At 41.3% G+C, this 72,089-nt stretch overlaps 1 protein-coding gene across 3 annotated transcripts; it reads left to right on the forward strand.

Annotated features, from left to right (window-relative positions):
• The first annotated feature begins 362 nt into the window (after positions 1–362).
• On the forward strand, positions 363–48,606 carry shq1 (SHQ1, H/ACA ribonucleoprotein assembly factor). 3 transcript variants are annotated; one of them, XM_061785120.1, is made up of 12 exons: positions 363–418; positions 1,143–1,211; positions 1,369–1,433; positions 10,915–11,043; positions 11,143–11,303; positions 11,420–11,532; positions 11,630–11,727; positions 17,727–17,884; positions 19,592–19,645; positions 21,133–21,256; positions 30,880–31,000; positions 47,730–48,606. In XM_061785120.1, exons 4-12 carry the CDS (start codon positions 10,974–10,976, stop codon positions 48,310–48,312), a joined length of 1,482 nt encoding a protein of 493 aa, XP_061641104.1. In that variant the 5' UTR covers positions 363–418; positions 1,143–1,211; positions 1,369–1,433; positions 10,915–10,973; the 3' UTR covers positions 48,313–48,606. The 3 variants fall into 3 exon arrangements, with proteins under 3 accessions (XP_061641104.1, XP_061641103.1, XP_061641105.1); XM_061785119.1 differs by having other exon boundaries at positions 365–418; positions 1,045–1,211; XM_061785121.1 differs by lacking the exons at positions 17,727–17,884; positions 21,133–21,256 and having other exon boundaries at positions 365–418; positions 1,045–1,211.
• Positions 48,607–72,089: the final 23,483 nt, after the last annotated feature.

The raw sequence follows: 72,089 nt of genomic DNA on the forward strand, positions 1-72,089 counted from the left end.
AGCCAAATGTTAATTTTCCCTCATTTATGAAATTTCACCATTAATAACTTTCTCAGTTTTCAACCGATCAAACTGATCTCGGTTTCATGCTTTTTCAGTTTAGCATGTAACCATTTTGAAAATATTTGTAATATATCTACTTTTAAGTGATGAAAAAGCAAGATTGCATGGAGGAGTGAAAAATAAAGCTCAATAAAAAATAGAAAGGTGGCGAGCTAAACGGTAAAACGCGAGTCGTCAAATAAAAGGATGTCAAAAATGAAAAATACAGCGCGACCCTAGTGAGGATAGGCGGTAAAAAAAAATGGATGGATGGATAAAAGAAAACCGACACATAACTATATTTTACTGACCGTGTTTACGGTGCATTACGGTAAAACATGGCTGCTTCATCGAACGTCTCTGTGTGAGGTTTCTGGTAAGAGCAGCGTCACGTTTTCAGTGTTGAACTGTATTGTATGTTCATGGCAGTCCAATGAGTTCGTTAAACTTGGTCACTGCTACTGCATGGAATGAAACTAGAGCAATGTTTGTAATTTGTGGAGCAATTCGGTTGTGTTCGGCAAGATTTCCTCGCACTCGCGTCAACGTGGTCAGAGTAAACAAAACTCCCATTGAAAAATTGTCAAGTGTAGTTTGCCAAGGAGATGAATAGCAAAGGATTTCACTTAACGACACAGCGCTATAGTCGCATTAATTTTAAGGATATTTTGTTGAATTCGGTGTGCATGTATACCTGTAAATCGATGATATCTGCTCAATATTCAATATTGTATCTGTGTTATGGGTGTAACGTGCTCAACTTGTAGTTCATGTAGTAGCGTGTCAAAGTCTTAAATATCAATGAATACATAATTGATTTCTATAGTAAATACAGCCATACAACCAAATATAACGACAATTATTAGGGTATTTGTTGTCGATAGTTTCACAAGACATTGAACAGACCATGAGATTAAATGAGTCAACCACACAGGGGCGCACTATAGTCAGCAGGTCTCAAGCCTGTGTTGAAAGCATTCTTCCTGTCCCTTGCTCCTGCAGTTCCTCGTCACAAAAATATTCACAATGATAACGCCTGCATTTGACTTGAGTCAGAATCCTGAGTACCTGATCCTCTCGGTCCGTGTTCCCTACACCAGAACGTCAGAGTTTGACCTCTATATCGATGGAACAGATGTCAAATTCTATGCCAAACCATACTTTCTTAGGTGAGTTGATCAGCATTCTTGAATGTATATGAAGAAATCTGTTTTGGATTATCGGGGTGTAATCGCATTTTATTGATCGTAAAATGTCTCATTTCTCTATAAATTTAGTAGCATAAGAAGAATTACATGATAACCATCAGTGTCATTTTAACTCTAGGTTAACCCTGCCAGGTAGGGTAGTGGAAGATGGAAGAGAAAAGGCCTCATTCGACATTGATAAAGGTATTTAATAACACAAATCCCTGAAAAGCTTCAGTTTAAGTGAATAGTAATAGCATGTTTTACTGGAGTATTTACACAACCAAGGTTTTGCTGACTTTTTTCCCACTCGTTGACACCCTGTGAAATATATACATACACACACATATATATATATATATATATATATATATATACACACACACACAGTGGGTAGGGAAAGTATTCAGACCCCGTTAAAATTTTCACTCTTTGTTATATTGCATCCATTTGCTAAAATCATTTCAGTTCATTTTTGACAGAAAAAAACGGAATTGTTGAAATTTTTGCACATTTATTAAAAAATAAAAACTGAAAAATCACACAGCCATAAGAATTCAGACCCTTTGCTGAGTATTTAGGAGAAGCACCATTTTGAGCATGAACAGCCATGTTGGAGCATAATTGTAAAACTCACTAAAAATATTATTTTCATTTCTGTAACATAAAATAGTCATACAATAATTACTGTGTAAACGAAAACACCAATTAAAATGGCCGTAAATGAGTAACATTCACCTCTCCCAGCAGCGATGTGGGTGGTCACGTGGTCACGACCCAGGACTCCTCTTGTTCTCACTGATATGTTTTTATTGCATTTGTTGATCCCAATCTCATTTCTTTTAACGTGTGTGTGTGTGTGTGTGTAAGTTAACTTGCTAGTCACCCAGCGATGTGGTTTCCAACTTTTATCCACTATAACTTTGAGTGTTGTAACTAGACTTTACACCGATTTTATCGCGCTGATCGGTATCGGCCGATATTTAGCATTTTATGCTGATTGGCTTTAATGTCATAATTCGCCGATCCGATCAATGACGTCATTGATCGGCTCCGCAAAAGACATTAACTCCACGTCGCACAGTATATTTGAATCCAAAAGCTAGTTTATTTTTAGCCTTGTCGCGTGTCTTTTGACATAGTACTGTAAATATCTGACGGCCAATGAAGTTATTTCAAAAAAATAAAAAAACAAAAACGTCGGCGGTGTGGGACAGACAACACGTCGGAGAAAGGCAACACGTAATGTCAGACGACAAATTTGCTCTGTCACAATTGCACTGTTAGACAACAAGACAAATTTGCTCTGTCACGATTGCACTGTCAGACTACTGCAATAAAATCTTGTATTCCGATACCACCGCATCCCATTTTTTACGATCATTGGGCTCTATCTTGTCAACTCAAATGCGACCGGATACACTCGTTACCGTGGCGACGACAACAAGAGTGGATTGCAGCGACTGTATTATAAGGACAAAATGGGGAAAAACGTGTTGGTGGTCACCGGTGCTCAGGACGGGAGAGGATGTTCGTTTAAGGGTTGCTTGAGGTATGTTCCCGTACTTTTAATTCAATACGGCTCGCAAGCAGGCAATAAAATGTTATGTAGCCTAGCAAGCTAGTGATATCACGAATGGTTGGATGTAAACATCCTGCCGTTCTGTCGAATCATGCTCTAACGTTTCGGTGTGGGTGAAGTAATTTAATTATAAATAAAGTAATTTAATTATAGTAAGTTAGCTCCCATTATTTCTGTCATGCTATGTTGGTTTGACCTGACTGATTAGAATACACGATCTGACTAGAGCAGTGATTTCCAGCATCTATGGAGCCAAGGAACATATTTTACAATCGAAAAATCTCACGGCACACCAACAAACAAAAATGTCACAAAAAGTGGATACATTAATTACTGTATTTACTTCCTGCCATCTAATAGAAGACCATTCATTTGTTCTGTCTGTCACTATGCCTCACTGGCATAAATAGAGGAACAAAGATACATTATTTATTGTAAATATCATTTTTGGAGCAATTAAGTACAAAAGTATATACAGTAAATGAACAGGTTATTTAAATAGACACATTCCTCCATCTTGTCATCGGTTATCCATCCATCCATCTATCCATTTTTCTACCGCCTATCCGAGGTCGGGTCGCGGGGGCAGTAGCTTTAGCAGGGACGCCCAGACTTCCCTCTCCCCAGCCACTTCATCCAGCTCTTCCGGAGGGATCCCGAGACGTTCCCAGGCCAACCGAAAGACATAGTCTCTCCAGCGTGTCCTGGCTCGTCCCCGGGGTCTCCTCCTGGTGGGACATGCCCGGAACACCTCACCAGGGAGGCGTCCGGGAGGCATCCTAATCAGATGCCCCAGCCACCTCATCTGGCTCCTGTGATCGGTTATAATTTTTTTAAATTTGCTAATCGCTGATCGGCCCCAAAAATCCTGATCGTGTAAAGGCTAATTATTTCTGTCATGTTGTAATGTTGGTTTGACCTGAGTGATTAGAATACATGACCTGACTAGACTCTAAAGAATACTTTTGAAGATACTCAGTATACAGTACTCAAGTATATACAGGAAATGAACAAGTCATTTAAATAGACACATTGCTCCATCTTGTTATCGGATCGGTGATCGGTTATCGTTTTTTTTAACTCTGTGATCGGCCCCAAAAATCCTGATCGTGTAAAGGCTAGTTGTAAGGTTGTTGCCGCTTCACCGCCTGTCATGACGTGGAGAGGTTCTCCCAGCCACCTGCTGCAATTGCCTGAATCTGCCTAGTAGGGACATCGATCGGCGCTGACATACAGCTGAGGTCCGGAGACGTGACACGAAAAGCATGATCGAGATGGAAAAATAGGAATAAGAGCACAACAGGCGAAAAACGTCCGTTAAACCACAAAAAGATACAGTGGGTACCGAAAGTATTCAGACCCCCTTAAATTTTTCACTCTTTGTTATATTGGAGCCATTTGCTAAAATCATTTTAAGTTATTTTTTTTCCTCATTAATGTACACGCAGCACGCTTTGCTCAGTATTTAGTAGAAGCACCCTTTTGAGCTAATACAGCCATGAGTCTTTTTGGGAATGAGGCAACAAGATTTTTTACACCTGGATTTGGGGATCGTGTGCCATTCCTCCTTGCAGAACCTCTCCAGTTCTGTCAGGTTGGATGGTGAACGTTGGTGGACAGCCATTCACAACCAGGTCTCTCCAGAGATGCTCAATTGGGTTTAAGTCAGGGCTCTGGCTGGGCCATTCAAGAACAGTCACAGAGTTGTTCTGAAGCCACTCCTTCGTTATTTTAGCTGTGTGCTTCGGGTCATTGTCTTGTTGGAAGATGAACCTTCGGCCCATTCTGAGGTCCTGAGCACTCTGGAGAAGGTTTTCGTCCAGGATATCCCTGTACTTAGCCGGATTCATCTTTCCTTCGATTGCAACCAGTCGACCTGTCCCTGAAGCTGACAAACACCCCCACAGCATGATGCTGGCACCACAATGCTGTTGGGACTGTATTGGACTGGTGATGAGCAGTGTCTGGTTTTCTCCACACAAACCACACAGAATTAAGGCCAAAAAGTTCTATCTTGGTCTGATCAGACCAGAGAATCTTATTTCTCACCATCTTGGAGTTCTTCAGGTGTTTTTTTTTTTTTTAGCAAACTCCATGCGGGCTTTCATCTGTCTTGCACTGCGGAGAGGCTTCCGTCGGGCCACTCTGCCATTAAGCCCCGACTGGTGGAGGGCTGCAGTGATGGTTGCCTTTCTAGAACTTTCTCCCATCTCCCGACTGCTTCTCTGGAGCTCAGCCACAGTGATCGTTTGGTTCTTCTTTACCTCTCTCACCAAGGCTCTTCTCCCCCGATTGCTCACTTTGGCCGGACGGCCAGCTCTAGGAAAGGTTCTGGTCGTTACAAACTTTCTCCATTTAAGGATTATGGAGGCCACTGTGCTCTGAGGAACCTTAAGTGCAGCAGAGATTTTTTTTGTAACCTTGACCAGATCTGTGCCTTGCCACAATTCTATCTCTGAGCTCTCCAGGCAGTTCCTTTGACCTCATGATTCTCATTTGCTCTGATATGCACTGTGAGCTGTAAGGTCTTATATGGACAGGTGTGTGGCTTTCCTATTTAAGTCCAATCAGTATAATCAAACACAGCTGGACTCCCAATGAAGGTGTAGAACCATCTCAAGGATGATCAGTACAAAATGGACAGCACCCGAGTTAAATATATGAGTGTCACAGCAAACGGTCTGAATACTTATGGCTATGTGATATTTCAGTTTTTCTTTTTTAATAAATCTGCAAAAATTTCAACAGTTCCATTTTTTTTTTCTGTCAATATGGGGTGCTGTGTGTACCTTTTTAATGAGGGGAAAAATGAACTTGAATGATTTTAGCAAATGGCTGCAATATAACAGAATGAACATTTTAAGGGGGTCTGAATACTTTCTGTACCCACTGTATGTCTCCACATTGACGGGTACTGTAACACAGCAGTAGTTAGAGAACATATTTGTACGCTGAATATTGAACTATTGACAGTTTCTCTCAGCCGTTTTATTTACCTCGTGGGTTTCAACAGCTCTATTATACACTACGTTTGTGTATATTCACCCGCAATGGGGTGGGAGAGGGGGAGACAGGGACAGTTGGACTCGGCACAGCCTCGGTCATATCGAAACGACGGACCGCTTTGTTTTAATGTTGAATTCCAGCTGTAGGGTGCGCCAAACATCTCAGATTATAGCTTTAAGGGAGTATTAATTATTTTTTTACATTTAATTTTAACTTATTAAACTTAAACTTCAGCTCCAAGATGGCGCCTACCCGTGTGAACGCCGCGGTTACGTGCTCTCTTGTACTGTCTATGTTTTTGTGTTTTTCGTTTGTCTTTGGAGACATTACGCGACTCACTTACACAAGGGAAGACTTGCTACACATCTGGGAGCCTACCCCGTATTTTCTTACACCAACTTTCGCAAATCCGCTCATTTTTTTCCCGAGTTACTGACCGGGGGCGTTTGCGGTCTATGGAGCATGGAGACGGAGGCGACATACGGGGAAGCGCGCCGGCATCCAAGTGAAGCTCCTCAAGAGAGGATACAGATTGGCGTTCCCGTCAATCCACCTTGAGAATCTACGCTCTCTACCCAACAAAATGGACGAGCTTCATCTTCTGACAAAGACCAGTAAAGACTTCGGACGTTTCGCCGCCCTGTGCTTTACGGCGACTTCGCTTTGTGAGGCTGTCCCCGATGGCACCGTAATGCTTCCAGGCTTCCTTTTTCACCAGGCAGACCGCATCAGGGAGTTATCGGGGGAAAACAAAAGGCGGCGGGATTTGCTTCTATAACAACGAAAAATGGTGCACGGATGTCACTGAGCTCAGCACACACTGCAGCCTGCATTCAGAGTCGCTGTTTTTCATCACACCTCTGACTTCTGCGTTGACCATCCACGAAGAGGATGTGAGATGCATCTTCACACAACAAAAGATTAACAAAGTGGCAGGCCCAGACCTTGTGTCCCCATCCTGCCTCAAAGTCTGCGTGGGCCAGGTCGTGCCAATCTTCAGACAGATATTCAATAGATCTCTGGAACTGTGCGAAGTACCATCCTGTTTCAAACACTCCACCATCATCCCAGTCCCCAAGAAACCTGCAATCTCGGGTTTGAATGACTACAGGCCTGTCGCCTTGACATCTGTGGTCATGAAGTCCTTTGACGCCTCGTGCTGGACCACCTCAAGAGTGTCGCAGGTCCCCTGATGGACCCCCTGCAGTTTGCCTACCGAGCAAACCGGTCTGCAGATGATGCAGTCAACATGGAACTGCACTTTTTCCAAGAACACTTCAACGGTGTGGGATCCTGTTCGTGGACTTTAGCTCTGTGTTCAACACCATCTTCCCCAAACTCCTCTCCTCCAAGCTTCTCCAGCTCAGCGTCTCGCCTGCCATCTGCCAGTGGATTTACAGCTTCCTGACAGGCAGGACACAGCAGGTGAGACTCGGGGAGGCCACCTCATCTACACGCACCGGGGCGCTGCAAGGTTGTGTCCTCTCTCCGCTGCTCTTCTCTCTCTACACAAACGACTGCACCTCAACACTCCCGTCTGTCAAATTCCTGAAGTTTGCAGATGACACCACAGTTATCGGCCTCATCAAAGCCAGTGATGAGTCTGCGTATCGACACGAAGTGGAGCGTCTGGAGCTGTGGTGCGGCCGATACAACCTGGAGCTGAACACGCTCAAGACTGTAGAGATGATCGTGGACTTCAGGAGGCATCCTTTGCCAGCTGCCCCTCACGCTGTCCAACTACCCTGTGTCAACTGTCAATACCTTCAGGTTCCTGAGAATTACAGTCTCTCAGGACCTGAAGTGGGAGATCAACATCAACTCCATCCTCAAAAAGGTGGATGTACTTCCTGCGGCTTCTGAGGAAGTACTGCCTGCCACAGGAGCTGTGGAGGCAGTTCTACACAGCAGTCATCGAATCAGTCCTGTGTTCTTCCATTACACTCTGGTTTGGTGTTTCTACAAAAAAGGACAAACCCCGACTGCAACGGACAATCAATCAAAACTGCTGAAAAGATTGTCGGTACCCCCCTACCCACCCTTGAGGACTTGCACGCTGCCAGAACTAAGACCAGAGCATGCAAAATCCTCTTGGACCCTCCACATCCTGGTCACCACCTCTTCCAGCTCCTTCCCTCAGGTAGGTGCTACCGAAGAATCCAAACTAAAACAATCAGACATTCAAAAACCTTCGTCCCTCTTGCCATTAACTTCTTAAACAGTTAACTTACAATTGTTGTCACATTTCTGTCGGGCCTATTAACATTACCCGTGCACTCACTGTAGTAGTTTCCCCACGCTGTACTATTTGCATATCTGTTGTTGACCAATACTGGCCACTCATGTGCCTGAGTAGCATCTGCAACATTTGCACAATCGACATTGTCCCAGATTATCGCACTTCTAGTCACTTTAAACTGCATACATTTCTTGAAGTCTCGGCACACAATGCACAATGTTCATTGCACCGGACTATTGTTCTATTAGTCATTTCAAACTGTTCTAATTGCTAGAGGACAATTCTCATGAAAAAATAGATAAATGAATAAATAAATTGTACCGGCATAACCAGATTACTAGCCACCTTTTATTGCTCAGTGACTGTTTTTTTCAATGTCTTTATGTCTCAAAGGTATTCTCTGTCAATTGACCGTCTGCTGTCGTACTACAGCGGCTCCAACTACCGGATGCAAATTCCTTGGCTGTTTTTGACATACTTGGCAAATAAAGATGATTCTGATCCTGATTTTGATTAAACAGACAATGTTTCCAGGGTTTGTTTTGGTGAGGTGTCAGTGCATTTCTAAAGCAAACCAGTTTGTTTCCTGAGAAGAGAAAAACTTTACAAAATGTGATCATAGCTCCATTACCAAATTGGAGAACAACAAAAACCTGGAATTGGAATACAAGAAGCTTATGAATTATAGCAGTAACATATTTCACGACATACAGGTATATATGTGATATCTTATTTGCCGAAATCTACTCAGAGTGTTGCCATACATGGGATTGCTTTTTTTTCTATTTTTTTAGCAGACTCCATGATTAAATAATTGTTTTTGTCACAGGAAGTTGGCCATGCTCCAACTGGACAGCTAACATGCAGAATTTCCAAGGATCCATTATACTTTTTTCTTTTCTGTTCATGAATCGCATCAACATGTACCACTTCTGAAAACAACGAGGCTTCATACGTCATCATTGAAGTCATTTGCCTATATAACTAATCATGCTTTGATACGCACTTTATCAATGACTTCCTAGATTTCTCGAGACACGCTTCAAAGCTTCGGCGCAATTTGTCTCAGCACTACAGTGAGCCTCTCCTCAGAGAAGATAAAATGGCTGCGACATGGCCTGACAGACCTACTAAAATAATCAAATTTTAATAGCCATTTTTTTCAATGCCAGCACACTCACTTTTTTTTAGAGATTAGCCTCAACAAGTAGCTACCCCACAAGCACTGCTTCTAGTTGTAACGACAGCTTTGGTCCCCCAAGGGGTGTGTGTGTGTGAGTGTGCCTTATTTTCATGAGACTACACCACTTCCTCAAAACAGCCTAATTTCATTGAGGCTCGAAACAGGATATGTGAATGGGACACTTAAGGGGGGTTTACATTCCTACTATACTTTTATTCCTACTATAATAGGTTTAAAACTGAATGAAAATGGTCTCTTAAACACCTCAATTGGAATAAACAGGCCAAGTCTTAGGCCAAGTAAATGCACGGTGACATCATCTTTTATGCACGTAAATATGGCGGCTTCCAACCAGAGCTCCTATGCTACGGATATGTTGTTTTTTATTACCTGTAACTTGTTTTTATCAAGTGGTTTTAATAAAAGTGTAAAAACAATTCCAACTACTGGGCAACTATACCTCCATCTCAATAAATGACGTGACCTTTACGACGATATGTGCTTGTCACATGGCTTTTGCGATTAAATGTAGTGCACATGTATACACTCAATTGGAATATATCATGCCACATGTAAACAGTTGACCAGAGATCTTCAGTTGGAATTATTTCAATCGGAATGACAAAAAGTCTCCATGTGAACCCAGCTTAAGTGTATTATTGACTGCACACTAAACGTTCAATAGTGTAAATTGATTTTCCCATTGAGAGATTATGAGTACAAATGAAATAAACTTCTTGGCTAATGCTAATTTGTGCTAACACTGCAGCGCCTCATACAGTGTAGATTTGACATTACAGTGGATCATCGGCCAGCTTCGCTGCCAATTCATCTATTGGCTGGGAAACTAAGTGCAGGGGTGTTTGCCATGTTAATTAGCCACACTGTTTACTAACAGTGAGTCAGAAATTCAGAGCGGCTTATCCACAGGCATATTTTCATAAATTGGAAGATATAGATTTACCTGGTTGTTTAATTTAACAATTGACGGGTGGGCAGACCCAACTAAAAATTTCTCCATTTATCCTCTTTAAATCATATGACACGTTTGTCATCATTGAAGACACTAAATGTCTCTATACTGTGTTGTGTTCATGCCTACCATAGGGAATTTAATGGGTAATTTAGATAGACATTTTCGCTACTGTACTGTGCACTGTAATTGCTATAATTGGTGATAGAGAAGTTGATTTTTTTTTTTTAGCAACTTTTTGCTAAATTGTCAAAACCAAAGAAGGCCTCTTGACTTTTGAAGTCATGATATTACAAAAAAATGTTACAAATAATATGTTTTCTATGTCTATCTCTATGCAGTACTGTCTAGCACTTTGATCTGCCATTGACTTTCATATAATCAGTTGTAATGAAGTCTTTATGGAGACATTTGCCTCATTGACGCTGACACCACATTGGGCGTCTGTCAGCATGGCCCTAGTTGACATGCTGTGTCTAAATACATCTGCTCATAAATATCCTTTAATGAGTGTCCTTGTGTGGACTTAGAACGAGCAGCTATTTATTTTTATTTGGGACATTAAGTCATACACATTCATTTTATACAGTAGAATGTTTTACTGTTTACAATTCAGAAAATATGCACACTATATGCACAAAGATATATTCAGGACTGTGTTCGTAGCACTAATAAACAGCTGTATGTCCTGTCCAACTGCAGGTCTCTTCACTGTGCAGATCCCCAAAGAAATCGCTGGAGAGCACTTTGAAGGCCTCCAGATGCTGACAAGTCTCCTTGCTCCCAGAGGGTCCCGCTCAGCAAAGCCTCTGCTACAGGACATCAACCCAGGTAATTCCAATACATCATCAGCAGTCTGTGCTCATTTACTTGCAATGATGATTAAAGATAGAGAGCTATTACCCATGAATTAGTTTGTTTTTTAAAAAGATTGCAGTGAAAGTGTGGACAATGAAGAAGCACAGGATGAGGAGGATTTTGACTGGCAAGTTGAGCAGGAGGTTTACGTCGAGAGGTCTGAAGAGGGGCTAAGTGACCTGCAGAAATACGGCTTTGGCAATCAGAGATATGGAGTGTTTGCCAGATTACAGGTAAAACGAATGATTAACAACCTTTACGTCCTTGCACAGATCATTCAAAGCTGATTACAGCTATTTATCTTAAATTAGTAATGCCACAGTTTTTTGTCCCCACTATGTTCTCACAGGAAGAACTCAGTGATGTGATAGATGTCAAAAACCCAGACAGAACAACAATAGCTGAAAGGAGGCAAGCGCGGATGCATGCGGAGGCTTCGGCCTTCTCCCCTGATCATTACCTGTGAGTTTAGCAAAGACAAAGATCCAAACTTTTTTTTTTTTCTTTTTTTTTTCTTTTTTTCTCTTGGCTACTGGTGAAGTATTTCTTATCGTTGCAGAGCTGATTTGTTTGAAGACGCTGAGATAAAGAGACTACTGAAATTCAGATCTTGGTGGACAAAGCTTTGTCATTCACCAGAGCAGGAAGAAGAGCCTGGTATGTTTGTCATAATTTATGCCGGTATAGATATAATTGATAAAAATGTGATTCAAACATTCCATTTTATATAAATTATGTTGCAAGTAAGTCATCCGTTAGGTGTGCTATTCGCAATTAGGTCAGCATAAACTTTGAGGTTAGTTGTGTGGTATGTGAGAAGCCTCTAGTATAGCCTCTTGTTTAATACTGTTGAACTACACTTGAGAAAGTACTGATTGCCTCTATAACTGTGTCAGTCATGATCCATTTTGAGTATCATGAGGGACCTGGGCTATCATGAGGGACCTGGGCGCCACGGTGGGCAACTGGTTAGCATATCTGCCTCACAGTTCTGACGACTGTGTGGAGTTTGGATGTTCTCCCCGTGCCTGTGTGGGTTTTCTCCGGGTACTCCGGTTTCCTCCCACATCCCAAAAACATGCATGGTAGGTTATAATCCTACAAACATGCGCGCTAGGTTGATTGAAGATTCTAAATTGCCCGTAGGTGTGAATGTGAGTGCGAATGGTTGTTTGTTTCCATGTGCCCTGCGATTGGCTGGCGACCAGTTCAGGGTGTACCCCGCCTCCCGCCCGAAGATAGCTGGGATAGGCTCCAGCAGCCTAGTGAGGATAAGCAGTAAAGAAAATGGATGGATGGATATTTATACATTTAATTCATATATATGTATTATATACTGCATTTATGTATTTAATATATTTTACAATCCATATTTATTTATGAATTTTTTGTTTATAAACAAGTGCAATGAACTTTCAAAAGAAAACTAAGGGGGTGATCAAAATGTTTGCACCTTCAAAGCCAATCGTCGGGGGGGTTTATTGCCCCTTCAAAACCGATCGATAGTACGTTTTCAGTTATTCTATGAAAATGCTATGCTATGACTTATTTTTTCTCACTTTATTTCTGAAGTGATATTAAACAGACCCTTCACAAATAAGAATTTGCATTCAGTAGTGCTGCAGTTAGTTATCAAATATGATACTGACAATTCTATCGTAATAATCAGGTACAAGAATAAAATATAGTTTTGCTTCGCTAAAGAGCAATTATGAATAGACGAGAAAATGAGACATTTCAATTACTAATGAAACACCAATTGGTTTGCTCTTTTAGATAATCAGCAGTATTTTTCTTAAAATTCACATTGTGCATATCGCAGGAAACTGCATTTTCTTGTCTACAAACATTTCAAAAACATAAGGCAGTTAAAAAAAGAGAACACAAGTTTGCAATCTTGTTATAAACTAACAATTTTATCCAACTGTGGTATCTCTGTTCCAACACGAGGGGCCACTATGTAAAAATACGTCAGAAAGAGGTGAAGAAGAATCAAGAATGTAGTTTCATGCCGAATAGATGCAAGCTGTGTGCTTTTCGATTGGTAAATAAAGTGAATCGAAAAAGAAAAACAAGACTGATTCTTGAGAACACTACACTGACTAAACCAGACTGTAATGAACAGGAAGCCCAGACAGCGCACGGCTGGCCGCCGTGTAAGTATTTACGTGATTGCTCACAAAGCTAGCTGCTAATGCTAACAAAAACAAGCAGACGTGACGTCGAGCTATGGCTGATATATGTCACCTGACAGATGGATGTGGACACAAGTGCTAATGAAGTAGAAAGTGGGCTCTTTGTGCTCTCCAGTGTCAGGGCCATCACACTGACAGGCCCCAGCTGTCCACTGGAGGTCTGTATTCATTCGCCACTTGCTGCAAACTAAATGGATCTGACAACTCGGACTCTCACTACCTACTGAAGCTTGTTATGGCTAGATTGAGATGCCAATTGGAAAACTGACCTTTGACCACATTTAGGGCGACCACTGCGCAACCTAATTTTAAGATTAAAAGTACATAGTTGTAGACTCAAAATTACCACAGTGTTTGCATTTACATTAGCCATATTTGGCCTTCCAAGGTCATATTTTGAACCTCATTTATTAAATCAGAGGATTGTTTTGGATCCCTCAGCAGTATTTTTGACGAAGCATATTTAGCAGATGCTATTAGGCCATCTGGACCTGTGGTGAGCGCTGAGGAGACAGACTGCCTCTCAAACTGAAGGAATTAGTTGGAAAATTAATTTCCCGTCAGCTGAAGACCTTATATGCTGTGAGTTAATGCCCATTTGAATTAATGCGTTCCATATTGGAGACAAATAACCGTGCATGATGGTGATTAAGAGAGTAAATCTATCCGGATGTTTAAAACTTAAAAAAAGAATGAATTTACCTTTTTATTCCCAAATATGAAGTGACTCACTGGGCTTTTCTGAGAAGTCATTTTTGTTCTGTTCAGGAATGCAAGTACTCAGTAATCAGTACATAATAATGATTTTTCAATTATTTTTAATTGGAAAAATATTCTTGGATTCTTCGTTCTTAGATGAACAAAATAATTATTTTAGCTTTAAATATATTTTAGTGTTTCTACATTTATGTGTACATATGTACAGTGCCACTGGAAAGTATTCCACATTTTGCTACTACAGACTTACTCTAAAGCTGATTTGACTATAGTTTTCTTTTTAAAAATCTTCATAAAATATCCCCTAATGCCAAAGTAAAAACATATTTTCAGACAGTTGTGCAAATTTAAATGTATGTAAACATTTAAACATAATAGGTACATAAGTATTCACATCCTTGTATGTATGTATTCAATTATATGTATATATATGTATGTATATATATGTATATATGTATATATATAACCTAGGGTTATGAACTTAATTGGTTCCGAAACCTTGTTTGTAACCTGAAACATTCTTAAACCGAGGTACTTTTTCCCATTGAAATTAATGGAAATGCAATTACTCCATTCCAGCCCCAAAATTAAATTTACTTTGTTTAATCAGTGTGTGGTTAAAAAAAATAGTCCAATATAGAAATAAGTGAAAACACACTTATAAAGAAATAAAACACTAAATCAATATCATATTTTATTTCTCATTAACTTTAACTAAGGAGGGGAAAGAGAGAGAGGATTATAGCTTCTCATTGAAGAAGAGTCTTCCACAATAACGGGGAAATTCTGATTAAGTTTGTTTTTTTGTTTTGTCTATTTCATTGGTTGATTGTGGCACAACAAATCGATCCAGGGAAACTTTTCTGTTCAGAAAAAAAATCTGAAAGTGGGACGTCACATTGTCATTTTAAAGATTAATTACTCTGTTGGCCAATATGCTTTACATTTCTTGTGATATTTTTTTTTATTGCCTATAGCACCACTGAGCGCTTTCACATTTTTTTTCAGTCTGATAAAGAGCAAAAAAAACAAAGATGCAGTGCCTACCTAAGTTAAATTGTGTGACGCACAGTCAATGACAGTTGCACAACGCGCAGATCTTTCTGCTCATCTACAGTGCTGTAAAAAAGTATTGGCCCCCTTCTCAAATTCTTAGAATTTTGTATACTTTCCCCACATCCATCGATCCATTTTCTGTACTGCTTATCCTCACTCGGGTCACGGGCTTGCTAGCGCCTATCACAGCTGACTCTGGGCGAGAGGCGGGGTACGCCCTAAAATGCTTGCCGGCCAATCGCAGGGCACATATAAACAAACACCCATTCGCACTCACATTCACACCTACAGTCAATTTAGAGTCGCCAATTATAACCTACCATGCATGTTTTTGGGATGTGGGAGGAAACCGGAGTACCTGGAGAAAACCCACGCAGGCATGGGGAGAACATGTAAACTCCACACAGGTGTGGCCAGATTTGAACCCAGGTCCTCAGAACTGTGAGGCAGATGTGCAAACCAGTCGTTTACCGTGCAACCATGTTTAAGACTGTAATACAAATGTCAATATCAGACGAATACAACCCAAGTGAACTTAAAATGCTGTTTTTAAATGGTGATTTCCATCCATCCATCCATTTTCTGAGCCGCTTCTCCTCACTAGGGTCGCAGGCGTGCTGGAGCCTATCCCAGCTATCATCGGGCAGGAGGGGGGGTACACCCTGAACTGGTTGCCAGCCAATCGCAGGGCACATACAAACAAACCACCATTCACACTCACATTCCCACCTACGGGCAATTTAGAGTTCCCAATTCATGTATGTTTTTGGGATGTGGGAGGAAACCGGAATGCCCGGAGAAAACCCACGCAGGCACGGGGAGAATATGAAGACTCCACACAGGCGGGGCCGGGGATTGAACCCCGGTCCTCAGAACTGTGAGGCTGACGCTCTCACCAGTCGTCCACCGTGCCGCAATGGTGATTTCATTTAAGGGGGGGAAAAAAAAAACTATTCAACATGAATAAAGGAGATCAGTTTTCCAAAAGGTTTAGAAGGAGGGCATTTAGTTTATGTGAGTAGCTCTGTAACAAAATTGGTCATGTATAAACAGACTTGATTCATGAAACTTCTACTGACGTCAACGTGTTCACAGCCAAGCTTTTGGCAGAATTTTTAATCAGACAGATGTCAGGACTCTGAGATAGTCAAATAAACAGTATTTCAACCCGCCCTATTACCTAACAATCAACAGTATGTGCTTGAAGATACTGTCATAGTTAAAACATTCAGCTTTGTTTCAACCATCAAATTTAAGGTTGTGCTGCACCTCCGTCCACTTTGTCTCAATCGAGTGTAAACATCATGGCACTGAATTTCCAGCAACTTCTAGTTGGTGGTAAGCATGTGATATGGTGTTCCTTGCATACCTTGTGATAATCTGAATACATTTCCAGGGTGATTGTTTGGAACCTCTTCCAACCATTGGCAAAATGGAAATTAATCTTTATTCATAGATCACAAGCTCAGTGAGCATGTTGGACTTGAAAAAATGAACTTAAATGATTTTAGCAAATGGCTGCAATATAACAAAGAGTGAAAAATGTAAGGGGGGTCTTGAATGCTTTCCGTACCCACTGTATATCTTGTGCTTTTCTTCATTTTCTCATAAAATATTCTCTAGTTGGATTCCATTATTTATTTTACACTACATTTATCAATTACTTTGCTATAAATAAATCAGAGATTAGAACAGAGATGCTTGTCTACTTTTGTTTTTTATTTTTGGTTAAAGTGTGGTTCCTTTGCTTGCAAATGTTTGCCAAACAATGAAATAATCAGTCATCGAAGCATGGGTTAATCACAGAAGACAATAACTCCAGAGGCAATTGTGCCTTGACACAAATAACATTTTCTGTTTGGCAAACTCAAAAAGCATTCATGGATGTATTCTGTAGTGAAATGCTTACGCAGATCTAATGTAATTAATCCAGGTTGTAAGTAATCCACTTTAGTCCGCCCATGCTTTAAAAAAACCCACAACTTTAATTACTAACACAAAATATAAACAGACAATAAGACTCTTAAGAGAACCATCTGTCTCAACAGTTCTACACTCAAAATGAGCCTCCCCCCCCCCCCCCACAGTAACCAAAATGAGATGTGCCCCGCTGGGCATACTTTGCAATTCCAGTACATTCTGTAATATGTGACAATTCAGTTCAACATAGTGAAAGAAAAGCATAGCAATTGCAGTATCACAATTTTTACGGCAAAAGACACATACCCCATAAACAGAGTAAAACAATAGCATACTTGTTAGCCTACACATACAGTAATCCCCAATGTGGTTTTGAATTACACCGGTTTTGAATTAGACCTCAATTTAAAATGCCCTTTTCCTTCTTCTTAAGACTTCTTCATAAGTAGATAAATTCCTTTCTTTGTATGTTTACAAACATTTTGATTTCGGTTTTACGTGCAAATATTTGTAGGTTTTACATGCATTTGTTGGAAAACTGGCAATATTTGGCAAATAATGGTTTTCAAATGAAAAAGTACTTCCAAGCAACTGCTTCTTTAGAAAGCCCTACGGACACCACGACAGTATCTACAGTATTTCGAAATAATTTTACTTTTTTAAATTGCTTATTGTTGACGATTTCCTAAGTCAGGTGTTTGTCGCCATGCTGTCCATATTGTATTTGATTAACTATTTTAATGCCAGATCTGTGATGTTCTCATGCAGTTATATTGTTCAGCAACGAGGAGAAAGAGCAGCTGAGAAAATTCACCAACCAATCATACCTGCTCGATAAGACTTCACGTTACCAAGTGTGGCTCAGCCTGGTGGACATTATACTGGCTTACTCTTATGAAGTGCGCTCTACAGAGGGAGAGCACAATGTAAGTGACTGTGTTTGTGTGAAGAGCCAACTCCTCCTGAGAAGCACTTATCCTTGGTTGACAAAGTGTTCTTTCCTCAAATCCTGAAGACCCCTCTTCCATTTCATTCATGGCCTTAAGAGATTACCAGTGCATCTGGGAGCTCAGTCAAGGCCTATTTTTGTCACTCCTTTATGGTGAGTGCACACAAGCAAAGTGAAAAAGATGTTTGCCTTTGCAGAAAACAATTGGCAGGGTATAGCATTAAACCCCCAAAATATAGTCATACAAAACTTTGAACCCAAATTCTTTCCAAATCGAACAATTATTATAGTGTGGTTCTTTATTTTTATATGGTGTGAATTCCAGCGAACTTGAGATATTGTATTTTGTAAAATGTATTATTAAATAAGTAGAATAGACTATCAGGAATCTCATTTTATGTGTGTCCCGCATCTGAGACACACAAAATTTAGCAGGGACACATAAAGTACGATCAATCTGTGTCTTAGGACACAAAGCTATGGCTTAAAGTACGCCGGCATTGTGCTGGAAATCCGGCGTATGAATTCTTTTTTGATGAGTCAGGGCTCTAGAGTGCGACCAATTGCGTCACATATGCACCCAAATTTCTGAATGGTGCGGCAACAAAAAAACAAGAGTGTGCAAGTGCACTCCCCCCCAGCCATTTGAGGAAGAAAAAAAAATTCAGCTTTTTGAAAGCAGACACATGAAACCCATCATGGTTTCTAAACCAATAAGAGATAGTGAAGGGCGGGGATTGGCCGTGTTTGTGGCTGTGTGTGTACGCGCACGTGCGTGCTTTTGAAATGCGGGCGCTAGCTTACACAAAGCTAAGTTTTCTAACGGCGAGCCGGTAGCTGCACAGTTACAGAAAGTTGAGCAGCATAAATGATATTAGTTCTAAAGCCTAACGCCACCACGACGATGTGAGAACATTTAGCCAGAATAACGCAGCCATCCTGCTAACCCCATCGAGCTGGTATGTCGAATTTCTATAAAGTCGAAACACTGACAACACAATTTCAAACCTCAAAGTGACAAAATCTATCTGAAATATACATTACGTCTATTGCCTGTTAAGGCATTGTCTGTTTGCACCTCTGTGCTAAATGTTTAATATTTGTTTGAGTGCAATTATTGTGAGCAAGAGCCCGAGTCGGTTTTATATATTTGTTTTATCTAAGATATTTTATTGATTGGTCTATATTACAGTGTCATTGTCCAATATTCTTAGAAATAGAATTAAAAGTGATTTTTTTTCTTAAAAAGGATGTACTTAAATTATTATAGTCTGATATCATTAAATCAGTGGCATAAAAAAACATCGATACTATCGTTTGTTATGATGTCGTCCTAAAAAATTAGCTTTTCAGGACAGGCCTAAACATATATTGAGAGAGAGCAAGAGCAGTAGATAACACAACGATATTGTACATTTATTCATTAATTTTCCGCATCGCTATGATAAAAACCTGCAAAATAGCGGGACTGTGAAGCAAGAACCGTGATATAGTGGAGGATTACTGTATCTGTATTCCGTGATGATAAATTGCAGGGGCTCATTGTTGCCGGGGAGGGACTCATTGTTTCCATGACATATGCATCCCCGCACACACGTAGTCTCAAGTGTAAAATGATTGATGGACTATGCTGGATATTTTATTTTATTTCCTGTACTATTATTGGTGTCTGTCATTTATGCAGGTGGAGTCACCGTGGACAATCAGAAAACTCAGTGGGACGCTTTGTTGGTTGGAGGTACGTTTTGCCCAAAAATAACAATGAATGAAATTGCTGTGTTTTTTTGTATGATTGCTGAGACATTCACAGCATTCTCATTCTTCAACAAAAAAAAAATATTTCTTTACAATTTCTCAATGGATTAGAACTCTTTACTTTTTTAAACATTCTTTTGTATATATAGTATTATTTAGTTGTAATGCTAATCAACTTAAGTCTGGCTCGAATCAAGTCACGTGACTCGAGTCCCCCACCTCTGATTAGTACAATGCATTTGATGATTGTATATATGAAAAATCCTTTCCTGATTGATTGTTTGATTGATTGAACTTTTGATTTTAAACATGCTGTACCAAAAACAAGAATTGAAGAAATACCATTGTCCTTTTGAAGAAATACCATTGCCCTTTTAAAAAAAAAACTAATTAGTCCTTGATCTTGTGCCTATTAATGGTTCTTCAATCAAATACAACATGAAGCGGGTAGCTGCCATCAAAGATTAAATACATTTTGCCTCAATTTCTTAACTAATGCCCTTCAAACATTTGGTTGTTGTTTTTTTTTTTATTTCCATGGAGGCAAAAAGCCTCGTTTTTTTACATTAAAAAATAAATAAATAAATAATATTTTTTTTTAATTCACTTACCACAGAGAAGGGCAGTAGCTCTACCTTTGTGGTGACACTAGAGTGAGTAAACAACAGCCTCCAACTGGCTGCTCATCAGTCTTTGCCAGGCCCCACTTCCTCACCCCATTCTCCTTCTGTGCTGTTTATATGCACTTGTATTCCTTCCTCCTTTACACCAGGCCATGTTCTTCTTTTCCTTTCTTTCTTTCTTTCTTTCTTTCTTTCTTTCTTTCTTTCTTTCTTTCTTTCTTTCTTTCTTTCTTTCTTTCTTTCTTTCTTTCTTTCTTTCTTTTTCTTTTTCCTTCCTTCCTTCCTTCATTCATGCATTCAGGATCATTAAATGATTATCTTTACCCTTATCTCGCAGTGCTCCCACCCACAGTGTCCCCTCCCTTTTGCTCCTTGGTACTTGTCCTCAGTAGACTGCTGGTGTGACTGAGTTCCTTGCCTGCAGCAGCAGACCTTATTTATACTCCTGCTAAACAAGCCAGAGGGGGAGAATGATCTCTGATGACACTCATGTCCAAGCTCACAGGGCACGCTTAATAGGCCTCAATGAAAGAGAATAATACAAGAGATATAATCTCCTGGTGCTGCTACATTTACTGGAGCAATCTGAGTGTGGATGCAGTGTTTAAAGACAAGCAGCAATTAAGAGGCCAGTGTAGCAGCAGTTGGGAATTTGAAGCACCTATTTTGTCAACTCAATAAATGGAGGGGGATTGTTAAGAGTAATTAGCACACCACTGACTGTGATGAAAGTAAGAAAAGCCCTACAGCCAAAATGTCTGGCTGAAACAGTATTTATTCCCATTCGCATCTTGATGTGATTTAGTGCTGGATATCTTTTGTGAGTGTCATGTCCTCTGTCTCTCAGACATACAGCTCTTTACAGGAGGTCCTGGTGTCATTTGGGCGAAGGGTTTTATGCTATCCACTCTACCGACACTTTGAAATGGTGTCTGCTGCTATTTCTGACACAGTTGCAGTGTTACGGTCAGGTGAGTCTTTCTTACAAACACGTCAGGTTTTCACACGCATGTGTAGGTTTGTTTCACATTGCTATAATGTAAATTTCCCTAACTGGTGTTAATTAATTGGTTATTTTTTGTGAAATGAAGGAAAATATTTAAGAAGTGTAAAAAGGAGTGGTTTGAAAAGTGAACCAATGCTTCCATCGATCATTAATAAGGTATTTATTTATCCATCCATTTTCTGTACCGCTTTATCCTCACAAGGGTCGCCGGCGTGCTGGAGCCTATCCCAGCTATCTTCGGGCGAGAGGCGGGGTACAGCCTGAACTGGTCGCCAGCCAATCAAAGGGAACATATAAACAAACAACCAGTCGCGCACACATTCACACCTAAGGGCAATTCATTCAGAGTCTTCAATCAACCTACCAGGCATATTTTTGGGATGTGGGAGGAAACCGGAGTGCCCGGAGAAAACCCACGCAGGCATGGGGAGAACATGCAAACTCCACACAGGCAGGGCCGGGATTTGAACCCCGGTCCTCATAACTGCGTGCCGCCCCTGTATTTATTTATTTATATTTAAGATATGTATTGTCATATTGTCCTTGCTCCAGCAGCAGAGCAAATTTTAAATATATATATATATATATATATATATATATTTTTAATATATATAAAATGATAGAACAGACTAACAGGGCGGGAATCGTCCAATATAGCCGATTGTGTGTTACATTGAAGCACTTTTTTTATTACTGTAAAGTACAAAATTATTGTTTTGTAGGTTTTATTTCTTTATATATTTTATTCCCCACTCCCCCCCCGCCTGGAAGCCGTTATCATGGTGGAGGGGTTTGTGTGTCCCAATGATCCTAGGGGCTAAGTTGTCTGGGGCTTTATGCCCCTGGCAGGGTCACCCATGACAAACAGGTCCGAGGTGAGGGACCAGACAAAGCACGGCTCAAAGACCCCCTATGATGACGACAAACTATGGACTCAGGCTCGGCGCCTGTACATTAGGGTTTACCCCGGTGGGCGAGAGGGTAGCCTCCCTCCGCCTTCGGGTGGGGGGACGGGTCCTGACTGTTGTTTGTGGCTATGCACCAAACAGCAGTTCAGAGTACCCACCCTTTTTGGAGTCCTTGGAGGGCGTGCTGGGGACTCCATCGTTCTGCTGGGGGACTTCAATGCTCACGTAGGCAATGACAGTGAGACCTGGAAGGGCGTGACTGGGATGAACGGCCCCCCTGATCAAAAACCCGAGCGGTGTTCTGTTATTGGACTTCTTTGCTCATCACGGATTATCCATAACGAACACCATGTTCAAGCATAAGGGTGTCCACACGTGCACTTGGCACCAGGACACCCTAGATCGCAGTTCGATGATCGACTTTGTGGTTGTGTCATCGGACTTGCGGCCGCATGTCTTGGACACTCTGGTGAAGAGAGGGCGGAGCTGTCAACTGATCACCACCTGGTGGTGAGTTGGTTCCGATGGTGGGGGAAGATGCCGGTACGACGTGGCAGGCCCAAACGTATCGTGAGGATCTGCTGGGAACGTCTGGCAGAATCCCCTGTCAGAAGGAGTTTCAACTCCCACCTCCGACAGAACTTTGCTCATGTTCCGGGGGAGGCGGGGACATAGAGTCCGAGTGGACCATGTTCCACGCCTCCATTTCTGAGGCGGCCAACCGGAACTGTGGCAAGTGTCTGTCGTGGCGGCAATCTCCGAACCCGTTGGTGGACGCCAACGGTGAGAGATGCCGTCAAGCTGAAGGAGGAGTCCTATTGGGCCGTTTTTGCCTGTGGGACTCCTGAGGCAGCTGATGGGTACCGGCTGGCTAAGCGGAATGCAGCTTTGGTGGTCGCTGAAGCAAAAACTCGGGTATGGGAGGAGTTCGGTGAGGCCATGGAGAAAGACTTCCTGACGGCTTTGAGGAAATGCTGGTCCACCATCCTGCGTCTCAGGGGGGGAAGCAATGCACAATCAACACTGTGTATAGTGGGGATGGGGCGCTGCTGACCTCAACTCGAGACATTGTGAGAAGGTAGAGCGAATACTACGAAGACCTCCTCAATTCCACCAACACGCCTTCCACTGAGGAAGCAGAGTCTGGGTTCTCTGAGGCGGGCTCTCCTATCTCTGGGGTTGAGGTCACCGAGGTGGTTCAAAAGCTCCTCGGTGGCAAGGCCCCGGGGGTGGATGAGATTTGCCCGGAGTTTCTAAAGGCTCTGGATGTTTTGGGGCTGTCCTGGTTGACACTCTTCTGCAACATCACATGGACATCGGGCACAGTGCCTCTGGATTGGCAGATTGGGGTGGTGGTCCCCTTTTCTTTTTTGGACCCGACCTCGGATAAGCGGTAGAAAATGAATGGATGGATTATTATTTTTTTCGTGGCCTAAAACAACTCGTACAGTACAAAGTTATTGTAAATAAATATAAAAAACGCTTGAAAATGTTTGAAAGTCTCATATTGTTTTCAAATTTACCACACCAGTGTGGTTGGTCTCAGAAATTAAGTTGTGTGTAAAAATGTGTAATGACACAGGGAAAAAGTACTGAAAACATTAAGAAGGGGATGTGCAAAAAGGCATGGAAAGCCAAGACAACACCTAAAATCTATCAATAATCAAACAGCCATCCAGCCGCATGTCAGTGCAAATGAATATCAGCTGGTTCAGTCCTAATTGATGGCCTACAAAAAGGTCTCATTGCCAAGTTGTGAGTCAAGACACATCTTATGATGGGTAAGCGCAGATAGCTGTCTCAAGACCATTGCAAAGTAATTGTTGTAAAATATCACCATGGCATTGGTTACAGACGCATATCTAAGCTTCTGAACGTTACAGTGAGCATGGTTGGGGCCATAATACGTAAGTGGAAAGCCAATCATACCACCATAAATCTACCTCGCTCAGGTTTTCCTCATAAGATTTGTGACAGAGGAGTGCAAAGAATAATCAGAAGAGTTGTCCAAGAGCCAATGACCACCTGTGGAGAGCTTCAAAAAGACCTGGAATTAGCAGGTACTGTTGTCACAAGGAAAACGGTGAGTAATGCAGTCCGCCGCCATGGCCTGAATGCACGCTCACCATGCAAGACCCCACTGCTGAAAAAGAAGCATGTCAAAGCTCGTTTTAAGTTTGCTGAACAACATTTGGACAAGCCAGTTAAATACTGGGAGAATATAGTCTGGTCGGATGAGAGCAAAATTGAACTGTTTGGATGCCGTAATGCACACCATTAGGATAAATGGTTTGGAGGTGGGAGCATGATGGTGTGGGGCTGTTTTTACCAAATGGTACTGGTAAACTTCACATTACTGAAGGAAGGATGAATGGGCAAATGTACCAATACATTATTGACAAAAATCTGCTGCCATCTCCGAGAATGATGAAAATGAAATGGGGGTGGACCTTTCAGCAGGATAATGATCCAAAACATACTGCCAAGGACACTCAATTGGTTTCAAAGAAACAAAATAAAGCCCAGCCAATCACCTGACTTGAATGCAATAGAAAATCTCTGGAAAGAACTGAAACTCAAGGTCCATTAAAAAAAAAAAAAGCCTACGGAACCTTCAAGGTTTGAAAACTGCTTGTGTGGAGGAATGGGCCAAAATCACACCATAGCAATGCATGAGACCAGTTTCTCCACACAGGAGGCGTCTTCACGTGTTCAATACTTTTTCCCTGTGTCATTTCATATTATTACACACATCTTAATCTCTGATCTTATTTGTTCTACTTTATTTCTATGTATGGTTTACTTGGGTTGTTCCAAACATCTGGTAAACATTTCATGTCAATAGCACCTTTGGAAATATATTTACTGAGAAAAATGGTGACGTGTTAAATACTTATTTCAACTGTTGTGTATTCCAAGATGTCAATTCATATTTTAGTATTCCAAGATGTCAATTCATATTTTAGTCAGCTGCACTTCAATCCTTGGTGCAAATCAAGCTTTGAAGGATGGCTTAAAAGGCCCTTGTACGTCCTTGGAGGAACGGAGTTCTAAAAATGTGGATTAGTCAATGACTGCTTGTTGATTTTACGATATCAAAGCTCATCTTAATCTTTAAGCCCCCACAGTCAGATGAGACATGAGTGTAAACATATACTGGCTAAGATTATCTGGTCTGTGATGATTTTAAAGCTCGTAAATGACAGCAAATTGAAGGCCTTTTAAACCCCAGATTAACATTTCTGCGCTTCATTAGGTTGGATAGGAAGTTGATCAGCAGAGCCACAGAAACAGTAGCTGGTCTCACTTTTCCCCTCACCTTTTCTTGTTAGCACCCTCACTGTATGTTCATACTCAATCTGGAAATTGTAGTACTGTCTGAAACCTCTGCCACATACTGTACTGAATTTAGCCTATATATTGTCATTAGTAAATGCATGAATAATAAATATATTAGGGGCATGAGTGCCAATCTATCTATTTTGCTATTATATGGATAAGGTCTCTTGATGACTGCACTAATATACTGTCATCTATGTGGGTGATGCTAACCCCAGCCTAACCCCACTGACTTAGGGCAAGAGGCGGGGTTGACCATGGACTGGTTGCCAGCCAATCACTAAATAAATCTAAATTACTTACTAATATGCACATTCATTTGCCTCATGGAAATAATTTTGTCATCACTTTGTCACTTTTTGTTTGCTGTGCATTTACATATATATGTGAATTGAAGACTCTAGCTGTGAATGTGAGTGCAAATGGTTGTTTGTCGATATGTGCCCTGCGATTGGCTGGCGACCATTTCAGGGTGTACCCCGCCTCTTGCCCAGAGTCAGCTGGGATTGGCTCCAGCACGCCCGCAACCCTAGTGAGGATGAGCGGCTCGGAAAGTGCGAATGTCATTACAGTCATTAAGACATAAATTGTGTCAGAATAAAAAATACTACTGTGTGCATAATAAGATTGAAGTAGAATTTTTAAAATACACATTAAAAATGGTGTTGCACTGTGATAGTAGCTAGGTCCTTCAGGACTTGACTTTGGGACCAGTGGGTCTCCGTTTCAATCCCACTGTAGAGGAAAAACGGAGAAATTGCAACCAGGGGAAAGCAAGGATGATGGACCGGCACCATGACCACCCCAGACTTGTCTCAGAGTCTGTGCCATCACGCCCATGTTTGCATGTATTTGGTCTTATTCTTTATGTGGTGTTATGCATTCAATAAAGTTAGTTTAATAATTTTAAGAAATGCTGCTTTCACTAAATTTAGTGGGTTTCATAAGATGAGATTTAAGATGATAACACGGAAGTTAACAAGATACACTTGGAAAATTATATATATATATATATTTATATATATATATATATATATCCACCGACACCTGATGCCTGCTTCAAGCTATGCCACATAAATAGCATCCTCCTCTTTAAACACGCTCATTCTGGAAAACAATAAAATCATTGTCTGTTTCACTTAATTTTTCACGATTACCAACTTCATAGGCTAATCCCAAATGCATCCTCCAGGAAAATATTAAGTGCCATATTTTTCTGTTTTTATTGGCCATTTCTGAATTTGAAGTTAATTCATTCTGTGTTGTAACATAATCCCGAACATTCCTCTGTCGTTTAATAAATTTAACATTAACATCCGTCAACTAATTAGCGAATTGTAGGCACGTTTCCTAATTAATACAAGATGTACTAGCGGATCAACTCTTGTCGCCAAAGTTAACGTGTGCTTTGTGGTTCCACTGGAACTGCAACCGGGGCCACGACCCCAGCACCTCAACGTGAAAATACAAAAGACCAGGGGCCTCATGTACAAAAGGTGCGTACGCACAAAAACGTGGCGTCCGTTCTTTTTCACCGTAAAGTTCAGATCTATCAAGAGTGACGTGGAAATGTGCGGTCCCTCACGGCAACTGCATGGCTGGCGTACGCACGGGTCTGCAGCTTTTGATGCTTTGTCGACATTTAGAGGTGATGCTGGGAAACTGTTCTCATAAATCTGCACACCAGAGACACATGAATAATTAGCACTGATGAACAATTCATGCCCGACAACATTTGATTGCAACAATGTAAAAGAAGAAAGGACTCGGAATTCACTTGTTAACCAGTGTATTTATTAAATGAGTCACTGATATTTGTGAGGACACCTATTAATTGATCGAGGCGATCATTTATGCCGCCTATTGCCCTCACAATCGCTTCGTGACTCCAGCACATGCACTGAGAAAAAAGAGTCCTTTGAATTTACTTCATTTGAACATGTACATCGGTTGCACATGATTAAAATGTGTTTAAATTGACATCATTTACCCCTCTTCTCCTAAAAATAAAACAGGATTTTTTTTTTGCGTGTTCTCTCCTGTGTATTAAAATAATAAATTCATTAATCAAAAAGGTATATCCACTTTGATATTTTGATGTGCTTCTATTTGAATTCAAAATATTTATTACAAATACCACACATACATTTACGCATGAACCTTTATCTCACAGGGCTGAGCGTAGGTTACTGTATGAACACATTTGTTATGAGTTCTAAACAATACATGCTGTTAACCTTGTGGGGTGATCATAGTCAGCCACGTCCTCCCATCACCCCTGAGAGAGCAGCGTCACCCATGATCGCAGCGATTCTCTCCTCGAACGGGGTGAGGCCCTCGGCGTCGGTTCTTCCGCCTTTTTTTGGCCACACTTTGGCGGTGGGCAGCTGTCCTCCGCTTCACATCCACCTTAATGTCTGACCACTTTCTTTTTAGTTCAAAGTGTGCGCGCTATTCTGTCTCCACAGCGTTGACGGCCGCACACGCGCTGTCCCATTCGCGCCTCTTTTGCGTGTTGTTAACGCCATAGGACAGCGTGCCAAAGAGGATTTACTTGTGCGCCGCCACTTCATTGAGGAACTTCACAGTCAGAAAAAATATTTTTCTTCATTACCTTGCTCATTTTCCTTTTTTTCTGATCATGCAGAGATCGGCACCTCAGGTGCAGGGTTCATTTAAATGTGATTTGCATGTTAAAATATGGGTGTGGACAGGGAGGAGTCGGCTACTCCAACATGTGCGCTCATTTCCACGTTGATTGGAATGTACGAAGGATATGCGCTTGGATTCATGAGTATGCAGAGTTTCATACATCTGAATAGTTTTGTGCGTACGACGTTTTCTGGATTTGAGCGTACACCATGTTTTAGGAGGAAATCCACGCAAGTCTTTGTATATGAGGTCCCAGTGCAATAAATACGACACTGGCTGATCTGATGAGCAAAAATGTTGCTGAAACGTAAGAGTAGCAATAGAGGATGTCTGCTCCAGAGGTGGAAGAGTCGCCAAACATTGTACTCAAGTAAGAGTACTGTTACTTGACATTAATGTGACTCAAGCAAAAGTAAAAAGTAGTCCTCCAAAAATACTTAAGAGTAAAAAGTACACAGTGCAATAATTACTCAAGTACTGAGTAAAAAATAACACAAACATTTGCAATTTACTGCATGGTGTTTTCCCAAGTTATAAGTGAGCTGAAACCCATCTAACCCTAACACAAAGTCGATCATCAAAGTGCAGCCTTGGGTGTCCTGGTGCCAAGTGCACGTGTGGACACCCTTATGCCTGAACATTGTGTTCATTATGGACAGTTCGTGATGAGCACATCAATAAGTCCAATAACAGACCACCACTCGGGTTCTGATCAGGGGCGCCGTCTCTCCCAATCACGTCCTTCCAGGTCTCACTGTCATTGCCCACGTGAACATTGAAGTCCCGCAGCAGAACGATGGAGTCCCCAGTGGGAGCGCTCTCCAGCACCCCCTCCAAGGACTGCTGTTTGGTACATAGGCACAAACAACCGTCCCCCCACCCAAAGGCAGAGGGAGACTACTCTCTTGTCCACCGGGGTGAACCCCAATGTACAGGTGCCGAGCCGGGGGGCAACAAGTGTACCCACACTTGCTCGGCGCCTCTCACTGTGGGCAACTCCATAGTGGAAGAGAGTCCAACCCCTCTCAAGAGGACTGGTACCAGAGCCCAAGCTGTGTGTGGCGGTGAGCCCGACTACATCTAGTTGGAACTTCTCGACCTCGCACACCAGCTCAGACTCCTTCCCTGCCAGAAAAGTTACGTTGCACGTCCCTAGAGCCAGCTTCTGTAGCCGGGGATCGGATCGCCAAGGTCCCTTCTTTCGGTCGTCCCCCCGCTCTCTCTCTCTCTCTCTCTCTCTCTCTCTCTCTCTCTCTCTCTCTCTCTCTATCGATTATAGATATATAGATATAGATATATCTATAGATATAGATATATAGATATATATAGATATCTATATATATATATATATATATATATGATGATATACGATATATATATAGATATATATCTATATAGATAGATATATATAGATATAGATATATAGATATATATATCTATATATCTATATATCTATTGCCATCCAATCGCAGTGTACATATAAAGAAACAACCATCGCACTCACATACACACCTACGGGCAATTGAGAGTCTTCAATCAACCTACCACGCATGTTTTTGGGATGTGGGAGGAAACCGCAGTGCCCGGAGAAAACCCACGCAAGCACGGGAGAACATGCAAACTGTGTGTCATTAACCTGCTGCTTGGAGCAACCACTCCTCTAAATGTCAGTAAACAACTTTCCCTTTGAACAAGAAAATTGTGTATTTTTGCTTCACACGATCCAAGTCCTGACATTGAGGGCAGAGTTCCCTGCATATGATCCCATGCTTAAATGAGAACCAAATGTTTGTTTAAGGTTTTCCTCACTGTGAGTGTACTCTTTATTGTGATTGGCTTAGAATGTCTTGGACAATGCCGCCTAGCTTTGCAGAGCTGGAGAATGGCATTTTTTATTTCCCTCAGCAGATTGTTGGCTGTATCAAGAGGCTATTTATGATGATTGAAGGGAAAAGTGCTCTTGCAGTTTGACTTATGAATTGAAGCAAATAATCTGTTAGAATCATACATAGGAGCCTGAGTATCCCTGCATATGTGACATTTTAGGAAGGACGGGGGTGAGAATGCAAACTATTTGTGTTGTTTTGAAGGCAAATCAAGTGAAGACATTAGTCCTGAACTAAAGCTTTGTCATGAAAAAAAATGAAGAAAATAAGCATGCATGTTTCTTCTAATTTCTTATTGTTTCTTCTACTGTACTTCTGGGAAAACATTTGCAATACTAGATGTAAATGTTAATTACCAGTAATAATTTTTTTTGACAAATGACACATTTGCAAAATGTAATTCAAAGGCTATTGCTTTATAATATATGCATTGACAGACTTCTTCAGACATTTGGTTCTATTTTTATTTGAAATCAAACACTTTTTTGACAGAAATTCTGATGCCAGTGCAATTAAACTGACAGATTGAATGACAAAAATAGAACAATCATCCTTTTTTTTTTTTCTTTTTTCCCAATGTCCCCCCCATATAATCAAATTCTTGACCAAAAACTCTTTTCAAACTGTCTGGGTTAAATTACGCACTTGTCTTAATGGGATTTTGCTCTGGAGTTCTCCACTCGTCTTTGATGTATATAACAGGCTACAAGCTTAGAGATGTGTCTTGTTTGTCAGCAGCTGAAGTGTGTTGTAACGAATAAGTGTTTTCATTTGCATGCTGTTATGTTCCTGTGTGTGTCTAGGGAGAGCCTGCATCCTCAAATGCCTACTTGATATTCACAAAGTCTTCAGACAGAATGACCCAGCCTACATACTCAATGATCTGTACATTACAGACTACTGTATCTGGATCCAGAGGCTCAAGTAAGTTCACAGATACACAGTCGTATAATGTACTGTACACATGCACAGACACACACCTTTGAGATCTTCCTCTTACAATAATTACCTTCATAGCCAGGGGAAGTGCTACTCGGTCCATGTGAAGCATTAACACTCTCGAGAAAAGGATTAGATGAGTCATTTGTCAGTGCTGTGCCAACTGAATTACCAAGTGAGCCAGACTTGGTTATCTCGTGTCAAAAGTACCATCAGTGAGTCCGGTCCAATCATTTTTCGACCGCATCACGCAGTGTGCGGCAGGTCTAAGCATCTCATTGTCGGTGTCATGTAGCCACACTCTGTGATGTGCTCCTGGTCCTGACGGCTCCTTGAGATTGTGTTTCCTCACCTGAATCCTCTGGACCCTGCCATACAGTATGTCAGAGGTCATTGTCAATATTTTTAACCTGTGCATGTGTGGGTTCGTGTCTGTCTGTCTGTGTGGACGAGTGGCGGAAATGGGGTTGATTTTAACCATGTAAAGCACTTTGTGACCATTTTATCTATGAAAAGCTTTTACAAATATAGTTTGAGTGATTATGTACTGTATATAGTGTATTGGTATGGCTTGCCAATGGAGGCAGTCAGCTGAATCTTGCTTTAACCCAGAAACACAATTTGGATTGTCCGTTACATTTGTGATGTTGTGACGCCGTTCACCGGTGAATAAAATTTTTAATCACAGCAAAACTAATGGCCCATTGTCAACCACTCATGAAAACTAGTCGCTGAACCCTGCACACTGCGTGACAGTTCGATCGCTTTCGTTCGGGTTTGTTGGTGTGCGGCGGGCGTGAAAGTACAACATTGCAATTTCACTTTGTTCAATACTTTGGAGTGAGTCTGTGTCTGCTGAAGTGTCTCATATCCTCCTGTGCTGGAACTAACTGGCAAAAATGCTAATTTGACACTTTCTTCCTAAATGATACAGATGTCATACCTCTCTCTGCTGCCTGATGTACATTTCAAAATTGTATACACATTTCATACCGTATATGAAGCTGTGAGCGCATTACTCTGTAATGAGCTCAGTTTTACTTTTGGCCCGGGTTCAGCAAAGCGGTGTGCTTTTCTGGAAAAGGTCCAGTGGAAAAATGTGCGCCTGACCAGATGCAGACACTATAAAAGGTCTGTAGGGATTCTGTGCTTCCCTACAATTACTTGCATTTTCTTTTTACATTTTTCTAAGATAAATGTGGAATTTTACTGTTAAACAGCTGAGCATGTGTGTTTAGATAGATTGGAGAAACCTCAGTTCATCGGTGGTGGTACATCTTTCTTTCCAAGATGGAAGAACAAAGAAAAGATATAGCCAAACTTTTTTCTTACTTTGGGAGCTCACTGAAAAAGTGATATCTCTGAGCTTGGTGGTACCAGAGAAACATTTCACCTTCCTACTTCTCTTTTTTGCTTGTTTATATAAAAACTGAATGTCAGTTTGACCTTACAATGTTGAGTCTTTCTACAGCCAGCATCAAATCAAATCAAATAGATAGGCACATTTTATGGACGTGGCTGAATTTTGTTCTTTTTGTTATATAATAAGTGTACCATTTCTTGACACAGTGTCGAACTCTGCAAGAAGATCTTTCTGTATACAGGGGTTGGGTAGTAGAAGGCAAATGAGGCAATGCTCCACGGTGTGGTCTTTCTTCTCCACCTTGACAGATGGTTGGTCAAGTCTTGTAGCCCCATTTATTCAGAGCAACCCTGGATCGTCTTGTTCTCGTTCATAGGCGGTTCAACTGAATTGATAACATTTGCATTTTCATGTTCTGTGCAGGTTGGTATGCTATGCATTTAGTATGGGCAAAATAACCAATAACTCGATTATAATTGATTGTTCAGAATTCTGTCGATTGTGTACAATTTATTGTTGATGAAAAGTATAGTCTTTAAACAATTGATGCAAAATGGAGTGCACTACTTGGCGAGAAATGACAGGCGTTCTTGATTTTCTCAACTACTGTAGTTTGTTGTCTAAAGAACAACAACATACACTATATTGCCAAAAGTATTCACACGCCTGCCTTGACTCACAAATGATTTTAAGTCATATCCCATTCTAAATCCATATGGTTTAATATGGAATTGGTCTTTCCTTGTTATTTTCCACTTCTGGTAAGTTGAGAGGTTTGCAACAGTTACAGGCACTTCAGCACAGCCTTCGTTATAATATGCGCTTTGTTGCTGCAGGCCTTTCGTGTAACTTGACAGATTTGATGACATATTGCACAAGCATTGTTTTGTTCTCTGCGAGATATTCTCCCGTGCAAGATTTGTCATGTCTGTACTAAATAAGTCATCTTTGGGAGCCGAGCGGAAAGATGAGATGTAATCTTATACCCCAGGTGCCATCCCCTGTATCAGACCTCTCAGATGAGGCAAGACACGATCAGTCTCAAATGATGGGATACAGCAATTAATGTTTGTTTGTAGGCCTAGGGGGCTTGATTTATTTAATCTCCTTGTCGTCCCACATGCATTTCTTCTCATAAAGTCCCCGACTGCAGAGGCATCAGGCTCAGATTTACAACCTCGTAAAGACTTCACTGTGATTTAAGCCAAAGGGCAGGCCCTCCTTTTTACTCTCACACACTCGCATGCACACAGTCAAAACAACGAGTCAACCCTGTGCATCGAATTAAGAGTGCTGACCTAAACAAATTACTGCTCATATTATCTAAACCTGCGGCACGGTGGACGACTGGTTCGAGCGTCAGCCTCACAGTTCTGAGGACCCGGGTTCAATCCCCGGTCCCGCCTGTGTGGAGTTTGCATGTTCTCCCCGTGCCTGCATGGGTTTTCTCCAGGCACTGCGGTTTCCTCCCACATCCCAAAAACATGCATTAATTGGAGACTCTAAATTGCCCGTAGGTGTGAATGTGAGTGCGAAAGGTTGTTTGTTTCTATGTGCCCTGCGATTGGCTGGCAACCAGTTCAGGGTGTACCGTGCCTCCTGCCCGATGACAGCTGGGATAGGCTCCAGCACGCCTGCGACCCTAGTGAGGAGAAGCGGCTCAGAAAATGGATGGATGGATGGATTATCTAAACCTTGTGAAACTCCTGAACTTCCTGAATGTAATACAAATCTTTCAACAAAGCTTTGAATGCAGCGGGCTGCAGCGCTGCTCAACTGCACACAAGTTGTCTCACTTTGCTCTTTGCCTTCCCTCTTTTTTCCCCCAATAATGGTTCCCCACTGTCGTATTTATTGGGCCAATTCCATTATTGCAGACTAAAAAGACAGAACACGGTCAGTTTATTAGTGAGATAAGGGTTATGGGTTCAAATGAATGCTTACTAATGGTGTCTTTTGAGGAATGCTAAAATGTTCTGTTTTTCTTTCCCCTTTGTTTTTTTGATGGTAGATGTGTAAACAGTACACTTATGCACTGTTCCACGGACTGGAAAATTATCAGGAAATGGCTGAATACATTTTCACACCATAACAGCAGAATATACAGATCCAAAGCGTGAAGTGAGCACTCTGCAAACGCCACAAAACTAAATCTATGTCCAGATTTATATATGGAAACAATAAAGAAACTTTTAGAGACCTGCCTTTGTATTTTAGAAGTATGGAGAAGTATGGCTCTTGTTTCGTCCTCCTCTACTTCCTCTGGCTTATTTATACAGAGTCATACAGAATTCCTAAAACTGGGCAAATCTTTGAAGTCAAGCATAGGGGTCAGTGTCTGCTTAATACATTGGCAATGTACCACAAAGACATTTTATGTTGTTCTGTTTATTATAGATGGATCCACAGGGGATGAGATGAGTTGTAGGAGCGACCAGAGGGCTTTTGTCAACACTATAAATGAATAACGCAGCTTCTCTAGCTCATGTTTGCGTCAGCACTGGAGGAGATCTGAGATGCCCAGTGGGTTAAAACAAAGACATGGGATCTCCGAGCTTACACAGACAAGTAACACAGATTTCTTCCCTGCTGGTGCCACTCCAACTTTTTGTCTTGAGCAGACCATCTGTAGACAAACTTCAGTGCTGCCAAATGTTATGGAATGTCCGTATTTTGTTACGGAAATCACTGAACGTTGACTAGTTATGGTCGTAACACTGATTGTAGGAAAAACAATCTAATAAAATCCAGCATCCACATTGAACAGTTCCTTGGTGGACGCTATTTTATTATGACCCCTGGCTGCCAAGCCACAAGGCGAAAGTTCTCTTTGTGTCCGGTGTCAACACATTGTAAGTCACTGATCATCACCTCCATGTCACGAAGCGTGGACGAGGAGTGGATAGGCGAAGACGATGTCAAAGCCTTGCTAATTAGTAAGCTAGTTTTACAAGCATTCGCAAAACATCAAAATGAGTGATTTGGTGAAACAATATATTTTAGGTCTGGCGGGAACTGCGTTTTCGGGGAGAGAAACCAACTTTGAGCAAAAAAAATAACAGGCCAATTAATTCGCGTTTAGAGATATAAATATAAAATAATACACGCCCACACAGGACCCCGGGTCTGAACCGGAAATTAATTAGTACGTCACTGCAGACGTCACTTCATAATGTGGTCAGGCTAAAAGTATACAGAAGACGTACAAGTACATTGCACCACATAGAAACCAAAACTCTTTTCAAAATAGAGTTATATAGTTTATAACGGAGTTCATTTTGACGTTTGAGATCTGATTAATATGATTTAATAGATTTAAGACATTAATTGACAGAATTGTCAAAGGCGAATTAATCCACCGTCTATAGACATATTTTTGTTGATGGCACATCTAAATCTCATATACTAGTACTTTGATTCAGGGTGCAACTGCGTCCAACATTACAAAGTTCATGTGATTAAAATATTCAAATATTGAAGACATAATTTATTAACAATTATGATTATGACTGTCCCATGGTAACGTTCTTGACAAAATTTTGAAAATTGGAAATCCAGACAAATTGTTCTGGAAGTGAATTTTTACAGGTTGGCAGCTCTGAGACTTACACATTAATAAAATTACACACATTACACAAAATAATTACCCACTCCAATTCCACTTTAAATCCAAATTACAGTAGTTGTTTGTTGTTTCTCAAATGCCCTTCTTACAAGCTTCCAAATTTTATACCAGAGAAAAATTCTCATCAAACATTCAAAATATCCAAGTAGTAAGAAATTATTACTTGGCTGTTCAAATGCCTTGTAATGCATTGTGTCATTTGTTATTTCATCAAGTGTCTTCAGGAACAAGGAAATGCATCATTTTATTCAACTGGTGTTCCTATGAAGTGATCAGAATATTTATAATCTGCCCATAATCCACGTGCCCCCCACATTGTTAGGTGGGCTGTTAGGTTTCTTGTCAGTTCACAACCAATCTTTGAATGAGCTTGGTTTGCAGCACACATATCCATCCATTTTCTGAGCCGCTTCTCCTCACAAGGGTCGTGGGAGTGCTAGAGCCTATCCCAGCTATCATCGGGCAAGAGGCGGGGTACACCCTGAACTGGTTGCCAGCCAATCGCAGGGCACATACAAACAAACAACCATTCGCACTCACATTCACACCTACAGGCAATTTAGAGTTGTCAATTAACCTACCATGGATGTTTTTGGGATGTGGGAGGAAACCGGAGTGCCCGGCGAAAACTCACGCAGGCACGGGGAGAACATGCAAACTCCACACAGGCGGGGCCGGGGATTGAACCCCGGTCGTCAGAACTGTGAGGCAGACGCTCTAACCGGTCGGTCACCGTGCCGCCTGCAGCACAGATAATCAAAGTGATCAACATTGGCAGCTATTCTTCTAACGCGTATACTGTATTTACATGAATACTAGAAGTGTCTCAGTTAATCACCGGGTGCATCATCCTCTTGAAATAAATAAGCACATCGCCCAAATAGATGCATCTTTTTGTCCTCAGAAAAAAAAAACAGGTGGCAACTCTATAATCACCTCAATCAAGAGTTAACTGCTGAGCCAATTCGAACCATGTTGCTAACAAAAACAGCAGCACTTATAAAGGCATATTAACCATCTCTCAGATGGGCCCAATTCTGGAGTCCTGCTGGCAGTCACTCATATATTGTAAATGAGTTTCCTGCACAGTATATAAAATCTGATCTTGCGTTATGTGGCAAAAGCATCCTTTCCGGTGATTAGTTTTCCAGTCACCTTTGTTCTCACCTGAGAGTTTGCATTTTTATGTTCCTGTAGTGTTTTCTCGATAATAATGCTTGTAATATGTACTATTTTAATAATTTGTGGACAATATAATTATTATTATGAAAGTACATTAGAACAAATAAACAGATTTCCCTTAAAAGGCAACTGGTTCTCTCTGCAGTTCAGTAGATAAACTCCTGTAGGCACTGCTATAAGGAATATGCATGAAATTAATTGCATAAATGGATCAGAATTAAATTTATGAAATGATTTACCTCAATAGGTCCTTATTTGTAACACCAATTTGTGAAAGTTGGAGCTGACGACAGTATAAAAGCCAGGTAAAACCAAAGTTTCACCTCAAATAAGAAAATCTACACTTATATTTGTATAACAGTGATGTTTGTAGTGTAACTAGTTTTGTTTTGCAGCTTGAAGCTGGAAAACAGGCTTGCAGATCGTCTTCCTCATATCTGAAACTCCAATGGGCTTCCGTTTCAGTAGTCAGTCACAGCGATAGATCACATCTCCCCACATTTGCTTTTATTTCCCAGAGAGTGAAAGGAAATCGGGTCCTCAACTGACATGGATTTATACATCTGAAGACACACTTTATCTGAAATGTTTTGAAGAGCACAGGCAGACATGCTGAATACGGTTCTCATTCATTGAACACAAAGACGATGAAAGGATTGTCAGACTGTAATTGAACTCAAATACACAGACACTGAACTTTCTCTCTCTCTCTCTCTCGCACACACACACTCCACCCATTTTTATTTAAGCACTTTGGCAGATGGAGGCATCTTTGTCTTACCTAAAGTTTTCCAACCTAGAAAGAGCCAGCTCTTCTCAGTTTAATGAAGGCTAGCCACAACAGCAGTGTAGTAATGACTGGTTTGTGTATAACGTTAACCCTCCCCCTCCTGGACAGAGCTTTTGTATTCACCACAGGCCAAGCTTCTCCCACCACAGAGCAAGAGAGGGGAGGAAAAACAAGGTTGCCTCTCCAATGCTAACTCAATAATGACTTCCCACGGGGGGAAGAGAACACAGGGCAGTCTTTGAAGTGGCTGTTCTGCAGGAGCCTCTCCTGCCCCACTCGCACTGTTGGATACCGCAAACAACCCCCATTCAGACTTTATTCACAAATCATCAGTGAAGTCTACCTTTATCATGTGTGGTTTTTCTTCAGACTTTTGTCTATTTGTAATAAGTTGAGTTGAACTTTGAACTCGGTTCGTCTAGTCTTTATAGGCTACAAAATGTTCTGAATGCACTTACCAAAGCTGTGGTTTTCTTGCTACACAGGATCATTTCCTTTTTGTCAAGTGATTGCATATGATATGATCGTGTATATTGTTTCGGCTGACCTGTCAAGACCTAGGACTCAAAATCTCACTTACTGCCCATGTTTTGTCAGTTTGCAAGGCTGAATTTATAGTAGCTGGCAAGTTTTTTTGGTTTATTTGTTTGGTCAATGTATTACATGAATAGCCCATTAGTAATGCCTGAGTGGAGTAATGCCTAGGCTGCTTGCCTTTTGAACCTTTTAGGGGAATAGTCAGTCCTGACCAAACTAAATAGTTTGTAATGTTTTGTATGTCAGTTTACTTCTGTGTCACTTCTGTACTGACTTTTTGTTTACCTACATTTTCGGCACATATGCATGTAGGTTGTTTCTGGTGTTCAGCAAATGTAAGCACGGTGATACCAGATATGGGTGTTTTGAAACTAGATGTTAATAGATCGGGTAAAGCCAACAAATCGAAATCAGGCATTAAGACCTGCAGTGTAAAACCAGCCCAAGGGGCTGGGGTATTCTTTCACCGCTCCACAAGGGGCAGCACCCTCAGCAAGGAAGCCCAGACTTCTCTCTCCCTAGCCACTTCCTCCAGCTCTTCTGAGGGGGTCCCGAGGGGTTCACAGGCCAGCGTCCTAGGTCATCCCCGGGGTCTCCTCCCGGTGGGACATGCCCGGAACACCTCACCAGGGAGGCGTCCTAATTAGATGCCCGAGCCACCTCATCTGGCTCCTTTCAATGCGGAGGAGCAGCGGCTTATCTCTAAGGGAGAGTCCGGAAACTCATTTCGGCCGCTTGTATCCGTGATCTTGTTCTTTCGGTCACGACCCAAATTGTTTCTACAAAGTTAATTATGTTAAGGGGTCTAGTCCTGGATATCTTTGTCTATGTAGTGTGTATAGCTTCATCCATTAGGTGTTTTACTGCTGTGGTTAGTACCATACCACTGTGTCAAAAAGTGACAGCACAGATATGAAACACAAAAATTGTCAAGTACCAAACAGAACCAAGCATTACTGCTTGGTGGAAACTTGACTTTTGAAAGGATAATGTAGACAACAGTGTTATAGTACCAATATTTCTTCAATGTGTTAAAGCAGTTAAATATTGTCTTTTAGTTTGATTCAGTTTGTCTCTACAGAATATGAATCAGCGCACCTACTCTGAGATCTCTTTACATAGTCGCTCAGTCGTGTTAATTAATGCACAGTTTAAGATGCCTAAAAAGGAAAAAAAAAACACTTCTTCAGAAAAAAAGGAGCCTATTAGGACTGCGTATTGAAGGGGAACAGTTGTCGGACACAGCAGTAGGTCAATTGGACTACAGTGGGTAACAGGAGCTGAGTGTGAAAATGTAAATGACAGCAAAGGATTTACTCGCAACACACGCGCACACACACACACGCACACACACACATACACACACACACACACCACCAGAGCTCAAATCTGTTACTTCAACTTGAATGGACACAGTCTGAATCTTAGTGACCCAGAGAGGTCAGCTCGTAATCACCGTGGCAAAGGGGGCAGCACGTATGGCCAAATTGCAGTGTTAGTTTTTTGGGGCACTGAGACACCATGGCAGGCATTTCCGCCATGAATACGAATGAATGTACTGGCAGTAGCATCGTTATGCACAATAGAAGCCTGCTTGGACTTTCAACAGCAATAAAACACTTTCTCTCACTGGACTGGAGTTTGTGTGTTAAAACTATAAAACTGTAGCTGCAGGACGGAGGCATTGCTTTTGTTGATCCACTCTGTTTAACTATTCTCTCTCTGCAGTTTCAGTAATAATTTCATTTATAGTTGGAGGCAGAGGGCATTGTTGAATCTCAGGCCTGATTTACTAAGATCCCAAATAGCGTGCTCTAAGTTGCATGTTCACTCTGCCAGACTGCCTGTGCTGTTGGTGGACATGTTGATTTACAAAGACTCTGATCTTTTACTAAGATTCCAAATAGTAGGCACTAAAATGCGTGTTCACTCACTATGGCAGATTGCGTGCGCTGTTGGGACCACCGTATTTAAAAAAAGTTTTGCGCTTTAGGTACAGTCCCCTCCAAAAGTATTGGAACGGCAAGGTAAATTCCTTTGTTTTTGTTGTATACTTGAAGTCATTTGGATTTCAGATCAAAAGATGAATATGAGACAAAAGTTCAGAATTCCAGCTTTCATTTCATGGTATTTTGTTTGAAGCCACCCACTTTTCAAGTGAGCAAAAGTATTCGAACAGACATGATTAAATGAACTTAAAGTGAATAACATGTAACTCATTCCCTGCCAATGCCGTGCACAGACGTCATTAAGAATCCATCTATTCCCTGCCAATGCCGTCTAAAGACGTCAATGGCGTAATGGGTGGGGGAGGGTCTTGTGCAGTTTATGTGTGATCGTCAAGCCTCTGGATAACTGCAGTGAGGATTGTCACCCTGTAGGGGGCAACAATACCTTGAGGTGAATGTCCCTCCCTCAGAGGAAGAAGAAGGAGGGGGGCAGGCGGGGTACAAGAGACAATGAGAAGAGAGAAACATAATGAAAAAAAATCTTTAAAAAAAAAAAAAAATCTTTCGGTACTAGAAATTTATTGCGCCAAGGGAATAAAGGCTATCACGCAAAATGGCGGCCCATACATATGGCGAGATGCTCTCGGCCGCTTGCTGCCTGATCGTCTGCCGACCAGGATTTGGATAAATGGGATCCAGAATCGTCAGCGAGTGAACTCCCTTTTGGATAGCCAGGCGAGCTTCCTCCGATGAAGATCGACGAAGTCCGGCGAAGACGAAGGTAACTCGTTTGCATCTCGCGTTAGCTACATTTAGCGAGCAAACACGCTCCTTCAATCCTTGTTACATAAAAAACATATTTAGTCCCACTAGTTCACATTAAAATGTAACCTCTGTTGCCAGTACTGATTTTAATTTTCCATTTCATCCATCTTGCAGGAATTCAACACCCGCGGGTCGAGCATCTTTTAGGATTGCGCAGAGGAAAAGTAATGTTGTTTTATTAACCCTTGCAAAACACGTCATCAATAAAAAGTATTCTCTAGTAATGGTATGTATTTTTTAAAACTTACAGGTTATGCATCCAGCAGACGTTCGACTCCCATTCCAGTACGCAGTGCAGACAAAAAAAGGTAATTGAAAGCTTTTTTTCTCCACGTCGCATGACAGCATTTTCAACAATGTATTTTTATAGTAATAGTTATATTTCCAAACTGCACAGGTTCTGCTTTGAGCAAAAGTAGTGACTGGTTTCAAGGAGAATGACAACCACACAAGATCCCATTCAATGCCAACAGAAGAATAAAATAAGATGTGGATAAAACTTTGCTAGATTTTATGCGCAAGGTAATAAAAACCTGGACTATCAGTATAGGAGGAGAATTTGCAAGTGTGGGAGGCCCATTTGTTCATGCATTTTTGTTTAATGTAAATTCTGTACATTGTTATACTTGTAAATAAATTATTATTCAGTCAAAAGTACTTTCTCAGTGTTGTTTTATGTTCAGATGTTTGAGATTTTCACTAAAGAAAAAAAATATTGGTGTGTCAAAGTCATTGTTCTGCTTGATGTGTCTGCTTTCACAAAAAGGCTGTTTTCTCATTTTTTTCCCTCCAGAAACAGATTTGGCTGAAAATAGCCTATATTTGACTGCTGATATAAGCTGGAGACAAACCTTTTTTTCTGATGAAAGAAGAGAGTTGATCTTTCATTTGGTGGTTTTGGTGTTGTACATCGTCATAGTGCATAATATTCTGTGGGGCTTGGTAAATCGGTGAAAATGCCTGGCAGTCTAGGGGTTCCCTGCTCAGGAAACGGCTGGCAGTGAATTAGTTAATATTTGGCGGCATAACCCTTACTTGCAATAACTGCATCAAGCCTGCGACCCATTGACGATCAAGAAGGCGGCGCGTAGATGGTATGTTTGAACCAAGGGGCACGCTGACTACATCATCACCGCATGTGACTAAAACGGACCAATCACGAGAGATGATCTCTGTGGCGTTCTACGCGCAGCAACAATTTTTGCCGTGTGCGCGTCAAGTCTCTTAGAAGGGGCCGTGCGGGCCAATGTGTCGGTCACATGATGCAATGCGGGTGTTGTGGGCCGCGCGAGCTCGGGAGTATCAAGAGGCCTTAAGACCTTTCCTCTTTCCCCCCCAATTAAGTCCTTTGTTTTGTTGGCAGTATGTTTTGGGTCATTGTCTTGTTGCATGATGAAGCTTCTCCCGATTAGTTTCGATGCATTTTTCTGTAAACTGCCAGACAAAATCGTTTTGTAGACTTCAGAATTCATTCTGTTGCTACCATCATGAGTTACTTCATCAATAAAGACTAGTGAGCCCGTTCCAAAAGCAGCCAGGCAACCCCAAACCATGACATTACCTCCACCATGCTTCACAGATGAGCTTGTGTGTTTTGGATCCTTTCTTTCTCCATACTTGGCCTTTCCATCACTTTGATAGAGGTTAATCTTGGTCTCATCAGTCCATAAAACTTTGTTCCAAAACTTTCGTTTTGTACAGAGATGCTCATCTCTGTACTTTGGAAAATCCAATCAGGCCTTCTGATTGTTTTTGCTGATGAGTGGTTTGTGTCTTGTGGTATGGCCTCTATATTTCTTCTCTTGGTCTTCTTTGAACAGTGGATTGTGTTACCTTCACCTTCTGCCCTGTGGAGGTTGGAAAAACATTTTGTCTGGCAATTTAAAGAAATATGCGTCCAAACTAATTGAGAGAAACTTCATCATGCAACAAGACAATGACCCAAAACACACTGCCAACACAACAAAGGACTTCATCGAAAGTGGAAAGTTCTTAGACTGGCCAAGTCAATCACCAGACCTTAACCCAATAGAGCATGCATTTTACCTCATGATTAGGACAATGAAGAAGGACACCCCCATAAACAAACAAAAACTGAAAGATGTTGCAGTGAAGGCCTGGAAAAGCATTTCAAATGAAGAATGCAACAGTTTGGTGAAGTCAATGGATCGCAGGGTTGATGCAGTTCTTGCAAGTAAGGGTTATGCCACCAAATATTAAATGTTATTCACTTTAAGTTCATTTAATCATGTCTGTTCCAATACCTTTGCTCACTTGAAATGTGGGTGGCTTGAAACAAACGGTGCTCTGTCCTGAGTTGTTTAACACATGTAGATGTAAATACCATGAAATGAAAGCTGTAATTCTGAACTTTTGTCTCATATCTTTTGATCTGAAACCCAAATGTCTTCAGTATACAACAAATAGAAAGCAATTGACCTTGCCGTTCCAATACTTTTGGAGGGGACTGTAGCTCTGATGGTTTTCACCATGGAAAATTTGGGACAACCACGCAAGCGCAAAATGAAGTTTGAAGTTTTCGTGGAAGAGGCAAACAAACGTATAATACCGTTACAGAAAAGGAATCTATTGCTCTGATAATTTCTAGGAAGCCGGCACCCGCATTAAAGCGATGTTTTATTTGATTTAACTCGCCCCGAGTGCATGGCAATCGGCTGTATCCGCTCATCCTGCCTAACATTGTGCTTAAAACTTGGCACAGGACACCTGAAAACAGCTCTGTGAGAGGCCAGAAATGTTTGTTTCTGGCATTTCAACAATGTCGACACAAGCAGAAAAGATCCATTCTCTGAGGCGCTGCTCATTTTGCCTGCACCTCCCCCTGCCACAATAGCCGTAGTCATGGTCACGCACAGCGGAGCGGGTTTCCACCTGCCTTTCAGACAGGGTGTTGAAAGATGAAAAATCAGCCACTGCAATTCATCTCAGGTTTGATAAATCACATTGCGCTTATTTGCATTTACTCCTCAGAGAAGATGCAAAATGAACTGCTTGACTTTTGGTATACACAATCCTGGGTCCACCCAGTTAGTACATGCAAACCTTTAGTTTATCAGGCTTTTATTTTGTCTGGCAGTGAGAGCAGTAGTTGTGGAGTGGAGCCAAACTGCTTGCATCAGCACCACTCATTTTCCTAGCTGTTTAACATTCCTTCACTTTTATTGAGCGTCCTCTGCCAATTCTGATCTATTTAGTCAGTAATATTTGGATGACAATTGGATTTGGTTAATTGACCTAGCATTTGTAGTTGATTGTCTATTAAGTAGGCAGCGGCAGGCACTCACTCGAAAACATTAAGGGAAGTTGTGGGATTTTATTAATTATTATTGTATTAATATTCTTTTGTTTTGGCAAATCTTTCTGACAGAATAAGTAAGGAACCAATCTTGTCTTTGTGGGGTTTTATTACAAGAAAGAAGAAATCTTTGCAAAGAGAGGAAAAGGTACTAGTCGTCACGAGTTGTTACCCCTGACTGAAGAGCAAGCAAAGACACACCTTCATTATATACAAGGGAGAGAGTCAGAGAAGAAAAGGAAAGAAAACAATTATCTTTGTCCAGCTGCACTCAAACTTATCTTTATCGGAATGGGTACATGCAGAGACTGAGAAAAACGGCTCGTAGTCACAACATGGCCCGGAACAGCTTGTACGCACAACATGGCCGAAAACCAGCTAGTAGTCACAACATGGCCGGGGGACACATAAGTAATGTGCTGACTTAAGGCCTCTTTATACTCCCGCGCTTGCGCGGCCAACATTGCCTGCATTTCATCACGTGAACGACAAATTAGCCCGCGCGGGCCCTCTGTGTAGCCTGACGCGCACATGGCAAAAATTGCTGCGCGAAGAACGCCGCGGAGATCATCTCTCGTGATTGGTCTGTTTTAGTCACATGCTGTGATGACGTACTCAGCGTGCGGTTCTACATACCAACTCTGCCGCCGCCTTCTTGATCGATTTTGCAGCATAATTAAACGTTTCATCTGGTCACCTAGGTCCATTTTTTCGAGCAGACACTGTTCAACGGTCGCCATTGTTGCTTTGTTCCTTGTTACTGAAAGGAAAGTAAAAACACCTACCGGGAAAAAAAAATGCAGAGGAAACTCCACCCTGTGGTGTCCTACCCAATAACAGCTGTAGCGACACCCCCAACTTGGAGGTGAACTGCAGTACATTTTCAAAACTGCGCGCGTGGGTTGCGCTCGAGTATAAAGGCAAACTACGCGCGGGACAACCGCAGTGATGTCAGCGCGGTCGCCGCCCTCGCGACTGTAAAGAAGCCTTAAGAGCTATGGAACAGTAATACATGTGAAGGTTGTATAAAACTAGTAAAAGTAATATGTGGTACATACAGTGGGTACGGAAAGTATTCAGACCCTCTTAAATTTTTCACTCTTTGATATATTGCAGCCATTTGCTAAAATCTTTTGTTCATTTTTCCCCCCTAATTAATGTACACACAGGACCCCATATTGACAGAAAAAAACGGATTTTTGCAGATTTATTAAAAAAAAAAGAAATATCACACAGCCCTAAGTATTCAGACCCTTTGCTCAGTATTTTGTAGAAGCACCCTTTTGAGCTAATACAGCCATGAGTCTTTTTGGGAATGATGCAACAGGTTTTTCACACCTGGATTTGGGGATCCTCTGCCATTCCTCCTTGCAGATCCTCTCCAGTTTTGTCAGGTTGGCTGGTGAACGTTGGTGGACAGGCATTTTCAGGTCTCTCCAGAGATGCTCAATTTGGTTTAAGTCAGGGCTCTGGCTGGGCCATTCAAGAACAGTCACAGAGTTGTTCTGAAGCCTCTCCTTGGTTATTTTAGCTGTGTGCTTATGGTCATTGTCTTGTTGGAAGGTGAACCTTCGGCCCAGTCTGAGGTCCTGAGCACTCTGGAGAAGGTTTTCGTCCAGGATATCCCTGTACTTGGCTGCATTCATCTTTCCTTCGATTGCAGCCAGTCGTCCTGTCCCTGCAGCTGACAAACACCCCCACAGCATGATGCTGCCACCACCATGCTTCACTGTTGGGACTGTATTGGATTGGTGATGAGCAGTGTCTGGTTTTCTCCACACATACCGCTTAGAATTAAGCCCAAAAAGTTCTATCTTGGTCGCATCAGACCAGAGAATCTTATTTCTCACCATCTTGGAGTCTTTTAGGTATATTTTCTTAGCACACTCCATGCGGGCTTTCATGTGTCTTGCACTGAGGAGAGGCTTCCGTCGAGCCACTATGCCATAAAGCCCCGACTGGTGGAGGGCTGCAGTGATGTTTGATGTTCTAGAACTTTCTTCCATTTCCCGACTGCATCTCTGGAGCTCAGCCACAGTGATCTTTGAGTTCTTCTTTACCTCTCTCACCAAGGCTCTTGTCCCCCGATTGCTCAGTTTGACCGGACGGCCAGCACTAGGAAGGGTTCTGGTCGTCCCAAACGTCTTCCATTTAAGGATTATGAGGCCACTGTGCTCTTAGGAACCTTAAGTGCAGCCGAATTTTTTTTGTAACCATGGCCAGATCTGTGCCTTGCCACAAGTCTGTCTCCGAGCTCTTCAGGCAGTTCCTTTGACATCATGATTCTCATTTGCTCTGACATGCACTGTGAGCTGTGAGCACTGTGAGATCTTCTATAGACAGGTGTGTGGCTTTCCTAATCAAGTCCAATCAGTATAATCAAACAGACCTGAACTCCAATGAAGGCGTAGAACCATCTCAAGGATGATCAAAAGAAATGGACAGCACCCGAGTTAAATATGAGTGTCACAGCAAAGGGTCTGAATACTTATGGCTGTGTGATATTTCAGTTTTTCTTTTTTAATCTGCAAAAATTTCAACAATTCTGTTTTTTTTCCTGTTAATATGGTGTGCTGTGTGTACATCCATCCATCCATTTTCTGTATCGCTTATCCTCACTAGGGTCGCGGGCGTGCTGGAGCCTATTAATAACAAAACAAAAAAAACTTAAATGATTTTAGCAAATGACTGCAGTATAACAAAGAGTGAAACATTTAAGGGGGTCTGAATACTTTCCGTTCCCACTGTATGAAACATACATTTTCCAACTTACTTTTAAAGAGATTGATGCTGTTTTGCAAAAGCATTTTATAGAGTCCAGATTAAAAATGTATTTTCACGTACAGTGAACCCCTACTATTTGCAGAGGATGGGAACTTAGCCCTGCCATGAAAAGCATAAAACCGCAAGCAATTGAGACACCCCAAAAGGTTTTAATTGCTTAAGAGATGCCATAAAATGTGTAATTTTTGTCATAGAAATAATGAATGGTAAAATTGGATAAATATCCATCCATCCATGAATTGTATTATTTCCCGAGTCGAGATACAGTATGTGCTTGTTGGACGCATCTTGCGAATTAAGAGCCCTGAATTGAGTCATTAAGTATGTATATTTAATTTCGCAGGTCGAAGAAGTTGTCAGCTTTGGCCGCTGCACTACAAAAAGTCTCCCTACAGAAAAAAGATTTGGATTTGGACATTGAGGAGCTAGAAGAGGCAGCCACAATGGTTGTTGAGGAGGAAGACGGAGCTTCCAAGAGTGCTTCAGAATATCACACCAGCAGCCATTCCGGTGACAGCAGCAGTTCGGAAGAAGACGACGAGTCTGAAGTTGAAGGGCAAGCTCATGCTGAATCCGGGGGAGGAGAGTCATCTAAGGACAGCCCTCTCAACCCTCAACACACCTCCGCCGTCTGCGTTTCCATCCAGCAGGAGCGAGCACTCACAATCCTGTCAGCGGAGAGCAAAGTCGACACCCTCCCCCAAGCCCCAGAAGGCGCCAGACCGCTCATCCAGGAGCTTGGGGAGCTAAGAATCTCTCAAGAATTTAATGGAAGCCCTAAAGCAGAGAGAAAATGTTCGCAGCAGAGCGTCGTGTCATCAGGAGGGAGCAGCAGTGGGTCTTTATTGGAGTCGAGCCCTCACAGGAACCCGCTGCTCATTGTTCAAAAACAGGAAGATCCTCATACACAGGACGTTATCTCATGATGTGCTGATTGAAGACTATTTTCAAATGTAACCTCTGTGTAAGTCATCTAATGTGATTGACTTTCATGTTCATTACAGTTCTGTTCTGTACTGTTCATTACTGATTTGGTGCATATTTTCAGATTTTAGATTTTTCATCTTTTCTTTTCGTTTACTCAGCATGTATATTTGATACTGTAGTTTTTTTTTCATCGGACAGTAGTTGGAACAAATGCTTTTCCTGCCATATGTTGTTTTACTATTGCTGGCTGTCACTGTATGTGCAGGACTTATAATAAATAGCTATTAAATACACCTTTTGGAGTTTGTGGTTCAGAAATTTTGGGCACCTTTTGTTTTTGATTATAACATAATGAGAATAAATAGCCAGTAGGAATTTGACGTGTAGACAATATTTCACTTTTATCTAGTGACTGCAGGTTGCTAAGAAACCCTTACAAACAATCTTTGGATGAGTACAGTAGTCTACAGAGAATTCAGTGTTACACAATAGTCAATTTTGGTTGCTGTTTGTTGAACAGGTATATTACGGCTGTGAAGAGTGTTGCGGAAATAAATAAATAAAACTAAGCTGGGTACGTATTAATGAAAGTGTTTCTTTTCATTTTGAAAATCATTAAAATCTTATTTAAGACTGAATTGGAGACTATTTCGGTACCTGTCAGAGCAACCTCAAAGTAGCTAATAATGCTAGCGTAAGAAAAGCTCCATCCACTTCCTAAACATTGACTGAAGTGGAAAACTGTGTCGGCACTAAGCATGCACGAGTGATTGATTCATCCGGCATGAATGGAGGAGCTCTGTCGACACAGCTCAATATCATCGGTCTCGTACCGGGTGAGAGAAAACAAACATGGAAGCACATGTCAGCTAGATAGATGGGTGCTACTGAATGGGAGCTGTTTGTTTGAGAGATAAGAGCACCCCAGGGCCCGAGGTAGCTGTGAGATAGAGCTGCAGAGACAAACTGACACTGGTAGTGGTGCAGCAACCACGGGGATAATACATTGTGTGGATGACTGTACTGCCTAAAAATACAAAAATGACTTATGCGGCTCAGATTTTAATCCAAATATGAGCTGCTTTGGATGTAAAAATTTACATTTTGAGACATTGTGAATGATGGAAACCACCAGTGATGATTTGTTCCCAGGAATAATGAGGGGCAGTCAAAAAGTAATGACCCCAATTTTTCTCAAGATTTATGTATTGCAATGCATAGAAATAAAACCCCAGAAAGTAGGGATTTTTCCCGTTTTCTCAGCACCGACTGTCCATCAATGAACAAGGGCATGTATGCCACCCTTGTAAAATTCCATAGACTGCGTTTTTTTTTTTACCCCTTTTTTTTTTTTTTTTTTTTTGACCGATTCCTTATCTGGCGGCACGGAGGTCGACTGGCGAGCACATCTGCCTCACAGTTCTGAGGATCCGAGTTCAAATACGGCTTCACCTGTGTGGAGTTTTCATGTTCTTCCCATGCCTGTGTGGGTTTTCTCCAGGTACTCCGGTTTCCTCCCACATCCCAAAAACATGCATGCTAGCTAACTGAAGAGTCTAAATTGTCCATAGGTGCAAATGGTTATTTCTTTATATGTGCCCTGCGATTGGCTGGCGACCAGGTCAGGGTGTACCTTGCCTCTCGCCCGTAGATAGCTGGGATAGGCTCCAGCACGTCCGCGACCCTAGTGAGGATAAGCGGGACGGAAAATGAATGAATGAGGATTCCTTAACGTGTTCATCATCAGAGAAGTGCTGACACCTAACTCCTTTAAATGTCCAAAAAGGTGTTAATCTGATGGTGCCAGATCGGGTGTATGTGCGAGATGGGTGATGGTTGTCCACCCAAAGGAACTTCACAAGCTCCTTTCTTTGCCACAGAGGTCACTCAAAGCAGGCACTTGTTCTTTGGCTTTGATCCTGGACACCCACTATTTTACTGTGCAATAGCCTATTGCAGTTTATCCACGCACATTTTACAACCTTTTGAAAATGTTTAGTGGTGGTTCCCCTTCGAAAGCAAAAAATTCAATCACAGCTCTCTGCTTGTGACGACATCCAAAAATTATGTAATTTCCAAAAATGGCTGCCAGGAAGAGGACAGGCTGAAACAAAACTTTTTTTTTTTTTTTTAAATTTAACAGCAGACATGGAAACCATTTTTATTGACCATTTCTGAATTTGAAGTTAGGTAATTTTGTGTTGTGACATAATCCCTAACATTGCTCCATCACTTAATAAATTTTTAACATCAAAATCTGTAAACTAATGATATAATTGTAGGTGCATTTCCTACATACAAGATGTACTAGCGGACCAGCTCTTGGCGTCGATGTTACGTGTGCTGCCCGGTTCCGCTGGGACCACAAGCAGGGTCACGACCCGCAGCACCTCAACACGAAAATACAAAAGACCAGTGCAACAAATACGACACGGGCTGATCTGAAGAGCAAAAATGTTGCTTCAATGTAAGCGTAGCAATAGAGGATGTCCGCTCCAGAGGTGGGTAGAGTAGCCAAATATTGTACTCAAGTAAGAGTACTGTTACTTGACAATAATGTGACTCAAGTAAAAAGTAAAAAAATACTTGAGTAAGAGTAAAAGGTACACAGTGAAATAATTAATCAAGTACTGAGTAAATAGTGAGTAACTTTAGATTTTTTTTAACCACAGCAATAACATCAAAAAATAAAATACAATGTGAACGTGCAAATTCTGATGTTGTTGTGTGAGTGCGTGTGTGTGTGTGTGTGTATGCACAGCCAAAACTACAACAAAACATCTGCAATTTACTGCACAGTGTTTTCTCAAGTTATAGGTGGGCTGAAATATCCACGTTTGGGCAGACAGTGCCAGACACATACTACAATACATGAAAGGTGTTGTTTTTGTTCGTTTAAATGTAAACATGAGTAGCGGGTCGTTGCCTTCATGGTAATGACGACCTTCCCAACATGGTGGCCACGTAGGCACAATAATCAGCCGGGCTGGTTTATCTCGTGTTAATACCTATGCCCGGGAAGCCCAATAGAACACGTTGTGTGAGGTCATGTGACTTTCTTGTGTCGTTTGATTGGTGAACTAGATTTAAACATCACTTGCGCTAAAATTGGATTAGAGCAAACGGCGCCCATTGCGGAAGTCGAAGTCGTAGTCTCGCGCACGAAATAGTTGACAAATATGCAACAATTGATAAATAAAAGTAGCGAGTGACACTTAAATCATTGTCACGGAGTACAAGTACCGTTACTTCTTAACAGCAGAAGTGGTGGAAGTGTTTTTTCTGGTCTCGTCAACTCATTTGACTCCTGTGTGGTCCCGAGCGCACAGGTGGAACCTCAGGCCGATGCGCTCGCATATTAATCCGCCTCGGCGAAATATTGAGAAATTATATCTGTGTGTGGATGGTGGATATGTGGAATGGATCTAGCTGCCTGTGTTCAAGGAGTACGCAACAGCAACGGCGACACCCCACCCCCAGGAAAAACTCATTAGATCTATACGATTCACGTAAATGGCTTATTTTGAGTTCAAAATGGCGAATTTCGCCGCAAGTCGACTGATTTGCATGTATAAATAAATCTCCAAACAAGTATTTAAACTAAAAACCATCAACATTTCTGAAAAAAATATACTATTAATTGGTTAAATTAAATTGGGCTCATGACTTTGTGACTGCCCCTTGTATTTTTGTGAAGGATTTGTGTAACCCAGGTGGAAGATGTTGTTAAGGACCTCCCAAGTTGCGACATCCCCCGTGCAATATCTCCCTCTGGACCTGGTGCAGTCACTGCTGTGACTCAGATGAGTTACGCAGTGAAAGTCAGCCCATTTAAAGCCTCCTTCATTCAGGGGACAGGAGTAAGGTGGAGGTTGTCGATTGGGGGCCTCGGTACTTCTGCAGACAATGGTTCCCTCTCCCCACGAGTATCACACATTGATTAAGTGACACTCGGACGCGTTACTGTTTTTCATCTTTAAAGCCGCCTGCTGAAAGGCCTGACAGTACAATCTGCGACCAAGTGTCACATTGCATTGGGTTTCCTCTGCATTTAATAGTCATCACTGACAGATATTTCTCAGAACAGAATGTAGCGGATCAATTATACAAGACTAATTAATGTGACGTCTCATTGCTTTGATTTCGGAGTAATAAATCATCTCTTTAACTTGTGCTTTTCTGTGTACTTCAGCTTTTTCCCACAATCAAAATACATGCATGCTAGGTTAACTGAAGATCGCTGGGATAGGCTCCAGCTCACCTAAAACCCGAATGAGTGGTATATAAGAAATGGATGGAAGGAGGGTTGTAAAGTTGTATCTGTTTCAGTCACGATGGACATTAGTCAACATGAATTTGGTGTCTAATGAAAAATATTTCAAAATTTTGTGACCATATTTTGTTTCTTAAAAAAAAAAAAAAAAAAAAAGACTCTAAATTGGAAGTTACAAGGTTACAAGGCAATGAAAATGTATTATTAATTGAAAACATTGTCCGGTCATTTCTGCATGCTGCAAAGTTAGTAGAGGTCTGCACACAATTCTGAAAACTCTAACCTAACATGAGAGGTTTTCCTGGCTGGTCAACCACAACTTCACTATTTCTCCTCATTACAAGCCAATATTCAATCTACTGTATAGGACTTAGAAGCTAGTTAAATTACCATGCATTGTTCCTTTAAATAACCTCTGATATACTGTCCTTTTTTTGTTTACACTATGTGCACACCATTGCATTGGATAAATATTGAAAGCAGCTGAGCTGGTTGTGTATGTGGTGTGAAAACAAAACTAAAATCACCGTCATAAAAACAGAGCTACTATATCTGCCTGATTACAGAGATACAATACCTGAGCTTGAGTACCTCAAAGTATGCCAAAACATGGGCGGTGTGCTGTTCTGGTGTTTTTTTGAGCCAAAATAGTCCAATATGTTCTTCTACTTAGCCAAAAAAAAAGTCAAATGTTGTGCAATTTTTTTCATCATTTGAAACAGTTGCCATCTGTTTCTTCTGTCAAAATAGACAAAGAATAAAGAATTACAGCATACTCACAATTTGGTTAAAATCACTTGATTTTGTGGGCGGGCTCATGCAAATGCATTTTTTTAGCATGACGACCGGGGTTACAGCAGAGCGATGGCTACACAGTCTTGCAAATTTAGCGACTTTATTGCTATACTTAAGCTTTTCGGACTGCTCTAGCAACTACTGTATTTTTCAAAAAGACTACATGAAACAATTTTCAGGCAACTGTGTGAAACGACTTAAGGGTCCTTCAACTATGTACATACAGTAGTTGTTCTTACCCACCCATTGTAGTACCAAACACAAGAATATCTATTGAATGGTTGGCATTGGTTGGCCTGTCTTTTAGAGAAAATCAAGTAAAACAAAAAGTCGGATGTCCTACATTGTTGCACTCTGCCGAACCACACAAGGACAAGTGAACCGTCAGGTAAGAATAAAAGAACAACCTGACTCTGAAGTTACTTGACGTTTTTGGGAATAGACCCTTTTTAAAACATGTTCTACAAATGTTCCCGTTTTTGGTTTTATATGTGAAATGCAGCAGCAAGGACAACCCCCTCTGCCTCTTGACACGTCGCTTCGAGTTGATTGTAATCGAAAACTCAATCTCCTCTCTGGTTCCTGAGAGGCAAAGTGATTCTGGTGCTTGAAAAGATTAATAGCCCTCAAGAAGAAATGAATCAGGTGCTCTTCAGGGCCTGACTCCACCGATGGGCGTACAAATAGAAGTGCTTTTGTGCACGCTTCTTCTCACACCGACGGCCATGTCGCCTGGTGCTGCTTGGCACACCCTTTTGTGACAGCGGGAATGTGTCATGTCGCTCCAGGCTTGGCCAGACAAGAGACAAGGAGGGGGAAAGAGTGAAAGAGAAGCAGGCTCTTCTCCTTTTGTCTGGCTTTCAAGTCCATCCTCAAGGACTGATGTTTGGGAATGACTGCTTTCGATGGTGTGACTGTCTCGGATTCACATTGCACACAGACAAATATTAACCCAGTGGTCTATATTCAGAACCACTGAGGGAAGAGTGAAACAAATCCTATCATCACCACGTACGAACATGACCGTGTGGCTGCTTGTTGACACTTCGGTGGCTGTGCTTGGCTGATTCACTCTAATTGGTGTGAGCAATGTCTGTGAAATGTGTTATCAGATAGCTTAATGCTACAAATTGCCTCTGCCCTCCCAGTGTGTATGTTCGTGCACCTTTCATTCGTGTTGGGATTGCAGAGATGCTGTTCAACTGGAGGAGACTTATCTTGTGGGAGGCTGGAAACCCTTGACCTGCTGACATAAGGAGCCATGTATTTCATTTAAAATTCTATTAGCATAATATGAGCAGGCGCTTGGGGATATGATGCTGAGATAGAGCACAGCGTGCCATCATTTCACACTGGTAAACAAGGGCGAATTTGGAATGAGGCTGACTCCAACATTATGCTTATTCTCTCTATCTCCACATTGTTAGCTCTTATTTGACCCATTTAAATGGGTCATGGTATGAAAAAAAAAGACTGAATTTTCTTACCTATATACCTAAATAGATTGTGCAACAGGAGCTTGCAGATGACTATAGATGTGATTTATCAGCTGGAAAATGCAATTGGGACATGAGCCTGAATCCTTGCAAAGTTCCACGACAAGTTTGATCATAATAAATCAAATCTATGGTCATCTGTAGGCTTCTGCATTTATTTATGTATTTATTTATTCAGAAAGACCATTTTTTTTACTAATGCCTTGGCATTCAGGCGATTACATTTTTCTGCATGATCATGCAAATTGAAATGTCTGTCAACCAATCATTGTTCATCAACGAAGCCCCCCCCCCCAAGGAGTTCCTGGTATCGCCAGGAGGAAGGAAATAACCCAGGCGGAACCTTCCGTACCCTGGTAGTTTTTTTTCCGTGGGGACGTGGGGAACTCGAGCTACCAAGGTAGCTAGGGAAGTTGCTGCAAAGGTTCCTGCGGTGGGAAATTCCCTGATTTTAACCATGTGAAGAACTTTGCGAGTCCTCTCTGCGAGAAGTGATTTGTAAATTAAGAACATTTACTTACTTACTAAGTTATGACCAGGGTTATACTAGTTTGGGATTTTCCATTATAGTTTTGATTTCAATTTGACTTTTCTTTTTCAAATTCAATTATTCTTAATTTGTTTTTAGAGCAGTTTTTTTAGTGTCTATTAGTTTTAATATTTTTTCAAAAATGCTTTGTTTTAGTTAATTTTTTTATTAGTTTCAATATTAGTTTTAGTTGTTTTTTTATTTGGGGTATTTTTTCAAGTGTGAGATATAAAAAAAAAAAATATCACAATGAGTATTGTGTAATTAAAACTCAACAACAACAAAATACCATTAAAAAAAAATTATTAACTTACTAACAGATGAACAACCAGCCACAAATCTGTGTAACAGTACACAGAATTTGAATTGCAATAAGTGCAGTGCATAATAATTCTTCTAAGGTTAGATTAGATACATCACACATGCTCTAGTATGGCCTTTTTTTTTTTTTTTTTTAAATGGCCTTTATATGTTTAACTTAAAACAACAAGTTCTTATTAGGCATGTTTTCCATCCCTTGTTGCTAATTTGTCAACTTTTCAAGTGGACTTTCAAATGTGTGATTGTTAGACAGACAGATAGAAGGAAAGTAAGCTTGCTTTTAGCTGCTGTGTCTCCACTGAAAGGGCATCCAGTCTGTTTTTGACTTTGTTGTTATTGAGTCCATGATTAATGTGACAACGCTTTGGAAGTTTTCCAAGTAATGCTATGAACATATCATGTTGTTGGAGTAGTTTAATCACCTGCTGTGAAAGCGAGACAAATTCATTTTCTGTTTTCACATCTGCCTTTCGTGGCGGAAAACAGTGGCGTTTTCCCCAAAAGATGAATAACCGGCGTGCAGGTTCCGTGAAGGCGTTAGCTCGTCGGTAGCCGTCTAGCCGTTGCCATTAGCAACATGTAGCAACAAAAACAGCTTAGACGTAAAAGTTAACTTCGCGGCAAAACTTGCGCTTGGTCTGGCGAGCCGTCAATATGACGGCGCTTCCCGATGACGTGACTTCTAGGCGACACACAGTAAGTGAGCTACAATTCCCAAATGACTGTTCGATCTTCTGTATCTGTTCTGTATTTATGCATTCATCGAAATAAATACATTTACAAGTAAACGCCATAAGCTCATGTATGAAATTATTTGACAAAGATGAAAACGAAGGACCTTTTCCCTGTAATTATATTTAGTTTTTGTTTTTTAAAATCTTGTTTCAGTTATTATTATTATTTTTTTTAAACTTTCTACTTTTTATTTAATTTCATTGGTTTTCGTTTACTATAATAACATGGGTAACAACATTATTCACATTTTGGTCACAGAAGATTGTCTATCATACTGCATTTCTGAAATGCAATTATGCAACCCTCTATTCCATTTTCAACTACCCATTTATGTTTATACGTTGTGGTAAGCGTCAATCTATGGAAAGATGGTACTGCTGTTATCATATTCAGAAGTTTTGTTTTCCAATGTTTTACTACATTCTAATGATAAGATATCGCACAATTACTCTATATCATATCTGTTGAAGCTCGGTCAGTGCACAATGCTCTTTCTATGAGGTGAGCAGATCCGTGAAAGTCACATGCGAGGAAAGAAGGTGCATCCTGTTAACCAGACCTCCGAGGCAATGGCTGTGTTTGCTCAAGTCCACAGCACGGTGCTTTTTAGCCTGTGTGTGTATGTGTGAGGTGTGTGCGTGTGTTTGCTCTAGTGGCTCAATGCAGGCTCATCCTCCAACTAATGATGCCTCACGGATGTCGGTGTGCTACTACCAGATGTGGAACAAAGGTTTCTAGCTCTTGTACTCCCTCAGCCCTCACTAGACAAGCTCCCCCGACACTTCCAACACAGGAGCTTGATATAGATAAAAGCCTCAATGTTCAAGTAAACACAGAAACACTCTCCACACTGTCAGTCCTGATGCATCTGTTGACATGCTCTAAGCAAACAAACAGATTTTTCCACTCTGGTACCAGCTTTTGGAGCAAAGCACACCTTCATCCTGCCATGTTTATTCCATGCTTCTGTCACTGTTGATCCACAAACCTAAACAAACTTCAAATAGTTCAGAATAAGGCAGCCAAGTCAGTGTTCAAATGTTCATATCACCCCAGCTCTGTTGACATGAAGCAACATAAAGCCAATCATTTTTTATACCACTTATCCTAACCAGACAAGATGCAGATGAAACCCAGGACTGGTCACCTGTCAATAACAGGGTACATGTTGTGACAGACAACCATTGACACTCACATTCATACTTTCAATGAGCAGGAACTGCACCCATGCTTCTGGCACGGTTATGTGAAGTCATACACGGTAAGTGACCCAAGATCAAGCCCCATTACTCATTAAGAAAAGCAATTTCTTTGTGTAGCCGCTGCAAGGCGCATGTCGCAGTATCATTGGAGGAATCTTCGGGTCCATAGTCAGCGATTCATTTGCATCTCAAGAAGAACAGACATTTTCTTCGAGGACAACAACGTCTAAATTCTGAATCGGGAGGACCGCTGGTTTGAAAGAGTTGTAAAAGAAGCCGTCTATGTTAAACTTGAAAAGCTGTCGCCAATCAGAGGAGGAGGTTTGAGACATCACCTATCGTCTACATATAGCAACGTCCCGACATCTCTCCCCGCAATGATCGCCTCATTCAACGCAAAGAGTGGATCTAACGAGCTGTTTTGCCACGAGAAGAGCGAACGGCTGATTGGTATGCAGCCATTTCACTAACCACACTGGGCAGCAACAACAACAACAACACCCTATTGTTGACCACGTCGAGGAAACACACCCATCCAGGCATAAATAGAGCGACTCCACATCTAAATTTTTAGAACTGAAGAAGCCTTTGGATTCAAGGTGCAACATCTTCGACACACAAGGACAGTCCAGTTGCCTTGATTCAACCTTGGCGGATTACACTGAAAATCTACACAGACATAGCACTCCCCATTATTTATCTGATCAGTTACAATATTCAGATCAAATACATAATAAAAATACAGTTATGTACGAGATCATTCTACATATTTATTTAGTAACTCAGGTTCAATTGCCAATTAATTGAAAAGGTCAGTATTGTGTTGGGTACAGCGCCATCCCAGTCGAACTGCCACACACAATTTGATTGGTTTTAGCTCAACTTTGATTGTTAATACACTAGACCAGTTTGTTCTTTTGCAGAGTCGATGTGTTTTATTTGGATAATCTTATGGAAGTTTACATTTCTTTTGACTTTTCTCATGCTGCTCTGTACAGTCTGCCTTTTATGATGAAATTGTGACATGTAAATAAACTGTTTGCATCACCATGTTTCCACCCCTATATTACATTAGATTTATGTTTGGAAAGTTTCCATGAACCAAAGTTGAGTAAGGTACCAATTTAGCTGATGCCAACCTGTAGGATTTTTGGGGGGCTGCCATCAGCAGTGGTACACTACCAAAAGGGTGGCAGACCAGTCCACACTATACTTTAATGAGCTGACCTGAAATGTCCAACATTCATAATTTCATGCTCTGGCCTTCTTTCTTATCTCCAGGCGGCTTTAATCCTTTCCAGATCTCTCAGTCGAGCAGCCCATAGAGCACTTCTCTTTTTCACTCCTTCTCACATCACAAAAATTGACCCCCTACTGTTTTTACTCCCCACCCCCTGCTAGATGTGTTACATGAAACCAGATACATACACGTGCCCCTTTGCCAGTCGTGTCAGCATGTCTCCAGCTGGCTTCCTGCTGAGATTCAATCACTGTTTGACAGATTGAGAGGTGTAGATTACATTTGCATGCTGCTGTATCGTGCCTCCCAGCAGACATGCACCACCACCACAGATGAAATCGGGGGGATTTTGCGGTAATCGGAGAGACAGGAGCGAAGTACATGAGGAGGAGGTAAAATCTAAACCTCAACGCATCTCAAACTAAAGCGAGCTGTCTGAATGAAGGTTGTGCTCCCCTTGTTTCTTTTGGAGACACCTCTGTGGTTTATCATCAAAGCGCTACAACTTAAAGCAATTGAAGCATGTTCACAATGACTGGGGGGAAAAAAGGACTGGAAAATTGACTGGCATGCGATAAACTTACTGTACGTTTGCCGACCGAATGTAGTCAACATCTGCCATGACGTGAGTGGCAGCTCAGTGATTTTTCCCGACATCAGAGTGATGGAATATAATGCACAAGTGGTGTTAATTGATGCTACGTGTGGCCTGTTGTGTCAAACTGTGGGAACAGTGTCAGGTCCTAAATAATGGTGATGTGTAATAGAATTATAATACTGGCTGGCTGGGAGCTGCATAACTGTGCAATGCAATGCAAGATAGAAAGGAAATTGCTGATACGCTTATTTGAACATAGGGAGGCTGAGCTCTGAACCTTGGCTGCTTTGACTGACCTCTTGGTCGAAATGTCAAGCCAACAGTTACAGTCAAGCCAAGGTCAAATTTGAATGGTCTCTCAGTATGTATGTTTTTCTTTAGCCAACAGAATAGAATACATTCTGACGTTACCACAATTCTAGCTATCATCTTTCTGGAAATACTGTTGTAAGTGTCATCATCTCTACATTCGGAAATATTTTTTTTCTTAAGACTTTTCTTCTCTACCGGTGCAAGCGTTAAGTATACAACAAAACTGACAGTGGAAACTTGCAGCTATCAATATAAGCTGTCTGTTAACAGCAGCCCACAAGTGGTCACATTAGCGTGTTGGAAGGAAAATAGTTACTGAAAAATAAAGGAGATCCACGATGGCTCCATTTCCTGAGTGAAAACAGTAAACGGGACATATTGTGAAAAATGTACCCTTTATTGTTTTCATACAACTCGATAGAGTGCCTGCCCACTCACGTGTAAAAAGTATAAATCTTTTATTGTCAATTTCTGAAAATGTGTCTGTGATCAAGCCGTTCTGCACTTCAACTGTTACGTACCAATGGGGTTTAATTTAAATACCAGTAATAACCATCCCCGCACCTAGTTTCTCCGCCTATGACATGGAAACTAGGCTGGCTGAGGTTGCAGCCACTTTCAAGCCCTGGCCACAGTCTGGTCACAAGACTACATGGAAGCACTATCACGGTTAAATTAATCAGCTGTGGCTTCACGCAATGCCATTCATTTGCAGTTTGGACGTGCAGAGGTGAAACACTACAGTACATCTGAACAAATTGGTAAGCAGAGTTGCATTGTGTTTCGTTGGATGTTTGTTTGTTGGATGTATTTTAGCAAAGGTGCAGCTGTTTCATCCTACAGGAGACTCCACTCTGCACATACCTGTGTGAATAAACCACTCTTGTATTGTGTCGAAAACCAAGCATGCAAGCCTTGGGCTAACATCAGGACAAACTGCATGTTTTATCATCACGAGGCAAAAGGATCTGGTATAAGTGAGTGGAACTATGAGACACTTAAGGGTATTTTCTTTGATTAAAAGATGTATTGCACTGAAATGGTTACTTAATCTGGTAACAAGACATGACAGAACCAATGGCGAGTACAGATGATGATACTCAACATTTATGTGTGAAGTTGGGACATTGTGTTAAACATACATAAAAACAGAAAACAATGATTTGCAAATCATGTTCAACCTATATTTAATTGAATACACTACAAAGACAAGATATTTAATGTTCAAGCTGATAAACTTTGTTGTTTTTAGCAAATAATCATTAACTTAGAATTTTATGGCTGCAACACATTCCAAAAAAGCTGGGACAGGTGACAAATAAGACTGAGAAAGTTGAGGAATGCTCATCAAAACCTGTTTGGAACATCCCATGGGTGAACAGGCTAACAGAACAGAATAAATCTGCAAAAATTTCAACAATTCCGATTTTGTTCCTGTAAATATGGGGTGCTGTGTGTTCATCCATCCATCCATTTTCTGAGCCGCTTCTCCTCACTAGGGTCGCGGGCGTGCTGGAGCCTATCCCAGCTGTCATCGGGCAGAAGGCGGGGTACACCCTGAACTGGTTGCCAGTCAATCGCAGGGCACATAGAAACTAACAACCATTCACACTCACAGTCATGCCTACGGGCAATTTAGAGTCTCCAATTAATGCATGTTTTTGGGATGTGGGAGGAAACCGGAGTGCCCGGAGAAAACCCACGCAGGCACGGGGAGAACATGCAAACTCCACACAGGCGGGGACGGGGATTGAACCCCGCACCTCAGAACTGTGAGGCTGACGCTCTAACCAGTCGGCCACCGTGCCGCCGCTGTGTGTTCATTAATTTGGAAAAAAATGAACTTAAATTTCAGAAAATGGCTGCAATATAACAAAGAGTGAAAAATGTACTTTCCGTACCCACTGTGTGTGTGTATATATATATATATGTATATATCTATCAATGTATCGATTTATATTTCTACGTTCCAACTGGATCTATCTGTGCTCGCTAAGTTAGCCTTCTGGACGTAAATATAACAATTTAAATCGATTGAAAAGGTAATCAATTGATTGTATCGATATTAGGAAATAACACTGGATTTTAGCATGGCAGACTTAATGTGTATATGTTCTATTTCCAAGAGAAACGCTTGTGATTCCTTTTACTTAGCTTGATTTTACTGTTAGCACATGGTAGTTCTTAGCACTGTCAATGCTACTTTCTTCTTTGTCTCTTTTCTTCTTCTATGACACATTCTGGAAGTGCCGCAGCGCACTCCCGCCTCTCTGACTGAGGAGACAGAGCGGCCAGAGTGTCAGTCAGGACGACATGTTTACAAGCAGAACTGACACATTCAATATGGCAGACGCACTGATGTATCCCTCCCAATGGACAACACGCTTGTTCGTAAATTTATAGAAAATGGAGTGTCTCTCTGAACACTGCGCTCTCAGAGCGCAGTGAGAGCGTCAGATTGAATTTCCAAACATACCCCTAGTCACTCTTTTCTGTGGTGCCTCTAGCGGTTGGACTGTGGTTAACAGTGGTTAAGCTACTCTTTTTTTTAAGTTTAAGACGTCTGTCTGTCCAGTGGATGCCAGATGAGAAGAAGGCGAGTGAGAAATTATCATTAAGAAAGCGTGTGTGAGGATCCCCTCATAATTCTAACGCCAATTAAATCTATCTTTTCTAGAAAAAAAAACAATAAAGTAATAGCTGAAATAATATACAGTGGGTACGGAAATTATGCAGACGCCCTTAAATTTTTCACTCTTTTTTATATTGCTGGCGGCACTGTGGACAACTGGTTAGAGCGTCTGCCTCACAGTTCTGAGGACCAGGGTTTAAATCCGGCCCCGCCTGTGTGGAGTTTCCATGTTCTCCCTGTGCCTGCGTGGGTTTTCTCCGGGTACTCGGGTTTCCTCCCACATCCCAAAAACATACATGGTAGGTTAATTGACAACTCTAAATTGTCCATAGGTGTGAATGTGAGTGCGAATGGTTGTTTGTTTGTACGTGCCCTGTGATTGTCTGGCAACCAGTTCAGGGGGTACCCCGCGTCCTGCCCGATGATAGCTGGGATAGGCTTCAGCACGCCCGTGACCCTAGTGAGGAGAAGCGGCTCAGAAAACGGTTGGATGGATGGATGTTATATTGCAGCCATTTGCTAAAATCAGTTCATTTTATCAACATTAATGTACACACAGCACCCCTATTGGCAGAAAAAAAACTGAATTGTTGAAATTTTTGCAGTTTTATTAAAAAAGAGAAACTGAAATATCACACAGCCCTAAGTATTCAGACCCTTTGCTCAGTATTTAGTAGAAGCACCCTTTGGAGCTCATACAGCCATGAGTCTTTTTGGGAATGATGCAACACGTTTTTACACCTGGATTTGGGGATCCTCTGCCATTCTTCCTGGCATATCCTCTCCAGTTCTGTCAGGTTGGATAGTGAACGTTAGTGGACAGCCATTTTCAAGTCTTTCCAGAGATGCTCAATTGGGTTTAAGTCAGTGCTCTGGCTGGGCCATTCAAGAACAGTCAGAGTTTTTCTGAAGCCACACCTTCGTTATTTTAGCTGTGTGCTTAGGGTCATTGTCTTTTTAGAAGGTGAACCTTTGGCCCATTCTGAGGTTCTGAGCACTCTGGAGAAGGTTTTCGTCCAGGATATCCCAGGACTTGGCCACATTTATCTTTTCTTCGATTGCAACCAGTCTCCCAGTCCTTGCAGCTGAAAAACACCCCCACAGCATGATGCTGCCACCACAATGCTGTTGGGACTATATTGGACAGGTGATGAGCAGTGCCTGGTTTTCTCCACACATGCCACTTAGAATTAAGGCCCAAAAGTTCTTTCTTGGTCTCATCAGACCAGATAATATTATTTCTCACCATATTGGAGTCCTTCAAGTGTTTTTTTTTTTTTTAGCAAACTCCATGTGGGCTTTTATGTATGTTGCACTGAGAAGAGGCTTCCGTCTTTCTCCCATCTCCCGACTGCATCTATGGAGCTCAGCCACAGTGATCTTTGGGTTCTTCTTTACCTGTCTCACTAAGGCTCTTCTCCCCCAATTGCTCATTTTGGCCAGACGGCCAGCTCTAGGAAGGGTTCTGATCCTCCCAAACGTCTTCCATTTAAGTCTTATGCAGCCCACTGTGCTCTTCGGAACCTTGAGTATAGCAGAAAACTTTTTGTAACCTTGGCCAGATCTGTGCCTTGCCACAATTCTGTTTCCGAGCTCTTCAGGCAGTTCCTTTGACCTCGTGATTCTCATTTGCTCTGACATGCACTGTGAGCTGTAAGGTCTTATATAGACAGGTGTGTAGCTTTCCTAATCAAGTCCAATCAGTATAATGCAACACAGCTGGACTTCAATGAAGGTGGAGAACCATCTCAAGGATGATCAGAAGAAATGGACAGCACGAGTTAAATAGGAGTGTCACAGAAAAGGGTCTGAATACTTATGGCTGTGTGATATTTCAGTTTTTCTTTTTTAATAAATCTACAAATATTTCAACATTTCTTTCTGTCAATATGGGATGCTGTGTATACATTAATTAGGAAAAAAATGAACTTAAATGATTTTAACAAATGGATGCAATATAACAAAGAGTGAAACATTTAAGGGGCCTGAAAACTTTCCGTACCCACTGTAAATAACAATAAGTTGCTGTTGCTGCGATTGGCTGGCGACCAGTTCAGGGTGTACCCCGCCTCTCGCCCGAACATAGCTGGGATAGGCTCCAGCACGCCCGTGACCCTAGTGAGAATAAGCGGTACAGAAAATGGATGGAAGGATGGAAGTTAATGTTGCTGCAGAGTAGAGCCGCTGCTCCTCCGCATTGAGAGGAGCCAGATGAGGTGGCTCGAGCATCTGTTTAGGATGCCTCATGGATGCCTCCCTGGTGAGGTGTTCTGGGCACGTCCCACCAGGAGAAGACGCCGGGGACGACAAAGGACACGCTGGAGAGACTATGTCTCTCAGCTGGCCTGGGAACGCCTTGGGATCCCCTCAGAAGAGCTGGAGGAAGTGGCTGGGGAGAGGGAAGTCTGGGCTTTCCTGCTGAGGCTGCTGCCCCCGCGACCCGACCTCGGATAAGCGTAGGAAAATGGATGGATGGATGGAAGTTGCTGTTTACCCCTCTGTTTTATTGCAAAGCAATACAATCCATCAAGCAGACTCATAGTCCATTAGAAAACACATACGGCACAGTACACAATAAGACACATTAAAGGAAAGTAAATCAGGAAAATCTTTCTATTTAATGACGATAATTAGTCCCCTTACAAGAAACAACAAGAATCTTGCGAAATTTCACTTGCACTGTCCAGTATGCAGGTACAATATTTATTTCAGTTTCACAATGAACAAATGACAATTGGTTCACAATGAAATTTTTGGCTAAAAAGTTACTGAATCCATTTCCAGCCACTGAATCGTTTCGGATCGTATCGTTCTCAATGAACGAATATTGTCTTTGAATTGAATCGGCAACCACGAATCATAAAACGAATCGAATTGTTGCGAAAGCAAATAGTTACAGCCCTAACACACACACACACACACACACACATATATATATATCCATCCATCCATTTTCTGAGCCGCTTCTCCTCACTAGGGTCGCTATATATATATTATATATATATATATATATAATTATTATTTATTAAGTTAAAAATAAACTATTCAGTTACCTTAAAAAATATATGTCAAATTTATTGGAGGCTTTGTAATTAAATATTCACGATTAATTATATTTTAAGGGTAAGACATTATTTGTCCTAAAGAGCAAAATTGAATTTAAATGGATTTTAGTGGACAACTGAATCAAATCATTGACACAGACAAAAATATTGTTAACTCTGGAAAAATGAATTTAATTACATTTCAATACAAAACTAAAAACTAATAGAAAATATCCCTGGCCAAAATTAAACACACCTAGAGTTAAAATGACATTTTAGGACAATTTCTTTTCGAACAGCACTTTCTTTAAATGTTTTCTGCGTGGCAGCTAATAAGTTGGATCACATGTCGGAGGGTTGAAGTGCTTTGGTGGTATTTGCACAATTTCCACAAAACCATGCTTATCAAGGGTGCCATCAGGTAGTTTTGTTTTTTTTTTCTAAATGAAATTTGCATCCCATCAGTATGAGCAACTTGTTGCTTTTTGGAACACAAAATGCGATGAATAAATTCATTATTCGAATGGAGTGTTGTGTATGTTTAGCAGTGGGGGGATAGTTCCTGTTTGATTAAATCAGAGGATGACCAAGTCAGACAGCACCATTTTCCTCAATGAAGTGAAAACAATGGTCATCAGATAGCGCACAGTCCATGTTTAGAGAAGATAGGGGTCATGACTAACAAGTACAGGAAAAAAAAAAAAAAAAGCTCAGAGATTCTTTGTATTCTTTGAGGAAACATTGTGTATGCTGCTTTTGCTGTATGGTTGTTGAAATACACAGGAAGGCCGGAAGCCCCATCCTCAGAGCTGAGGGGCGGATTTTCTAACAACTATTCCACCAGTGCCCTTGTTTTCTTCATTCATCAATATTCTAAAAACAGTTTTAAAAAAATACCCTCTGTGTCATCAAGTCCATCCAACATGTTTTGATACTTGATGGACATTTATTTGAATTGCTGGGATAATTAAAAATAGGATTAAATATGATATATGACATTGATGCTTTGGATTTTTTTATGTACCCTTCTTCCGACTAATACCTTTAAACAATGGGACCCCTCTGATGCTGGGGAAGCTCCCTGCGGACCATGGCTTGATTTATTTGGGGTTCATCAGACCACTTTAAATTGTGGTAATTTTATGTTGACTCCCATTTAACATGAGTTTGAATGTGATTGCTTAATTCTAAACACAGCAACATCCCCATTTGTATACGAGGGCATTTGCACTTGTGCAACCACGTTATCTCAGTTGTTTATTTTTACTTACCCTCTCTTACTAAAATACATTAAAACAAATCAATTGAGTTGAACAGGTTACAGGTTAATAGTGGGAAAAAAGCTTTTCAGTGATTTATCTTGGTCTCATTTTTGTGTATCACAAAAACCTGCATTTTGAACAGGGGTGTGTAGACTTTTTGTTTCCACTTCACCTCCTTTGTTAATAGTTGTATCACTGACTGTGTTGATTGTGTAACAGAAATAAATGCATAATCCATACACTACTGTTTTTTTCTTAATTATATGAACAATTTTGGCAATGGGTGTCCTTTTTTTGGGCTTGAGCACCTTCCCCCAAAGATGTCTTTGCCCGTGCTTGAACACTGCTGTTACATTGGTAGGTATCCAATATTTAGAAGATGCCTGTGTAGCTATCCAATTCAATGCATTTTTTTTTCTATGCATGCTACCATTATGCATATCTGAATTGTGGCACTTGAGAGCAAAAAATCTAAATTGTGTCACTGAAACCGTGCAGTGGAAATCCAGCCTTAAACAGAAATGAGAGTCTAAGACTAGAGTAGTGACATCCTGTAAATGGCAGAGGCAGGTGGGGGAATTTTGGTACATTCAACAAACTTTCAACCCATTTCCCTCATTCCTAATCAGCTAATCAGCGAATACTTTGTAAGAACTACAAACAGCAATTTATGGTTTATGTAAGGACAAGACATTTTGCCGTAAAATGATCTTACTTTATACTCACATGAATTACCCTCTGCCAGGGTTTAGCATATCATTATGCAGTTGTCTTTACGCGTGGCTATAGCAACATGACATCACAACCACAGGAACCACCCCTCAAAGTACTTGGTCGGAAGGCTTGAAATTGTGAGGCACTGCGTTGCTTTTGATTATGTTACAGTTTCATGGATGAGTGCAGCAGACATAACCTGCCCTGGGCCCTGTTTCCACTATGCAAGTACTCGCTCCAATGCACAAGGACAAGCTGCAACCTTCGCTGACATGACAAAGCAGCAGGCTGTGTTAAAGTCTGATCAGACACAGCTGTTTGGCTCTTAATGGTGTGTGTCTCCTCACATGACAGCCTCTCTTACAATATAACGACCATACATTAGGGAGATTCACATATATGATTTAATGGCTTTGACCTCAATGGCATTAGATTGTATATCTTAATATGTACACCACGCTCTGTGACATGTAGACAAATGTGTAAAAAAAAAAAAAAAAATCTATTACTTCAGCACGAGTAATTGCTGAGTCATGTAATACATGGATTAATTTGTTAGCCTCATTGTATTGGTTATAAATGGTCACTAATCAGTGTTTATTCAGTTTTTCAATGTGAATGCTATCTCGATTCATTTGACTGTTTTAAATTAAACAACGGTAGCAATTACAGAGCGGCTACGGGGACTGTAGAAGTTAATTAACATTGCGGTTCTTGCTGTAACAAAGCAGTTTTTGTTAATTTATTTGCAATTAGGACAAAAATTAATTGACTGTTGACTGTTAATAGACTGACGATGACAAGCCACCGTACAGTATTAAATTATGCAGTCCAACACAGGCATCAGCTTTATGTTGTTTGGAAATGTTAGGTGCTAAATTAGGTGTACACAAAATGTAAATGACGTAGTAGTATTTGTGGCCAGGGGCAACGTCACGGGGAGAAAAGTGACGACGATTCTACGGGCCCATGACTGACAGGGCCTCTTGGAAATAGTATTTTCAATTTGCGCATTGAAGTGGTGGGAACCAAAGTGATATATTTTCACAGAGCCACAGATTCGTCCCAGGGTGCAGCCACTTAAAATCAAACTACAATATCCAGTGCTTGCAAGGACTGATTGGAACAACCCACTTTTAAGTGAGGAAGTCAATGAGTGAGTGGCAGGTACTGACATGAAATCCAGGAGAGCTGAGCCACGTTGACTGACGCTGCAGTAAAATGGTTTCAGACAATGCTGTGATGTGACTGGAAACAGGAGTGTCGAATCAAGAGGGATCTCGAGCTTCCGCAGCTTTGTTTTGGTCTCCACAAACTCCTGAGGACATTCCTCTATCGGGTGCCAATTCCATCACAAAATCAGTTTCTTCTGATTAGAGCTCAATTTTCGTGACTAGCGCAAGTGCTCTGCACTTGGTGCAAATTTGCCAGTAGGCGACATAGAAGCAGTTTTGGTAATTTTGTGGATCGACTTACCCACAGCGTCTTTAAAATGGGACATCTGCGCTTTGTGTGGATGTTTTTACAGCCGACTTCAATCCTGTCCAATCGAAGAGGCTTCTCTTGTTCCCTTTAAAAGAGGCGCAATAGTCTCGCATTTAAACGAGCACTGGAGCATTGAATGTTAGCGTATACCCTAATTAAATACAGAATGAGCTGGAGAAAGCCGCAGGTGACTAAAATATGTCCGCAGACCTCATATACCTATTGATCCTCCAATGATCGTTCGTCTACTCCCCCGAGCCCCATAGCTGCGTGCCAGCCAGTACGTGACATGATTTTAAAACATATAATAATAATAATGGCGGCACGGTGGACGACTGGTTATCACATCTGCCTCACAGTTCTGAGGACCGGGGTTCAATTCCCAGCCCCGCCTGTGTGGAGTTTGCATGTTCTCCCTGTGCCTGCGTGGGTTATCTCCGGGTCCTCGGGTTTCCTCCCACATCCCAAAAACATGCGTGGTAGGTTGATTGAAGACTCTAAATTGCCCTTAGGTGTGAATGTGTGCACAAATGGTTGTTTGTTTATATGTGCCCTGCGATTGGCTGGCGACCTGTTCAGGGTGCACCCCGCCTCTCGCCCGAAGATAGTTGTGATAGGCTCCAGCACACCCGTGACCCTTGTGAGGATAAAGCCGTACGGAAAATGGATGGATGGATAATAATAATGGTCAACAACAAATTTTTTGCATTTTTTTTTTAAGCTGATTTAGGACAATTTTGATGTGCTGAATCCAAATATCACATTGGCTTTGATCAATCAGGTCAATTTTTTTCAACTGTGGCCACATGTTTTTGTTTACATGTACAGGTATTTTCGCTTTAGAGTGCCCTGGATATGGAACAATGATGACGGAACATTCGATTTACAGGTACTTACTTTATCAATGCCTACTGTTCAATTTACAGAAAGCAAAGTTTGTATCATTTGATTAATAAACTGTTAACAACTTGGCATAAAATCCTGATCTGAACAAGAGAAACGGATTTCATTTTCGGATTTAGCGATTGTTCTAAATCAGTTGAAAAACCATTCCAAAAACATTTTGTGTTACCCAGTGTAAAGCGTTCAATTAATTGATTTCTATAATGATTAAGCGGGTTGAATGCCCCCTATTGAATTAAGTCCGTCATCCATCACACATGTCGGCGGAGTCTGTCTGCTTGCATGTGCCCCGATCAAATTCACCAAAATCGTGTCAGATGACCTGCGCCAAAACTTAGACAAGGTGCCAGTATGTGAACGTTTAGACAGACTTACTGACACCAAAATCTCACTCCACCAAACATATCTCCAGGGGCATCCCCAAGTCTTGCGCTTGCACCAGTTTTTACGCTGAAAGACAGCTGCGCCGTTTACAAAAATAGAGCCCATAGTGGTAAAACTGCACTCCACCATAATGGATGCCTTATTTTTCCTCTAGGAGAGATGTGATGAAATTCTGTTTTCTAGATGAATGCTAACTATTGTTAAAATGAATGCCTCTCTGATAGCGCCAATCAAAAAGCAGCATTGTTATCTTTGTAAAGGCAGATTTTTGCATTCATCTCCTGTATTGGTCCTGATTGTGCAAGTGTACCAAATGTTAATGTGTCTGAATGTAGTAGTAATCATGATCATTCGTTTTGTCTTTCCATGACCTAAAATCCTCCTTTAATTGTTTTTTCGTGTCCTTACTTTTTATTTGCATTACGTTACTGTAATATAATTGTAGTGTTAATGACTTCAATTAAACAATTGTTGCCATCTGACATGTCTACATACAGAGCATTCTAAACGCAGTGTCAGAAGAGGATTAAGGCATTTCAATCAGCCTTACCATTGATTTGTTCCACTGTTTGGACTCGTTGATTTGATTTGCATGCATATTTGAGTCCGGGGTAAAGTGCTATCTCTAGCCTCTTAATTAAATCAAATGTGTCTACGCACACGTGGCACACTCTTGACAAACTGTCCTCCCAGACGACAGCAAAGGGCAATTTGTGCATCTTGGTAAGAAAATCCGATGCATATTATTGTTATACATATATGTATGTTATATTATATATATGTGTGTGTGTGTATGTATGTATGGGATATATGAAAGCATTTGACCATCCATCCATCCATCCATTGCACTTGTCCTCATTAGGATCACGGATGAGCTTGAACCTATCCTGCTGACTTTCAGTCAAGAACTGGGGTACACCTTAGCCGGGTTCGCCAGCCAATCGCAGTTCACCCTGCAGGTTGTGTTTGTTAAATTAATTCATGCTTGGGGTGCTAGTCTTGGTCATTTTGACCAAAACGTTTGTAAAAGATGGAAGATGGTTATTTTCCAAATCATTTCACACCAGTGTTAGCTTTTGATTTTGTTGAGTTAGTTTGTATTTGCTTCTTGCTGCAAATGCAATCTTGGCTATGCAAACGTTTCCATTTGTGAGCTCATCTGTGCATGAGGATGTTGGCGAGAGTTACCACCTAATAAAGATGGCTTCTTTTTTTTTTTTTTTTTTTTTTATCTTCAAGCAAGTCAGAGAGCTTCAGGCTTTCATATTCACAGATGCTTAAACTCACTGATCAGCTGCCACCATGATGGATGTCTCTTTTTTTCTCTCTCTGGAAATTACCCTTATATTGTCTATGCCATACCAGGTTTTTTTTTTTTTTTTTTTTGCTCGAGCTCTTTCTAACCGAGGGGTTAGAGAGTCCTTGAAAAGCAATTGGTCTACTTCTATGCTCACCTATGCTCGCTCCTCGAGCTATTTTCAACCATCTCCCCTTCTCCTCTTCCGTTACTTTGTACTCTATCTTAATTTTCTACTGGGCTTTCATCACCTGCCGACTCACCCTTTCCATCTCAGCACCTTTTCCCTGTATTTATGTATTACTCTGTTTCTCCGGTGCATGTGAAGCATAGACTTAAAAAAAATCAAACCCAGTGGCTGTACTCCTGTTACTTAAATCTCCTCATATTCGAGCCCAAGGGTATCTAAATTGAGTGAGAAAACTGCATGAAAGTCATTAAACCAGCCCCACAGGATGCTGATGGATATCTTGTCTGATAGCTCGATTTGACTCATCCACCCATCCATCCATTTTCTCTACCGCTTATCCTCACGAGGGTCGCGGGCATGCTGG

Source organism: Phyllopteryx taeniolatus, chromosome 9 (assembly GCF_024500385.1).
Source record: "Phyllopteryx taeniolatus isolate TA_2022b chromosome 9, UOR_Ptae_1.2, whole genome shotgun sequence".
Classification (NCBI taxonomy): Eukaryota; Metazoa; Chordata; class Actinopteri; order Syngnathiformes; family Syngnathidae; genus Phyllopteryx; species Phyllopteryx taeniolatus.

Coding starts and splice junctions, on each gene's coding strand:
- shq1 (XM_061785119.1), top strand. CDS start 1,069: ATGATAACGCCTGCATTTGACTTGAGTCAGAATCCTGAGTACCTGATC. Junction 1,434..10,914: donor CTCATTCGACATTGATAAAG/GTATTTAATAAC, acceptor GTCCAACTGCAG/GTCTCTTCACTGTGCAGATC. Junction 11,533..11,629: donor TTCTCCCCTGATCATTACCT/GTGAGTTTAGCA, acceptor TTATCGTTGCAG/AGCTGATTTGTTTGAAGACG.